Below are 72,089 nucleotides of genomic sequence, written 5' to 3' on the forward strand. Positions count from 1 at the left end.
GTGTTATTTATGTGCAGAAACAAAAGTTCTCGGAATGACCTGAAACTTCAGGGAGATTATTTTTGGAAATAATAAAAAATACTGGCGAAAGAATCAAGGCCAGGGGGCCCACACCCTTTCCACGAGGGTGGGGGAACGCCTGCCCCCCTGGGCGCGCCCCTGTCTCGTGGGCCCCCTGGAGCTCCACCGACCTCAACTCCAACTCCATATATTCGTGTTCGGGGAGAAAAAATCAGAGAGAAAGATGCATCGCGTTTTATGACACGGAGCCGCCGCCAAGCCCTAAACTCTCTCGGCAAGGCTGATTTGGAGTCCGTTCGGGGCTCCGGAGAGGGGAATCCGACGCCATCGTCGTCATCAACCATCCTCCATCACCAATTTCATGATGCTCACCGCCGTGCATGAGTAATTCCATCGTAGGCTTGCTGGACGGTGATGGGTTGGATGAGATTTATCATGTAATCGAGTTAGTTTTATTAGGGTTTGATCCCTAGTATCCACTATGTTCTGAGATTGATGTTGCTATGACTTTGCTATGCTTAATGCTTGTCACTAGGGCCCGAGTGCCATGATTTCAGATCTGCACCTATTATGTTTTCATGAATATATGTGAGTTCTTGATCCTATCTTGCAAGTCTATAGTCACCTACTATGTGTTATGATCCGGCAACCCCGAAGTGACAATAATCGGGACCACTCCCGGTGATGACCGTAGATTGAGGAGTTCATGTATTCACTATGTGTTAATGCTTTGGTCCGGTACTCTATTAAAAGGAGGCCTTAATATCCCTTAGTTTCCAATAGGACCCCACTACCACGGGAGGGCAGGACAAAAGATGTCATGCAAGTTCTTTTCCATAAGCACGTATGACTATATTCGGAATACATGCCTACATTACATTGATGAATTGGAGCTAGTTCTGTGTCACCGTATTGTAGGAGATATGCCCTAGAGGCAATAATAAATGCTATTACTTATCTCCATGTTCATAATTATGTTTATGTTCCATGCTATAACTGCTATGGTTCTCGAGTCTGCAATAACACGAGGCTCGGAGGAAGACTCATATGCACGTGTGGAATAATAAACGGTAAGAAGTATTCCTAGTCTGGACTCTAAGACTAGCTCAAGTGTTGCATGATGATTCTGTTTTCCTGGTCATGGGCATGTCTATGCCAGCAACTTTGAAGGCACAATGTTAAGAGAACATTTGTGTTGAATCGACCCGGATTGATGTTATGCTATGAGATTCATTCGTCACAAGTTTAATGGTACATAACACAGAGATGGTTAACGTTTGCATAATTCCTTAGACCATGAGAGTATCGAGTTTCTTCATACTTGCTTCATGAACTTTGGGGTTTGTTAAACGTCATCCGTAAATGGGTGGCTATTACGGCGGCTTACGGGTTCATGGAAAAGTGTGTCAAGTAACTTGATAGCTCAAGATTGGGATTTGCTCCTCCGACGATGGAGAGATATTCTCGGGCCCTCTCGGTGTTACGGTATCCATCATCGTCTGGCCAGACACAGTGTGATTTGATCACAGGGATGCCGCAGCACGGAAACGAGAAAAGAACAAAACCGGTAACGAGGTAACTAGCATAGTGGACAAGTCGTTGATCCACGGGGATGCAAGTAAATCTCACCTCGGGTATTTGTAACATATCACGAAGCAACAGGAATAGCACACGGCAACTGGAGGTTCACTCGAATATTCATTCGTGTGGGTATAGGGGTCAATATGGGTGTCCACGGCTCCGATGTTGATCATTGATCGGAAGGGGTTCCGGGTCATGTCTATACTTCACCGAACCTATAGGTTCACACGCTTAAGGGTCATCTATCTGCTGAATACTAGACAGGGAGTCTGAGAGAAAATCATCGAAAAAGTTTCGGACAGCGGAAAGTTCCGCAGAGAGAGGTCACCGGATGAGTTTCGGTGAAACCAAAATAGTTGTTTCGGGGTATGCCATTAAGTCAAAATGGTTTCGGCACATGCTTGATAATTCTTGGAGGGTGCCAGAATCATTCTGGAAACTTTTTGGAATTTTCAGAAATAAAAACCGGAAATGTTCCGGAGCTGCAGGAACCGGTTCAGATGCTTTTCGCAGATGAAAATCACTAAACTGGAATTGTTCCAGAACGCGTTGAAAATTATTATGGTGGGTACTGGAAATGTTCTAAGCCAACATAAATATTTTTAGTTCGAACGGACGCTCAAAAATGTCGTCGTGAATAGTGAAAGTGCTTTTTGGGATATTTTATGGAAAGCCACCTTTTGGGGCTTTGCCCAAAAGATCTAAGGATGACATGGATGGGGCCCCCCAAGGGGTGTGGCCGGCAACACTTGGGGCTCCACCTTGGAGCCCCTCTTGTTCCTTGGTTTCACTCTTATGCCCTTGAGGAAGGACTTCATTCATGTGCATTTTGGGTTTTTGTGTTAAACTACCCTACCCCTTGGGATTTCCTATAAATAGAGGTGGAGGGGCAGCCCTCCACACTCAATCTTTCTCACATACAAGTGCCATGCATGATCTGGCTTCTCTCTCCCTCCCAGCGAAATATTTTCGTAGAGCCGAAAGGCTGTCTGGGTTCCGGCAGGAACTAGTTCTGGACGGCGAAGCCCTGCCGGATAGATGACACCGTATGTGTGCAACTCTGTAGAGAGGTCGTAGTTTTGATCTTAGTGCCCGAGGGGCTGTTCGAGAATTCCTCCCGAAGGGCTGTCCAAGTGACGGTCCGAGTTCTGTGAGTCCTCCCGAAGGGCTGTCCGAGTGACAGTCCGAGTTTCGAAGGTCCTCCCGAAGGGCTGTCCGCAACACCGTCCAGGGACTGTTCGACCGCCTCTCGGAAAGGCTGTCTGAGGAGCAGATGAGGGTATACATCCTCGCGGTTGGGAGGTTGTAAATCCTAGCTGCGGGGATCTGCACCGCCGATCGTCATCCACTCTACTTCCCGCTGCGCTACGAGTCGGTAACGAAAAAGATCAAACCATGTATGCAGTCTCCATAGTGGTCCTGGGCTGGTGCGTAGGTCAGAATATTTTTGTTTTCTGTCGTGTTCCCCTACGGTGGCATCATGATTCGTGCTATGCGTAGATGCAGGTTGCGATCTAGAATACATAGAGATGTATGGGTATTGCATAATATAATTAGGTAGTAGATGAGATCTATTGCTGAAAATTATTTATGCGGGTGACAGATGAAATCTGTTACCCGATGTTCTTGTTGCTTCCCTGGAATTTGCATATTTCTGATCTTGATAATAGTATGGTGGAGTTTCAATGTTCTGGCAATCCGCGATCCTGATTGATCAACGAAGTGCTAACAGTTCATTGAATTCCACCGTAGTTAAAAAGAAAGATGAAATTTAGCAGAAGAAAGGGCAATGTAGATATGATCTGCACGGGGGTCATGCGTATGACGAAGTTTAGTATGGGGCTCGAGATTTTATTATCTCGTGTTTCATACACCCCGCAAAGTTAATCTAGCAACTTGAATTATCATACTTAATGATGGACATTGGTAGCTTCGGTTTGTTTCGAAACCTTAGAAGCCACGAAAAACAAGTTTTTGCATGAACCGATTAGAAACGTCTAACTTGGTTTTGCAGGAGGGTTTGCATGTGCATGTGATGTGGTATAGCAGTGCTCATAATAATTTGATTATGTATGAGATGACTATATAATGTAATTAACATGACCTGCGTGTCATGATTCGGCATGATGGCTGGAGCCATATGATTGCACTTTAATGACCTGCGTGTCAAACTTAAGTAATGCATTAATTTTATACGCTATGGAGATAGCAATATTATCTGGTGCATCGACAAGGTGGTGGCAATCTCCGTGAAGGTGAACATCAACGCGAATGCCGAAGACGAAGAAATGAAATACTTCTCCGTTAGACAGGGCTATACCATATCATGCTATTATGAATTGCCTGAGATGTTTATCCCTTTGGTGCACCCTTCTTGATTGCGCGGTAGTCGCTTTTTATTAGGGTGATCTCTCACTTAAAATATCAAAGTAGTTAGTGTTCACCCAAGTGTAGCACCGTCTGAAATTCATATCTTTTCGGGGTGCGCCATGTACACATGAGCACGAACGAATCAAGAGGAATGAGGCGGGTGAGGTCAGACCTTGCAGCAAGATCACTTGGTTGTCTTTGACGTTCAGGTAGGAGAGTCCTGAGCTCAGAACACGCCCATCGAAAGATGAACAAGAATCACATAGAGATGTGATCGGCAAGTTGGCCTACCGATTGAAATTCGTGTCATCAGTAATGAACCTGTCAATGGCATCGAATAGAAATATGGATCTTGAATCACTCTAAATCAATTATGAGAGATATTGATTTCAGTAGGAGCGCACTGTTGAATTAACATGTTTAATTCACAGTGCAATTAATTATGAACACTGTCTAAGTGTTTCTTGCAAAATAGTTGTAGAATAATGGCTCGCGTTTCCACCTTCCCTGTTAAAATTGAATAGTTGTTAAATATCTGGTTAAAACTTTACGATTGGTAACGTAATGTGAGGATTGTCCTCAAAAGTGCCGAGAAGGACTTTGTCCTATCGCATGCTTTTCGTATACTCGCGCTAAATGCAATGGATGATGAGACTCTCGTCCTTTGGTCCAAAAGCTAGAATTCCGTTGCGGTCAAGTGCAATATGTTTGCTTCCATGAAACTCGAACTTCGAAAGTTTGGGATAGTTATGTGATATTCATGGAACTGAAAATTAATTTTCAGATACAGACAAAGGCTGAAAGATATGAAATATCCAAAGCAATGTTTGTTTGCAAATTATTAGTAAAGTGTTTACTATGCATTAGACTGATAAGAGAGGGATCCAGAAGAACGCCTGTCATATGATGAAAGGTAAATAAAACAACAACTTAAAGAGAAAGGAAGTGTCCAAAGGGTGTTAGTATGACTTACACGCCTAGTAAGTCCGGGGCTAACGCCACTCTCAAGTTGGGTGCTTCTTTTGCGAGTAGGAGAAATACTAAAAGTTAAACCGTTAGAAGTATAAAGGCAGAAAGAAAGATGACTGGAATATCCAGCTCATGTATGAATGTCATACAAGTTTTTGATGTATAGTAGGCTGGTCAAAGATATAGTTCTTGGGAATTATGGTTAAACATGTTAATCACTAATTCTTGGGTATTGTGAGTTAATCACAAAGATACCCGCTCGATTGCATTCTGTTACGAATCAATGTAAGAGCTACTATGGCCTAAAAAGACTAGCCAGAAATGAGGTTTATACACAGGGAACATAGTAAATGTTACTATGCCTTCCATCAGTGTATTGCCGTCTGTATTTATTTTCATAATTCATTTAGAGTTTTACAAACTCTAGCCCATTGCATAAGGTATCTTGCAAGAAGGTTGTTCATAAGATAACTTTTTATGTTCGATGTTATGAATAACACAAGGGCCATACTTTCATTATGAATGAGATGTATGTTATGAATATTGATAATAATACAATACCTCTGGGTTTACTTTCATAATTCATTTTAGAGTTTCATACACTCTAGCCCATTGCACAATGTTTGTTGCAAAAGAGTTATTCATAAAAACAACAATTGTTGTTAAGTATTATGAATAACATGAAGGGCCATGCTTCCATCCAAGATGGGATGTATGTTATGAATATTGATGGTAATATGATACATCCATAACACTGACGCTAAATGTCGCAAGACTAAAAGAATACCACACAAGTGTGGCACTACATTTGGTCACATTGGAGAAACCCGCATGGAAAATTCCATTATGATGGATTTTGAAGTCTTTTTGATTTTGAATCATCTAACACTTGCAACTTTCCTCCGAAAAGTGAAGTGACTAAAATACCGTTCGCAGGCCATAAGGAACGAAAAACAAACTTATTAGTGATCATACATTTGATGTGTGTAGTCCGATAAGTGTTGTTAGTGGTGGATTTATTTATCTTCAGAAATGACTCAAGTAGATATATGGATATTTACTTGATGAGACGTAAGTCTAGATCTTTTGAAATCATTTGAAAGGTTTTCAAAAATGAAGTAGAAGTTATTGTAACAAGAAAATTATGTTTCTGCAATTTGATTGCACAAAGGAATATTTGAGTTACATGTTTAGCGAATGTCTGATGAGTTGTGAAAGGGTTTTCATAACTTGCACCTCTGGGAACACCACTGCAAGTGAAAAGTCCGTGGAGATGTAATCTAACCATTTATGACATGGTAAGGTCAAAGAAGACATAAATAAATTTGCCATTATCCCTTTTAAAGTGATGATTTAGAGACTGCGGCTTTTACACTGAAAAGAGCTACATCGGGTGTGTTGAAATGAAGCCATGGTATGGTACGCCCAACCATGTTATATCTTTTCTTAACATTTGGAATATGGGGCTTGTGTAAAAGGTTACAAACCTATTCCAAATCAAACAAGTGCTACTTTGTAAGTTATCCCAAGTAATTGGGTATTCCCCCACCACTATACCGAGGCAAAGGATTTTTTCCACAAAACGGTATGCTTTTAAAGAGAATAGTTCTTGCAAAAGGGTAAGTGGGAGGACAGTGCAACTCGACGAGATAACAAGTATCTTCGTCATCAGGTCAAAGGAAAGGAACCTTGGAAGTGATTCCAGAGTTTCCTACTGCGACTGATACGGAAGCCTCTACATGAGATGTATGGACTTCGGTCGAACTTGTAGCTGAACAACGTAGGCAAAGCTCGTGCAAACCTCTCAGGTGCGCAAACAAGATATTGTTGTTAGACAACATTATACCTACGATACACAAGGAAGCGTTGATGGGCCCTGACTCCGGAATTGGCTAAATGCCAATACAACCCGAGTTAGTTTCCATATAAGTGATTCAAGATTAAAACCTTGATACACCTTTCGGAAGACTTAGAGTCTAACGAATATTTATGGAACTTAAAACTGATACGGATAAAAATGTTTTATCCATAAAGCTCGACTTGTTGAAATAACAAGTTCAAGAGTTGACTACGATGAGGTTGTTTTCATCGTAGCGATGCTTAAAGTCGGTTCGGGATGATCTAGCAATTAATACGTATTTCAATCATGAGATATGAAACATGGATGACAATATGATTTCCATCTAATGGAAATGAAACCAAGGACTTGCGTGTGTTATAGTCCAAGGCATTTTGTCTATCTAGAGGATGCTAGTAAGGGTGCAAACTTTAGAGTTCCAGCGATGGACATAAGAGAGCAAAATGGAGTTGGAATCTTCATACTTTGATGAAATGGTCAAAGGGGTTTGACTTCATCAATGGGTAACGAAGATGCTTGTAATTCAAGAAAGTAAGTGGGAGCGTAATAATATTTCTAAAAACCTTGTGTGCTTGACACATTGTTAATTGGAAATAAATTTCTTGACACGAATTAGGACTTCATTTGAAAATAGTTTTTTGATGAAGTGCTTAGGCTAAATAGCCTCAATATTAGGCATAATGATCTATGGCGATAGATTTACCTAATAGGGCTAAGCAATGAATACATATTGACAAGGTGCTAAAACCTTTTAGCATTTAAAACCGCCAAGGAGTGATTCTTGCCGGAGTCACATGGAAGAGTTTTTTGCAAGACTCGGTGTCCCAAAACACTGATGAGCAAAATACATGATGCAGATTCCACACACTTTTGTGTTTGGATTAATCGTGTATTCCATGGTATATAAAACAACCAGATATGTCCGATACTCCCAAGGTGTTGCGAGTATGGATACTAAAGTGATCAAAGTACTGATCGTGGGACAACAGTGAAAGATGTCATTGAGTACTAGAGTAAGTACTAGTGATATGTTTTCTCGCAAGCGGAGATCATGAAGAGTTCATTGTAAAATGTTACATCGATACAGTCTTCATCTTTTCTCCATGCGATTTTCGATTTAAGTTAAGGGTTTTGTGTAATACACAATATGGTGGCACGGTAGTTGGAAATTGTTCCCAACAGGATACTGTGGCGAATTCTATAACAAATGACTAAGTATGTTGACGCTTTAGAAGCGACAAACAAGATGTTGAATCATATAGTTCATTCATGAACTTAGTATGGTTCCAAGATGGCTTTTGTCAATGGGACACTACTGCAGGTAGTTTCTCCATAACTCAGTCTGAGGAATCTAGGTTCGACCTGTGATTCACATACATAAAAGCCAAGTCCACACAAAATATGAATTTTGTGAAAGCGTGAAAACGCGAGGATATGCAGAGATAGACACGGAACTGAAGTTGTCAGATCCGATGGAAATCAGGCTATACCACATGCGAAGCAATTTTTACACCGGTATGCCATAGGTGTAAAGTGCATTAGCATTAACTAGATTATTGACTCTAGTGCAAGTGGGAGTCTATAGGAGATATGCCCTAGAGGCAATAATAAATGCTATTACTTATCTCCATGTTCATAATTATGTTTATGTTCCATGCTATAACTGCTATGGTTCTCGAGTCTGCAATAACACGAGGCTCGGAGGAAGACTCATATGCACGTATGGAATAATAAACGGTAAGAAGTATTCCTAGTCTGGACTCTAAGACTAGCTCAAGTGTTGCATGATGATTCTGTTTTCCTGGTCATGGGCATGTCTATGCCAACAACTTTGAGGGCACAATGTTAAGAGAACATTTGTGTTGAATCGACCCGGATTGATGTTATGCTATGAGATTCATTCGTCACAAGTTTAATGGTACATAACACAGAGATGGTTAACGTTTGCATAATTCCTTAGACCATGAGAGTATCGAGTTTCTTCATACTTGCTTCATGAACTTTGGGGTTTGTTAAACGTCATCCGTAAATGGGTGGCTATTACGGCGGCTTACGGGTTCATGGAAAAGTGTGTCAAGTAACTTGATAGCTCAAGATTGGGATTTGCTCCTCCGACGATGGAGAGATATTCTCGGGCCCTCTCGGTGTTACGGTATCCATCATCGTCTGGCCAGACACAGTGTGATTTGATCACAGGGATGCCGCAGCACGGAAACGAGAAAAGAACAAAACCGGTAACGAGGTAACTAGCATAGTGGACAAGTCGTTGATCCACGGGGATGCAAGTAAATCTCACCTCGGGTATTTGTAACATATCACGAAGCAACAGGAATAGCACACGGCAACTGGAGGTTCACTCGAATATTCATTCGTGTGGGTATAGGGGTCAATATGGGTGTCCACGGCTCCGATGTTGATCATTGATCGGAAGGGGTTCCGGGTCATGTCTATACTTCACCGAACCTATAGGTTCACACGCTTAAGGGTCATCTATCTGCTGAATACTAGACAGGGAGTCTGAGAGAAAATCATCGAAAAAGTTTCGGACAGCGGAAAAGTTCCGCAGAGAGAGGTCACCAGATGAGTTTCGGTGAAACCAAAATAGTTGTTTCGGGGTATGCCATTAAGTCAAAATGGTTTCGGAACATGCTTGATAATTCTTGGAGGGTACCAGAATCATTCTGGAAACTTTTTGGAATTTTCAGAAATAAAAACTGGAAATGTTCCGGAGCTACAGGAACCGGTTTAGATGCTTTTCGCAGATGAAAATCACTAAACTGGAATTGTTCCAGAACGCGTTGAAAATTATTATGGTGGGTACTGGAAATGTTCTAAGCCAACATAAATATTTTCAGTTCGAACGGACGCTCAAAAATGTCGTCGTGAATAGTGAAAGTGCTTTTTGGGATATTTTATGGAAAGCCACCTTTTGGGGCTTTGCCCAAAAGATCTAAGGATGACATGGATGGGGCCCCCCAAGGGGTGTGGCCGGCAACACTTGGGGCTCCACCTTGGAGCCCCTCTTGTTCCTTGGTTTCACTCTTATGCCCTTGAGGAAGGACTTCATTCATGTGCATTTTGGGTTTTTGTGTTAAACTACCCTACCCCTTGGGATTTCCTATAAATAGAGGTGGAGGGGCAGCCCTCCACACTCACTCTTTCTCACATACAAGTGCCATGCATGATCTGGCTTCTCTCTCCTTCCCAGCGAAATAGTTTCGTAGAGCCGAAAGGCTGTCTGGGTTCCGGCATGAACTAGTTCTGGACAGCGAAGCCCTGCCGGATAGATGACACCGTATGTGTGCAACTCTATAGAGAGGTCGTAGTTTCGATCTTAGTGCCCGAGGGCTGTTCGAGAATGCCTCCCGAAGGGCTGTCCAAGTGACGGTCCGAGTTCTGTGAGTCCTCCCGAAGGGCTGTCCGAGTGACAGTCCGAGTTTCGAAGGTCCTCCCGAAGGGCTGTCCGCAACACCGTCCGTGGACTGTTCGACCGCCTCCCGGAAAGGCTGTCTGAGGAGCAGATGAGGGTATACATCCTCACGGTTGGGAGGTTGTAAATCCTAGCTGCGGGGATCTGGACCGCCGATCGTCATCGACTCTACTTCCCGCTGCGCTACGAGTCGGTAACGAAAAAGATCAAACCATGTATGCAGGCTCCATAGTGGTCCTGGGCTGGTGCGTAGGTCAGAATATTTTTGTTTTCTGTCGCGTTCCCCTACACGTACGTTATGACTGTTACATGATGAACCGCATCCGACATAATTCTCCATCACTGATCCAATGCCTACGAGCTTTTCACATATTGTTCTTCGCTTATTTACTTTTCTGTTGCTACTATTACAATTACTACAAAACCCAAAAATATTGCTTTTGCTACCGTTACCGTTACTTCCATATTACTTTGCTACTAAATATTTTGCTACAGATACTAAGTTATCCAGGTGTGGTTGAATTGACAACTCAACTGCTAATACTTGAGAATATTCTTTGGCTCCCCTTGTGTTGAATCAATAAATTTGGGTTGAATACTCTACTCTCGAAAACGGTTGCGATCCCCTATACTTGTGGGTTATCAGTAATACATCAGTCAGCCTGGAGCCACCATCTAGGCAACACCTGTTGGTTGTTGCTACTCCTATCCCATTGATTAAGGTGTGCCGAATATCCGGACCTAATACCAAACGGACATCGCACCAAACCCTAACATCTAAAGTCGGATGCCCCAGCCCAGCCACACACCGGGACTGGGTCCCATACCGGACTGATGCACTCTCAGAGGTTGCCGCCGCCATCTTCCACCGGTCCATCTACAGAGCAAGAACTTACCCATCGACCTTGCCTGGCTTGTCGTCGACGCCACCACGACGCCAGACAACTCCACCATGCTGCACGTATCCGTCCGCACGCGCCCGTCGCTGAACCTCCGCATCGCCATGCCACCGGGATCCGCTGTCGGCCTTGCGGTGGATGAGACACCGCTCTTCCGCTTGTCCCATCCAACCAGCACTTCCTCCAAAATGATGCCCTCGGGAGGGACAACGGCATCAAAGGTACCATCATCCTCCGATCCGGTAGATCCAGATCTAGGGTTTCCCCCGGAGCATCACGAGTGGGGTGGCACGACCTGCAACAACGATGCCTCGAGAAGGGAACGACGTCATAGACGCCGCCATCGTCCGCCATGATCGGAGTCGGCGCGATTTTCACCGGAAGTCGCGTCCCCCCAACCTCGCAGCTGGCTGGAACCGAACGGAGCCTCACCGTGGAGACGATGTCCGCCGTCGGCACGCCGACAAGGAGCCTCCAGCCGCCACTCGCCGGTCCTCCTCGCGCCACCGGCCGGCCAAGGCCGTACCAAGACAGATCTGGACAGGACGCCAGATCTGCAGCCATCGGAGCCACTCATGCGCACGCAACCGCCACACCGCCGCCCATGAAGGCTCCCATCACCGCCGCACGGCAGGGGCGCCGCCCTGACTGCCGCCCCTGGCCTCCCCGCATGAGACGCCGCCTCCGCCTCACAGGATCCGCCACGGCGACCACCCGCCCTGGATTTGCGGTGCAGGGCCCGCCGCCACTGCGGCCCTTGCCGGCAGCAGCAGCGGCGGCGGCTAGGGATGGAGCAGCGGGGAGGGACTGGTGGCTAGGGATCGGGGGCCACTGGCGGCGCCCGAGGGGAGGCGACGCGAGGGGAGGGATACTGATTCGTATGATTGGATCATATAGAAACTTTTCCCAAGGAATCATTTGTACTAATTCCATAGGAGATCTAACATCCACTCCAACTTTTCGAAAAAAAAATCCTTTGTTTTTCCTACGGTGCAACCAAACAAACTCATATCATGTAGGATTCAAAACGGGCATGACATTCCACTCATGTGTTTTCCCTATTCCTGTGAATCAAAGAGGCCCTGAAATGCTTGCTGAACATCATGGCATTCTCCTTGCTACTAGTCGTCAACGAACCAGCCTTTGGTCAATGGTCACAAAAGTCTTTAGTCTTAGTTTGATTAATGTTAATTACGACATGCATCGGCCGACTAAAACTGAAGAAAAATCGTCAAGCCGATGAACATGCATCTTGTGACATTTCATAAATAATACTGGCCTGACAGGTAGTTCCAACGCCCACCCCAATACATTCCGACAAGCCAAATTAGTTGGTAGCACTGGGATCAAATTTCTAGACAAAAGTCACAATGGTAAGTACACCAATTGCAATGGAGTAGCTACCAGTGCCGGTTTATAAAACCTGGGTAGCTAACTATATTATGCAAACAAACATTTTGGTTTGATCAAGAGATGCTAGATCTGATCTCAAAAACAAAAACCAAAAAGAGAGAGATGCTAGATCTGCACATCAGCTTTGTTACCATCGGTTCGGTTAGCCTGTCGTTCTCAGAGGTAAGAAGAAACTAGTGTCAACGCTGACTGTGCTCCCTCCTCTTCTTTACCCTGTTTCCGTGGGAAGTTATGATGGTAGGCTGGCGACAAGCAAGTCCTGAAATCTGAAGGCAACTGCGGAGGAGCCGAACCCATCGAGAATGTGTACGCTTTGAAACGCACACACGATCGACTATTGTACTTGTACTCAGGGTTGCACACAGGGAGTGAACAGACCTGCCGAACGCCGAACCTGCTGCAACTCGGCAGCGACGTGACCTTGCCGTGGCAAACCTCGTCCTGACATGCCATCTCGTCGAGCACCATGAGCATTCTGTCGAGCAGGTCCCGGGTAGCTTTCAGGCCGTGATGCAAGATTCATGCAAACGAGATAGTTTAGATATAACATCATAATGGGATGGGTAGTGTCGCCATCTGTTTCAACTTGCCAGCTAGGTACAGCATCAAACTTTGTACGATAATATGCCATCAATCTGAACACCAAGGGGGTGGATGAGTTCGGCAACAAAGAAAGAACTGCAATTGTTTACTAATATATCTGAATCCCGATGTATGTGTATATATTTAAACAGAAGTCCAAACTTGCAAGTTCTACAACAGTGCTGTTCAGTACACATGTAATACGCAACATGGTCATGGCAAGAACAAACAAATAGCAACTGCCTTGCCAAGGTTACAGGTCAATTGTCCACGGACAGCGACGGTGCAATCGAGCGACACCTATATACATCCAACGGTGCACATTTCCCTGGCGCTTCGGAACTGGAGATACATGTCAGTGCGGGAAACCGAATCTAAGTAGTTTTTGGTTGCCGGGTTCGGACCCTGTGTCAGCATTCAGCTCTCCTCTTCGAGCTCGTCAAACTCCCACCCGCTGATTTCCTCGGCTGAGTAATCTTTGCCGTCCTTCCCAAAGTCTGCTCCCAGGTTTGCAAATTCAGAATCGGGATCCAGCTGATGCTGCTGCTCAGGCTTCATGGGAGATTTTGGGGAGTCGACGTGCGCGGCTTTGGGGGTAACAGGTGCTTGGATAGGCGAAGGGCTCAAGTCAGATCTTTCCTCAGGGAGTGGCTTTGATTTGTGGTCTTCAATGCTTAGTGTTGGCCTTTCTATAGATTCAAATGCTTCCCTCAGTTTCTCGATCTCGTCAGTTAGGCTCTTGACCTCTGGGTCATCTCTCCTGAACAAATACTTGAAGTTCAGTCTTCCCATTCCAAAGGGTGGATGCAAATTAGAAAAATATTCATCAAGGTGAGAATAGCCGGCAATACCTGGAGTTAGCCCCATGCTCTGAATAGAACAACTTCTTTATGTGGTCTGCGATGCTGAAAGCAATGATAATCTGAAAATATTTGTTCACTGTCATCAGCCAGTTACAGTAAAACAAAATAAAATATCGAATACTTGCTGGGCAAATGACAGCATCACTTAGGAGCCTGCTTCAAGTATTTTCAACAATACTGTGTAAGATTTATGCAAAAGAAAACATGCAAGAAATCAACTGGTAAAAGGAAAACAGGATTTGAATTTTGCAAATTATCAATGTGCTCCAACAGATATTGCCTTGTTCTATTGTAAATTTTCCTTGCACACATCTTGGTCTTCCTCTCTCTGTCAATAAGCTAACCAAGGCGGCCCTTCTACCCTGGGTAGATAAGGCCACCAATCGGCTTCCAGGATGGAAAGCTGCTCTCATTCATCCTGCTGGTAGAGCGGTGCTTGTTAAGGCCGTTCCCACATTCATCCCAATATATTTGTTGTTGGCTATGGATGTTCCTCGCTGGTTGATCAAGGCGGCCGACGAGAGAAGGCGGGCTTTTTGTGGAAGGGGCACGATAATTTAATGATGGACACTGTTGTCTTGCTTGAGTTAAGGTGTGCAGACCTAAGGAGTTGTGTGGCCTGGGCATACACAATTTAGAAATTCTCAGCTGGGCTCTAAGAATGAAATGTCTTTGGATCCAGAAGACTGAACCTGATCGGTCTTGGGCTGTTTTTGACACATCAGTACCTAGTTACGCAGCGGCAAATGTTCTCTAGCTCGGTCAAGACTGGCTCGGAATGGAAAAATACTAATTTTGGACTGACAGGTGGTTATTGGATCTGTCTTTGAAGAATCTTGCACCTAATATTTTTGTTTGATTTCCAAACGTATTACTAAGAAGAGAACTGTCAGAGAGGCTTTGTTGGATAATACTTGGATTGGAGATATCAGATGGACTGTTACAGTCCAAGCTCTGGAGGGTTTCATTCAGATTTTGAAGGAGTGGAATTACAAGACGATGTGGAAGACAAACACATATGGTCAGCCTTCGTGTCAGGCACCTTCTCCTCCAGGTTGGCTTACAGGGCATTCTTCGAAGGCAGCACCACGTTTGAACCTTGGCAAAGACTTAGGATATCTTGGGCATCCCACCCAGAGAGAAATATTTCATTTGGTTAGCTTGCCTTCACCGATGCTGGACTTCTGATCGTCTTGAACACCAAGGTCTGCCTCAACCCACAAGATGCCCTCTCTGATCAGGTGAATGGGACCATTACTCATTTGCTGGTCGCCTGTGTCTTCGCTGTACAAGTTTGGGTGGACACCCTACAGTCAATTGGCTTGGCCCAAGTGGCACATGTTGGCCAAAATCATTTTTCCTTCCAAAATTGGTGGTTTAAGGCGACGCTATTAGTTGATTCTCATTGGCAAAATGGATTCCACTCCTTGGTCATATGCTAGTTGCCTGGTTCCTTTCGAAAGACCGTAATGGTTGTATTTTCAAGGGTAGGAATCCTAGCGTCAGTCAGCTTGCCCAAGAGATATGAGAGGAATCCACTCTTTGGTGTTCTGCTGGTGCCTTTCGGTTGGAGTCTCTTTGGTTGTGATCTTTGTTTGGTCTGGTGGTCGTTTGTTTGATTTGTCCTGGCGCGCCTGTAATCCTGTCTGGTGTTTTTTTAATTTTGGGTGGTATGTGTGTTCAGTGGGTGTTATGTGTGAGTGTTGGGACCCTTTCTGGGTCTGTTCTGTTTTGTAATCTTCTCGTAATATAATGAAGGGCAGTTCTCTTGCCTGTTCGAGTTTTTTTTTTGTGTGTGTAAAACCAAGCTAAGTTGCTGAGTCGAACCTTCTTTTCAGTTTCCAAATATTCCTCCTCAAGGGATTTACGTGGGTTTGTCTTCTCTGATGCTTCATCATCTTCATGCTCTCTTGTCTCCTCCCTACAAGAGAAGTACAACCATAAATATGAAGCCAATTGGCACCTCAAGTACATGTACCAGAAATAGAGAATAAAATGATTGAAGTACCTTGAGTTCAAGGCCGCCAAATTATCCACATATGTTTGGATACTTTCAATAGATGGGCTTAGGACTTCCTGATGAATACAAAATTTGCAGATGACATAAACAACATGGAGACACATATCCAGGAGCATGGATGATATGGTAGACAAAAAGACTTACCTTGAAGGCTGAAAGATGATGCTTGGTCAACTTCAGAAAATCTCTCACACATCTCTCCAATTCATCACTGTAAAGGCCATAGCATATCACGACATGCATGCACAATAGATTACATAGAAGAACATTTTCTAACTAGAACTTCCACATGAGGAGAAGCATCATATAAAAGAAGCAATCAGGGATTCAGGGTACAGCAACAAGTGCTACATACCTTGTTTTCTTTTCCTTCTGTTCATTATATGAGGACTGTAGCTGCCAGGTATCCTCGAGGAAATTGATCCAGGTCTTTACTACATTTGCTTCCACATTACACGTGGCAATGGATTTCGAGAGGTCATCCTCCTGAGTTGGTGCGGAAAGGAAACAAGTTAAGCACCATCTTGAGTACAAAATATGCTAAAACGAAGCTAAAGAGAATATAAGCAGTATGACAAAAAGAATGCTGAATGCAGTTCAGTAAAGCTGAATCTGCTACAAAACAGGAAAGTATCAGCACCTTTGTTTTTAAACTAAATATGATCTGGTTGTTCGCTTCATCAAATTGGTCTCTCTCTTCCCTGGTTGTCTTGAGCCGCACAGCAGCAGCATTAATTGATATATTGACCTGCCAATGAAAAATATCTTCACAAACATAACTCAAAGAATATTCTGAAGATGGTGTGGGGGTGCTGAAGTCTCAAATTTCACAGCACATGTTAATATGTTATAGAAACAACACATAAACTTCTCAAGCAAGTGTAACAGAATGATATTAGTAGATTATTAATGCTTTAATTTAAACGAGGGGTAGGTGCATAATGGTGGACACTAATTGGATTTCCTACTTCAATTATCATCTTATGGATATATCTCTACATGTAGCATTTTTTTTATGTCTCTTTTTTCGGATCAGTTGGTCAGACAACAAGCAAATACATGACTCATTGTTTTAGGCCAAATTATCAACTATTTTGTGTCACCAGTCACTCAGTCAGATACCCATAGCCTTACTCTTTGCATACTGGAAGATAATCTTGTCTCAGGCCTCATTACTGCATTGACAGTTTAAGTTTACCAATGAACAATTATGATAAGATCAACAGAGAAGTTACTCCATCGAATTTCAAGAAACTTGTGGGGTTATACCACAAATATATGTAGATCTGAACTCGGATTAGGCCGATAGGGGTGCATGCAATTAAAATCTGCAAGGTCCCATCAAAATATATCTCCTAGGAGCGGAAAAGGTATACCTTTTTCAACTGAGCCTCAAGATCATCTCTTTGCTTCTCCAATTCAGTAATCTCAGCAAGCAATCCCTTTATCAGGACATAAAAACAAAATAACATTAAAGATGATACAGTAAGCAGGGTGGAAGACATAAAGGAGCACTTAACCATATGCATATTTTTTTGACCTCCCTCTGTTCACAAATGTAAGATGTTTTTGCAGTTTAGCATATTTGCATATCGATGCTGGCATTAGAATATGTGCAATGAAACATTAACATAAAAACAGTCAGAGATTTGTGTTCTGAGGGGCCCATACTAAACAAGCATGACCGACTCCATAATATGCAAGCTTTAGGAAATAGGAAGCTTCAAATATAGGTGTACAGACACATGTATCCTAAGCTTCCTAACTACAGATACTATTTAGCAGTTGACAACTGACAAAATAAGCTGACTGTATTTATTCTATTTGGGTCACAGGAATTCTGTAGGGATTACAGAGGAAAACAAACATCCAGATCACGAGATCCCTACTGAACCGAATGAGAGTGATTTCAAGTTTCAAAATGGGCACACATTTCTAATGATTCGTGAAATTGAAGTCTCCAAATTACACCGATGTATTGCATGAATACATACAATCTAGCAAACTTACCTTCTCAGCCGCATTCACCTCATTCTCTTTTTTCACACGAAAGTTCAGAGCATCTTCTTTCTGACGCCTGGTATAAGTACAAAATTAAAATATGATACTAGACCAAAAATTTCCAACAAAAACAGAACAGGAACATATCCATGAAGAAGCATAAATCTGTATTACTATACAAATGAGAATGACTAACATGGCAAATGTCTTCCATAAAATAAAATATATTTTTTCATGAAACTATAAAGCAAAAAATATTCTCAGAAATAAAACCTGTGGTCCATAATACGCTGCTCTGCTTTGGAGGATGAAGTAGAAAGGGAATCTGACAGGACCTTTAACTTATCAACCTGCAAGATTTTGTAAAGATAGTAAGAGTTTTATGACAGGACCTTTAACTTATCGATATGCAGGTTGCAGAATTCATGATGAAGCTACTGAAAAAACTACTTGAAGTTAAAGCTAAAAGCTTACATGGTTATCACTAGTCACCAAAAGGTAAGTAACACACAGCTTTGAGCTACACAAATCTTACTTGCCAAACTTTCTCGGGGTAGAACTATTTTATCATTCTTATGTAAGTCTATCGACTATCTCATTAAAAGTAGGGACTATCGCAATAACAATTTAAGGAATGTAAGGCATAATAACTCAATAAGTTAAAACTAACTTCCTTATGGTATTGAATTTACAGTTTTGTGTTGGGAAACTTAAATTACTTTACCAGAAAGTAGCTTAAGTGTAGGGAAGTGACGTACTGTTTCACATCAATATTTATTTGTATTTGAAGGAATTCTATTTAGATGTGGACTGACAATATCAAAAAAAGTTTTAAACATAAAACCTAATAATACCTTCTGAGAATGAATCTCCATGGAATCTCCAGGAGCAATCGATTTCTTCTTCAGTAGAAGTTCTTCCACTCTAGAGCAAAAGCGGACTTCAGTAAGTGCTTCTTTTAAGGCCTGGAGAAAAATCAAAAAACACAGTTACCATCTTTGCAAGCCTTGACAAGAGAATATCACCAGAACAAGATAAAATGGATTGACAAAAAATGGAAAATATATTGGTCAATAGTAAATAGATTCAGTATGCATGTACATTAAGGAGGGAAAAGACAAATTACCGGAATTATGCAGGACATTTGTCATATGCATAAGAATGTATATCTAATCAGACAAAAACATAGCCCCTCCTTTTTGAAATTGATCTTTAGAATGAGTGAAGTCAAACTTTACTAACTTTGACCGTAAATTGCTATTTGGACTGATAGTGTGAGATGATGGCATTTTTTGCAGGATGATACAACAAATTTGTTATGTACGGAAACAGCCTCTTGCAGAAATGTAGGAAAGGCTGCGTACAGAAGACCCAAAGTGGTCGGACCCTTCCCTGGACCCTGCGCAAGCGGGAGCTACGTGCAACGGGCTGCCCTTTTATACAATAAATTTGTTATGAAATGTACTTCATTAAGTACTACCTTTGTATAGTTTTTATGCAAACATGTAACTATAAAAGTTATTTAATATGATGGCCAAACTTACATATGGGAGACCATGCCCATGCCCAGAATGAAATATATTTTTGAACATGGAGATAAGCACAGGGCCATATATTTATCAAGGCAAAAAACATTTTGAAACTTTTATGAAATGAATTTGCAATTCGAATTAATCGATTATAAAGCCATCAGTGCAACTGATACAAAATAAATTCCCGAGCCAGATAGGAAATCATCAATGCAAAAGCCCTTTAGTACATCTAGCTATGAGTCTAGACACTAGCTAACAAATCATGACAAATAGAAAGGGAAGCAAGCACAAAGTAATAATATATATGATTATGTAACACCTCGATATTGGCAACAGCAATCTTCTCTGATGCTTTATCTTGACCTTCAGTTGATTGGGACCATGATTTCTCCTTCCCATCTAATTTTCTCCACAATTCAAGGGTTTCAGCATCTATCCTGAAATTAAATACAAGGTGCAAACTAAGAAGCTAATATAGCAAGAGATCATAAATAAAAGCACCACATATCTAAAAGTATGATACACAATATTTGACATCTTGAAGATTCGGTAGAGGCATCACATGAGTTTGGTTTCTACTGCAGGTGTTGTTACTTCAGAAAGCAAAGAAAAATGCAAACACCATTTGACTTTTTTTGTTGTTCTGCGTAAAAATATACTACAAACTAGAATGCCTGATAATTGAAAACAAATCTGGAGGTAACACATACTCAAAGTACAAGATAGCTAGTTAGAAGATTAAGTAAATGAGCAGTTCACCTCATAATATCAGCATTTCTCTTAAGTCCTGAAATGACATTCCGCGTGTATTCAAGTAGCTCTTCACGCTTCACCTGTTCACACAGATATAATGAATTACTCGAATTGGACATATTTCCCTATTTACAGAGCTTAATAATGTGTGCATCACAGTTAGTTTTTCACCTCGCAATTATATGAGAATACACACCTTGGAAAATATTTTCCAAAAATAAGAACTGCTAGCAAAAGGCTATCTGTTTTTGCTTATGAAATACTCCCTCCATCTCATAATATAAGATGTTATTACAACCAATAGTATATCAGTTGTAATAACATCTTATGTTATGGGACGGAGGGAGTAGTTTCTTAGGTTTCTGCAGTATTGCCTAGGTAAAGAGACACCGCATAAGCAATTCCCCAATTGCAAGGGGTAAACACAGTCAGAGTGTGAAACCCAACCAAAAGGATTTAGCATGGCCACTACAGTTTCGCCAAAATGTCTTCATGAAGAACACATTTAATTTCAAATATCCACCAGAATATATTAGAGAGATGCCTGTAGCCATGTATGGTGCGACAGAAAGGAACGTCTCCAACTCGGTTAGTTCTTGAAATAAAATTAGACAGCGGTTTTGAAGAAGAACACACTGCCAGTAAAAATTTCAGCCACTTCAGGAGTATAAAGGTAACAGATGGCGATAGATCCAAATGGCCCAGTTCAGAAGGGTCTACTTGGTGTAACAAATGATACTAAAGTTCTCCCTAGGACACACTCATGGTAATGTACAAAAACTACACAAGTAGCAGAATACTAAATACCGTTCCTAAACATCAATGTGATTTTTATAGAATATATGTAATTAAAGGCAATTGGGAAGTTACCAGGACTTCGTCTTTGTAATTTGAGAAAGCCTTGGCCAAGTCTTGTACATTGTTCATGATTGCCTTATTGACTTCTTTCCCACCAGTGAGACACAGGCTGTGAAACCCAACATTAGTTGCAAGAAAAGGGGCATTTAGTAAACTAGAAAACATTCACGGGTAAGAGATATGTGTGAACTGTCAAGTAGCTCAGATTGTACAGAATGCTCAGAAAAACTAAATTTTGAATACCTTTACTTAATAACAGTTAAGAGTGTTTAAGTGCAGGCGGAAAGCAAAGCACCTAACGTAAGGAACATGTAATGTTGTATTGGATGGTAAGAGCATCTATAGCCAGGCGCTTCAAACCTTTTTTTTTAATAGGAGACTTTCTTCCTCAAATGGTAGCCCTATCGTTTACAATATCGGAGAGAATAAAGTCAGGGATAGTATCCCAAGAGTAGGAAGATCTAGTACAATAAGAATGCTTAGCTAAACTATTTGCTGCCTCATTACTTCTCTAGGACAAAAGGCAAAGCCAACATTAGGATCTACAGCCGGGCGCCTCAAACCTCCCTCGTACGCCCGGGTGGACGGCCCGGTCACTGACCGGTCAAAAAAAAACCGACCCAGACGGGAAACTCAAACCGGCCTCAAACGCCTGCGCTGACCGACACCCCTCATATCCAGCCCAAATATGGGGCAGATACGGGGAGGCCCGAGCACGTCCGCCACGTCGGACCCGGCCCACGCTGGCCCACCCGACCCCACATATATTCGTCCCCTATCCGCTCCCTGGACCAAACCCTAGCCACTCCAGTCCACTCCCCTACGCCACCCAAGCTCCCGTCCAGCAATCTCCGGCCTTCTCCGGCATGGTGGGCAGCGGATCCGAGCCCTACACCTCCAGATCCGTCGACCCCGAGCTCATCCTACGCGGCCCTAAGGAGGAGATGACCGTGGCTTGCGCTCCACCGCTCCCGGGAGGCCAACCGACGGCAGCGCTCGGAGTCCTTCCGTCGGGAATCCATTGCATCCGCCCAAATGACGCATGGATTCGTTGCGAGGTGTGTCGCCGCTGCCTCACCGGAGGCGGTGCAGTTCGTCTGGCGTCGGAACGCGGTGGCGGGTGTGCAACCCCTCCGTTAGCACGCCAAGCAGGAGGTGAAAGCATGGGCATCGTCCGACGCAAACATGGCGAGGCGTTCCTGCCGTGCGAGGCAGCGGGCGCGGGAGACGGCGGCAGCCCCCGTGGCGTTGGACGTTGGCGAGGCGGAGTCGCATTCTCCGGCGCCCCGTATGGTGCACCAATCCGGGCGCCGCAACCGCGTCGTGGTGACGTGGTGGATGTCGCCGGCTCCTCCCAGGACGGATCCATCATCGATCTCACGTCTACCGGCACCGTCAGGGTTCCGGGCTCCGACGAGGAAGAGTACGACATGGGAGACGGCAGCGCCTTGAGTCCCGTGAGCTGGTCCATGTCCCATGTCCTACTCTACCTCGCCGGCGACCGGAACAACACTCTGAGGGGCGCAGCCAGCCGCCGGACATGGGCACGGCGGAGCCGGACGAGCTCCGCTTAAGATTAGGTTTACGTTGCATGTAATAGTATGGATTTGAAGTTTCTAATTTGAGGTATCCGGTTGTGGAATCGATTATTTGAGGCGTAACCGGGTGCGTCCGCGGGCGTTTGAGGGGTCGGATTTGCTGTATCCGGCTGTAGATGCTCTAAACCCAATTGCAGACTTGGAATAGAACACGAGATAAAAAAATCCAGTCATTAGTTCATTACGAGTTGACCCAGAAAAGAGGTCAGAACTATCACTCTACAACATAGGAATGGTACGAGGCAACAGAAATGCTGTTTATCAGAAGTAGGGAGTAGCTAACAGGATGCATATGTGAAGCTCCCATTTCATTCTTTGTCATAAAATTTCAAAGAATAGCAAAGTTCGAAGTGAGTGGAGGACAGTAATAGTGCTGAACATTTTATGAGGATTCACTTAAGAATGTTGATAAATTGACTCTGCAGGCTGAGAAAAGTTTAATTGCATTGAAGAAAAATATTAGCAAGTTACTCCCTCCGTCCCAAAATATAAGAACGTTTTTAACACTAGCATAGTGTCAAAAACATTCTTATATTCTGGGACAGAGGGAGTATTTCAGAAGCAACTCACCCATAAATTTCCAGAAGAAGTGAAACTTCTTCCTCAGATGGAGCTTCAAGAATCTGTTTACAGAAAAGGTTAGTATTGTCCAGCGTGAAACAATTATTAAGAGACCGAGACCAGGGCAGCAAGGTTGGGCCAACTCACCATGGATTGGGTAATATCTTCAAGTGCCTGGCTGTACAGGAACACATCACGGAAGTTCATAGGTGCTCCTTCAATATCAGGATCAACAAACAAGGTCTGCTCCGAACAAGTTATGTAAACTCAGGGGAGTCTAAAATATAACTAAGATACGTACAGAAGAAGAAAAAAAGACGACAAAAATCAACCTCAAAATAACTAGGTGAAACAAACAAATACACAAGACAAGATGAACATGAAACACGCAGACTCACCAATGGTGGTTTTAAAGGATCCAATTCACCAGCAGAATCATGAACATCAGGATCCTTCCTATCTGAACTAGCAAGTTGAGCCTCAACGTCTTGTAATGCTCCCAGCCAACGTCTTAATAATTCAATTCTTTCACCCCCACGGCATGAAACTGCTGCCTCTTCTAATCGCATTACTGTTTTCTTGAAACTTTTGAAGCTCTGTGTGCCCTGCGAACCACACAGTAACAAACATCTTCTAAAAAAAGGAGGCAGATAAACATACAGCAACGGTAGTTAACCTATACTACACTAGATCAAAAAGTCTTCGCTCAACTTTTTTGTCCTTCATGTGCAACTATTGCGTGTCTCAGAATAGATGAGCAAGCAGCATAAACATAAGATCATCTCATATATAAATATAACTTATAAACGTATCCAGGTTGGAGTTCAGCTTGCAACCTGACCTGTGACCACTATGCTTCACATACAAAACTAGAGTAAGAATCATACTCTTAATTTGCCCCTTTTATCTAACTTCCTAAGAAAGCAACTCTAAGTCAGACGATGTTTCACGGACAACACATTTGAATAGCAAACCCTTGGACTCGCTCTGTATGGAAAATGACACACAGGAATCATGAATACTGTAAGGAGTTTTTCTTTGTGTAATGTATTAAAAGGGATACTTCAGCAGCGAGCTAGTGACAACGAAAAAATGCCCACGAAACAACAGGTTTCGCATACTCGTCCCATAGCTCTGCTGAGCCCCCAATTTGAGGTGAACACAAGCTAGGGCACTAACCTCGGTGGTACAATGGCACAAATTAAAGCTTGGATTCCTAGTGTACTGAGTTCATCACATTGGCGCGGCAGAGGTAACGAATTAACAACCCCTCAAGCAATCCCCACCCTTGCTTCACGTCGTCAGAAGAAGCTGAATTTGGATTCGTTGGGTCGAACAGGATGCCGGCGAAGAGGGGAGGGAGGAAGGCGAAGGGGGAGGACGAGGAGGGTCCGTGAGCTCACCCCCCGGTCGAGGAGGATGTCGGAGACGGCCTGCCCCGCGTGGTGCGCGACGGCGTCCGCGTATCCCTTGACGGCGCGGGCGACGCCGCTGCGGCCGCCGGCCTCCACCGCCCGGCTCACCGCGCTGCGCAGCCACGACGACATCTCCGCTCCCCTTTCCTGTTTCCTCCCGCGTGTGCGCTAGGGCTAGAGTTAGTCCTGGCTTCGGATGGCACGGGCGCCGACCACGAGGACGGCGGAGACGACTTCAACTGGAGTGAAGACAACGGCGAGAGAGGAGGGCGACGTGCTCCTTTGGATTTGGGTTTTGGGGTCTTCCCTTTGCGTGGTTTACTCCATAGTGACGTCGCCGGCTTAACTTTTTTTTTCCTTTTCGGAACCAAGGAAGAAAATAGTGCGTTTTTTTTTGCAGGGTAAGAAAATAGTGTGTTACACCGCCCCTTTTCAAGGATACGCCAAAGTTGACGTATCGAGATCATAGATAGAAGGCGTCAAGATGGCGATACAATCGGTTATATAGAGTCCACGGCCGCATGGGCCAACACACATCTCATGCTAATTACTCGCTACTATCCAACCTATCTACTCTGACTGGGAGCGATCCTGGCTGCCGTAATAGCGACGCAGGCCTCCAGTTCTCTCCTTCCGCGTTGATCTGCTTGACCACCACGTCAACGGAAGGCAATGTGCCATTGAAGACGACGTCATTTCTGTGCTTCCAAATAGTCCATGCCACCAAAGTGATCACCGCCCAAGCTTCCTTCATCATCCTCATCTCTATGCCCAAAGATGTCCACCATTGAACTAGCTTCACTCCGTGAGTTGGAGTCCATTGGGGTTTGCCCCAATTGTCTGTAATGACCGACCAGACCTGTCTCACAAACACGCATCCAAGGAGTAAGTGGTCAATCGTCTCTGTTCCTGGTCACATAGTGGACATGCCGGCAGGTGCGGCATCAAGCGTCTCTGCAGCCTGTCAGCCGTCCAACAACTCCTCCTAGCGGTGAGCCACGAGAAGATCTTGCATGTGTTCGGAGCTCGCGACTTCCAAATTTGTACAGCTCCAGCAGCTTCTATCCGGCCAGCGAAGTGTGCACGATAAGCAGAACGTGCAGAGAACCTTCCATCAGTTCCCCACAACCAGGTGATACTGTCCTGCACCCCCACCTCCACCTGGACAAGTTGCATCTAGTCCACCAGAGTGAGAAACTCTTGGATTGCCTCGACACCCATATTTGGCGACACGTCATGCCACCAACCTCCCGAGACCGCCTGTCCCATGGTTCTCACCTTGATCGCATTCCTCTTTGCAGCGCTGAACAGGTGTGGCATGGTATCCTGTATGCATCCGTCTTGAAGCCACCAGTCCGTCTAGAACAACGTGGATTGACCATCCCCAACGGGGCATTTGGTGGCTGCCTTGTAAATAGCCATCAAATCTGAGGAGACTTGCATGTTGAATTCTGCCCATGGCCTATCTGTATCCGTCCTAGCCAATCATGGCCATCTTGCTCGAAGAGAGGTGAGGGAGTCTTGGATTAGGGGGTCCTCGGGTGTCCGGGTTGTGTGATATGGGCTGGACTGATGGGCCGTAAAGATACAAGGCAGAAGACCTTCCCCCGTGTCCGGATAGGACTCTTGTCGGAGTAATTGACCACGGGTAGCCTCATCGGCACCCCATGGCATTTCAAGACATCGGGGCCACTGCGCCCCTCACACCTCCCAGACGAAAGGCCGACCCTTTGGGCCGCTTGGTCCGACGGGCCGGCTGCCAGAAGGCGTCGGGCTCTCAGAAGGCGGCCACGAGGGGGCCGACTCCTAGCAGGCGGCCCCTCGTCCCCTCAAAGTTTGCACCCACTTAACCACGACGAGATGGGGCGTGGCTACAGTACGACCTGCCACCCCCGTATCCAGGGCGGAACGTGGCCACAGTGCGGGTGTACCAAGCGGACATCCCTCGCCCGGCGCGGCACCGTTGCCACGCAATCCATGACATCACCTACGACAGAGGGAGCCATGCTCCCACGATGGGCGGTCGGTACAGCCCGCGGGCAGCGGGCCCTACCTGTCCGTGAGCCGCTAGAAGGCGGCGAACCCCCAGCAAGCGGTGTCGAGGGCGGGCCGACTCTTAACAGGCGGCCCTCCCTCCCCTGAGAGTCTGCGCGCCATTAATCCGATGAGACGGGGTGTGGCTACAGTGAGCGCCCGCCAGGCGGCGGGACTGTAGCCATGCGCCCCCCGACAAAGCCTCCGTCATCAAGGGCAAGAATACAGTATAAAGCAATCAACATGACCCGCAGGCGGTGGGCCCTGCCTGTCGGCCGAGTTCACGGCAGCCGGCGGGACCCACCAAGCGGCGGGCCCTAGCAGCCGGCGGAGAAGCCGGCGCCCAGAGACACTGACGGCCGGGTCCTACACCCGGCCGGATTACCATGGTACCCCTGGGGGGTAGGCCTATATAAACCCCCCATGCTCACCCATGCAAAGGGTTCCGAACCCTAGGCAGCATGCACATACGTAGAGAGAAGTAGAGGAGCTAGCCTTGCCCTTCTTCTTCCTCTAGTCAAACAGCTCAAGGAGCACACTTGTAGCTACTCTATTGACGATAGTCACTATGCAGAGACCCTGCAGAGCAGGACTAGGGGTGTTATCTCCACGGAGATCCCCGAACCTGGGTAAACCTCGTAGGCGTTCGAGGTCACGCTCACTCCCGCTTCTAGAGCCCGGCGACGTACTCTTGTCCTCCTCCATGATAAGCCACCCCCTGGCATATGTCGCTAGATATCCCTGACAACTCTCCTATGCGTGGGTGGCAAGATTGGTGTCCGGATATGTACTTTCCTTCCTCTGCAAACCGACTCTGTACAACCCTAGGCCCCTCCGGTGTGTATATAAACCGGAGGGTTTAGTCCGTAGAGGCTATCAGAATTCATACAAGCTAGACATCTAGGGTTTAGCCATTACGATCTCAAGGTAGATTAACCCTTGTAACCCATATACTCATCAAAGACAATCAAGTAGGAAGTAGGGTTTTACCTCCATCAAGAGGGCCCGAACCTGGGTAAACATCATGTCCCCATTGTCTTCTGTTACCTTCGATCCTCAGACGCACAGTTCGGGACCCCTACCCGAGATCGGCCGGCTTTGACACTGACATTGGTGCTTTCATTGAGAGTTCCACTGTGTCGTCGACAGAAGGTTCGATGGTTCGTTTAATCATCAACAACGATGCTGTTTCCGGGGAAACTTTCCTTCCTGGTCAACTTTTTGTGTTTGGCGGCTTCGCTCTGCGTGCCAATTCTGTTGGAAATATGCCCTAGAGGCAATAATAAATGGTTATTATTATATTTCCTTGTTCATGATAATTGTCTATTGTTCATGCTATAATTGTGTTATCCGGAAATCGTAATACATGTGTGAATACATAGACCACAACGTGTCCCTAGTAAGCCTCTAGTTGACTAGCTCGTTGATCAACAGATAGTCATGGTTTCCTGACTATGGACATTGGATGTCATTGATAACGGGATCACATCATTAGGAGAATGATGTGATGGACAAGACCCAATCCTAAGCATAGCACAAAAGATCGTGTACTTCGTTTGCTAGAGCTTTTCCAATGTCAAGTATCATTTCCTTAGACCATGAGATCGTGCAACTCCCGGATACCGTAGGAGTGCTTTGGGTGTACCAAACGTCACAACGTAACTGGGTGACTATAAAGGTACACTACGGGTATCTCTGAAAGTGTCTGTTGAGTTGGCACGGATCGAGACTGGGATTTGTCACTCCGTATGACGGAGAGGTATCTCTGGGCCCACTCGGTAATGCATCATCATAATGAGCTCAATGTGACTAAGGAGTTAGCCACGGGATCATGCATTACGGTACGAGTGAAGTGACTTGCCGGTAACGAGATTGAACAAGGTATTGGGATACCGACGATCGAATCTCGGGCAAGTAACGTACTGATTGACAAAGGGAATTGTATACGGGATTGATTGAATCATCGACATCGTGGTTCATCCGATGATATCATCGTGGAACATGTGGGAGCCAACATGGGTATCCAGATCCCGCTGTTGGTTATTGACCGGAGAGGCGTCTCGGTCATGTCTGCATGTCTCCCGAACCCGTAGGGTCTACACACTTAAGGTTCGGTGACGCTAGGGTTGTAGAGATATTAGTATGCGGAAACCCGAAAGTTGTTCGGAGTCCCGGATGAGATCCCGGATGTCACGAGGAGTTCCGGAATGGTCCGGAGGTGAAGAATTATATATAGGAAGTCCAGTTTCGGCCACCGGGAAAGTTTCGGGGGTTATCGGTATTGTACCGGGACCACCCGAAGGGTCACGGGGGTCCACCGGGTGGGGCCACCTATCCCGGAGGGCCCCATGGGCTGAAGTGGGAGGGGAACCAGCCCCTAGCGGGCTGGTGCGCCCCCCATGGGCCTCCCCCTGCGCCTAGGGTTGGAAACCCTCGGGGTGGGGGGCGCCCCACCTGACTTGGGGGGAAGTTTCCCCCCCTTGGCCGCCGCCCCCCCATAGATGGGATCCCAGGGCCGGCCCCCCCAGGGGGCCTATATAAAGGGGGGAGGGAGGGCTGCTGTACCCTAGCCCCTGGCGCCTCCCTCTCCCTCCCGTGACACCTCTCTCTCCCGCTTGTGCTTGGCGAAGCCCTGCCGGGATCCCCGCTACTTCCACCACCACGCCGTCGTGCTGCTGGATCTCCATCAACCTCTCCTTCCCCCTTGCTGGATTAAGAAGGAGGAGACGTCGCTGCTCCGTACGTGTGTTGAACGCGGAGGTGCCGTCCGTTCGGCACTCGGTCATCGGTGATTTGGATCACGGCGAGTACGACTCCATCAACCTCGTTCACTTGAACGCTTCCGCTCGCGATCTACAAGGGTATGTAGATGCACTCCTTTCCCCTCGTTGCTAGTATACTCCATAGATGGATCTTGGTGATGCGTAGAAAATTTTAAAATTCGGCAACGATCCCCAACAAATTCGACTGGTCACCTTGAACAGATCGACAGCTACGCCCCTGGTCATCAGATCAGGTTCGGAAGCCTGAATTATGTCGCTGATATCCGAGGTGAGTTGATCTTCGAAGGGTTCACGACCTCGCCCGCTGTTCCTCATCTACAAGAAGTAAACCCGTCGGATCCGCCATCAGGCTCTGTTCAAGGATCAACTATCGTTCCCGCCTTGGCCCTAGATCCAAGGCGAACCACCTCGTCCGAATACGGGATCATGAACCCTACCGGGCCCTCTCCTACTATGGAGCTCCCTGCCGGAGACCCAGAGGTGGCTATATTATTGGCAATCCTGGAATCAAACAGGACTCTCCCTATCATCAGGAAGCCGGACTCACCTCTAGATGCTAACTCCAAACTCTCGAGGCCCGCGTCTGTTAAGCACAGTCAGCTGGCGTTTACCACGCCCAGCTCCGCTGGTCATCGGTTTCCCGTCCAGCCTTCGCTCCTAAACGAGGCTTTGGACTTAATGCGATCTCTCGCCATTACGGAAGTATCACCTCCGAACTACGCCCAGCCCGAACTAGGGGCTGAGAGCGGGGAATTTCGCGTCCCACCCACCACCCACTTGGTAGCCACTATCGAGGACTTAACCGACATGCTCAATTACGCCTCCAAAGACATCGACGGTATGGACGACGATGCCGAAGCCGACCTAGGCCAAAATACGCCTATCACCGAGCGTTGGACGGCCACCTCTACATACAACGTGTATATGGTAGATACACCTAAAAATGACAACGACGACGGCAGGCAAGACCCGATTGAGGACAAGTGTGATAGCCTGGCTTATTAGGGATGATAGACTACTCATATCAATAAAGAATTCCTTCTTGCCCGGAAGCCCATGTAACGCCCACGATGCGGCTATATCTCCCACGTGTCGAGGCACGACTTAGAGGCATAACCGCATTGTAGGTATTGTCGCAAGAAGGGTCATCTTCACACAATCCCATGTAATGAACAAGAATGGGATAACGAGAGTTGGCTTACAATCGCCACTTCACACAATACATAAATTAATTCATACATCATCCAAAATCCACACATAGACCGACTACGGTCAAATCCAAATGAAAATAAGATAACCCCAAATGCTAGATCCCCGATCGTCCCAACTGGGCTCCACTACTGATCATTAGGAAACGAAATATAATAACGACCACGTTCCTCGTCGAACTCCTACTTGAGCTCGGTTGCGTCATCTGCACTGGTATCGACGGCACCTGCAACTGTTTTGGTAGAATCTGTGAGTCACGAGGACTCAGCAATCTCACGCCCGTGAGATCAAGACTATTTAAGCTTATAGGAAAGGATGGGGTAATGAGGTGGAGCTGCAGCAAGCACTAAGCATATATGGTGGCTAACATACGCAAATGAGAGCGAGAAGAGGAGCAACGCATCGGTCGCGAAGCTAGAAATGATCAAGAAGTGATCCTGAAAACTACTTACGTTCATGCATAACTCAAACCGTGTTCACTTCCCGGACTCCGCCGAAAAGAGACCATCACGGCTACACACACGGTTGATGTATTTTAATTAAGTCAAGTGTCAAGTTCTCTACAACCGGACATTAACAAATTCCCATCTGCCTCATAACCGCGGGCACGGCTTTCGAAAGATAATACCCTGCAGGGGTGTCCCAACTTAGCCCATTATAAGCTCTCACGGTCAACGAAGGATAAACCTTCTCCCGGGAAGACCCGATCAGTCTCGGAATCCCGGTTTACAAGACATTTCGACAATGGTAAAACAAGACCAGCAAAGCCGCCCGATGTGCCGACAAATCCCGATAGGAGCTGCACATATCTCGTTCTCAGGGCACAACGGATGAGACATCCTACGAGTAAAAGCAGGCCTCAAGTTTCCCCGAGGTGGCCCTGCAGTCTACTTGGTTCGGACCAACACTCAAAGGAGCACTAGCCCGGGGGGGGTAAAATAAAGATGACCCTCGGGCTCGCGAAAACCCAAGGGAAAAAGGCTTAGGTAGGCAAATGTAAAACCAAGGTTGGGCCTTGCTGGAGGAGTTTTATTCAAGGCGAACTGTCAAGGGGGTCCCATAAATCACCCAACCGCGTAAGGAACGCAAACTCAAGGAATATAATACCGGTATGACGGAAACTAGGGCGGCAAGAGTGGAACAACACACCAGGCATAAGGCCGAGCCTTCCACCCTTTACCACAATATAGGTGCACTAATTAAATAAGACATATTGTGATATGCCAAAAAATCCATGTTTCAACATGGAACCAACTTCAACTTCACCTGCAACTAGCAACGCTATAAGAAGGGCTGAGCAAAAGCGGTAACTTAGCCAAACAACGGTTTGCTAGGAAAGGATGGTTAGAGGCTTGACATGGAAATATGGGAGGCATGATATAGCAAGTGGTAGGTAGCGCATCATAGCAATAGAGCGAACAACTAGCAAAGCAAAGATAGAAGTGATTTCGAGGGTATGGTCATCTTGCCTGCAAGGTTCTCAGAGTAGTCGAAAGCTTGATCCTCGTAAGCGTACTCAATAGGTTCCTCGTTCACGAACTCGTCTCTCGGCTCTACCCACAGCAAGAACACAAGCAATGGATCCACAATCAATCACGGGAAATGCACAAGCAACATGATGCAATACATGCATGATATGCGAGATGTGATATGCGATGCATATGCGTGTTCCGGAATAAAAAGGATGAACAAGGCATCAACTTGGCAAACCAACTATACCACTGGAAAGATGAGATGATTTCGGTCGAAATCGATATAAAGATCACCGGAAACGGATGCACGGTTTGCAAATGGCGAGCAAAACAAGAATGACACGATTCTGCGATTAACAGCATGATAGCACTTAGAATACATCAAGTAACTATGCTACAGCACCCCAAAATAGCAACCAACCATATGGGAGTGATCTACAAGAGATGCTTGACAAAAGATGAACACTGAGGTACGGCTAGATCACACCATAACAGGCTCAAACAATCATGGCAAAAGTGCAAAAGATAACAGCTTCACAGACTTGGTGAAAATACTGAACATGGCTGAAACAGCATCAGGTAGCAAAGTTCAGAGCAAGCAAAACACATGCTACAGGAACTTATCATAGCAAAACAAGGCATGGCATGAATCTACTAAATGCATAAAACAAAAGTCCCTTACTGACCATCAGCCAAAAAGGATCAGAAGATATGATGGCACCCATGTAAACATAGCAAGTTTCGTTAACAGGTTCCAGACTTAGCAGAAAACAGAGCATAGCATTAACAGAATTATGAAGGCATCTTTGTGAGCTCGATGCACTCATCACAAGGCAATGCATGACAAAACAAGCATACCAACAGCAGTATGGCATGTTCATGAAGCTAACCATGGCAATAGCAAGTTCATAGCATGTATGGATCAACTACAACAACCTAGGCAAAATTGAATATCATGTTAACGTTCTGCCAGGAACATTTTATAGCAAAAGTAGAGCAAGATTAAGACATGCTAGGGCACTCCATAATTGCAAACAGAGGCATGGATGGATAGAGCACAATTATATCTACAAAAAATCCTTACTTAACATACTCAAAAGAACCATGGATCTCACTGTAGCCACATGGATACATGGCATCAAAATAACAGCAGGTAAAAGAGCAAAATCCTAAATCCCTGAAAACAGAAACATCACGAAGCCTAGTTTGCATGCTTGTGCTAGTCACCACATAGATCACAAAAATACATGGCATACCCCTCTGTAAAGATGGCATGGCATAGATCAAAACACCTGTAGAGCTCATGCCCATAAGATGCACACATCAAATGCAACAAAAATAACAAAACATCAAGTTCTGATAAGTAACAGCAGTAAACAGCATATAGCACTCTTGCATCAGAGATTTGGGCATCAAGATGAACTCAAACGAGCATGGCACAATGGAACAAAATGAAGAGCATCTCGTGATGAACATTTCGATATATCATGCAGGCAAAACGGAGCAGTATGCAATGAGATATGCCATGATGAACAGAGCAACATATTATGACAGAAAAAGACGGGGGAAATTTCGGGGTCAACCTCTCCGATCTAGATCTGGCGCGAAGATCGAGGATCGCCGGAGTTGGAGGACGGGGCGGCCGGAGCTCGGACGGAGAGGGAGGAGGCCGACCGGAGAAGGCGCGGGCGGCGGCGGCGCGGACGGAGGCGATGGGCGGCGGGGTCGCCGGGACTTGGCGCGGGGGCGGCGCGCGCGGGGAAGCCGCGGCGGCGCCGGACTTCGGCGGCGGCGGGGCGCGGGTGGTCGTCGGCCGGCGGAGACCCGGGCGGCGGCGGAGGCGCGGGGTCCGCGGGAGGAGGCGGAGGCGCGCGTGGGCGGCGGGAGGCGACGTACGAGCCCGCGGGCCGGCGATGGGCTTCGCGGGTCGGCGGCGGTGGAGCGGCGGCGTGCCACGTGGCGCGGTGGGATTGGTGCGGGCGCGGGCGCGGTTTCGTCCGGCGGCGGAGAGGGGAAAGGGTTAGGGTTGGCACCGCGAATTTGGAAGGGGAAGGCATATATATAGGTAGAGGGAGCTTGGAGACTCCAAATGGAGTGCGGTTTTCGCCCACACGATCACGATCGAACGACCGAGAGCATGGAGGTGACTTTGGTGGGTTATTGGGCTGTTTGGAAGGGGGTTTGGCTGCAACACACAAAAGGCCTTTGCGGCTACCCGGTTAACTGTTGGAGCATCAAACGACCTCCAAATGGAACGAAACTTAACAGGTGGTCTACCGGTGGTATACCAAGGCCACTTGGCAAACCTCGGTCCATTCCGAGAACGTTTAACACCCGCTCACGAAAAGAAACAAGAGGGGTGCGCCGGTGCATGTGGGAGTGCCGGATTGCAAAACGGACAACGGGGAAAATGCTCGGATGCATGAGACGAACACGTATGCAAATGAGATGCACATGATGACATGATATGAGATGCATGACATGAACAAAATGCAAATTGAAAGACAAAACCCGACCACGAAGGGAATATCATAACACATAGCCGAAAATGGCAAGAGTTGGAGTTACAAATATGGAAAGTTACATCCGGGGTGTTACAGCCCATTCGGACAGAACTCCAAAGTTAAGCGTGCTCAGCTTGGAGTAATTTCAGGATGGGTGACCGACCGAGAAGTTTCTCCCGGGTGCGCACGAGTGAGGTCAAAGTGCACAGAAAAGACTAGTATTGATCTATGGGGCCAGTCTAGATCCCGCCAGGAGTAACGACCACCGGCGGGTGTGTCTGGAGCGTTACAAGTTGGTATCAGAGCTGACCCTCCCGGTTACATGGATGTTTGCGGACAGGTGTGCGGTCATGTTTCTCATGACGTTTGTGACCCTTCGTGGAACACGACATGGCACATGTACCGGACTGGATGCACAGACGTATGTGCCAAGAGGGAACGTTCCTGTAGCCCGACAAGGACGTTGGTTCCTCTGAGTGGGGGTGTATGTGATAGTCTGGCTTATTAGGGATGATAGACTACTCATATCAATAAGGAATTCCTTCTTTTCCGGAAGCCCATTCGGACAGAACTCCAAAGTTAAGCGTGCTCAGCTTGGAGTAATTTCAGAATGGGTGACCGACCGGGAAGTTGCTCCCGGGTGCGCACGAGTGAGCACAAAGTGTGCAGAAAAGACTAGTATTGATCTGTGGGGCCAGTCTAGATCCCGCCAGGAGTAACGACCACCGTCGGGTGTGTCCGGGGCGTTACAACAAGCCTGTCGAAGCACCATCAAAGCGTCGACGTTAGCGGCACCGCTCAAAATCGCGTCGCGAAAAGGAAAGCAATACCGGCACCGGAGATAACAACACTCCGGATGACATGGAAGATCCCGAACACCCCGTCGAGCCTGCATCCGAGCAGGATGAATGGGAGGAGGGACAAGTTAACCCCGACGAACCTATCGAGAATGAGGATTAGGAAGATAGTAACTATCTACCGGTCTCAGAAGATTTCATCATGCCAGAGGAACCCCTCGAGCAAGAGCGCTTCAGGCGACAGCTAATCGCCACTGCGGGGAGCCTTGAAAAGAAACGACAGCAGCTTCAAGCCGAACAGGATACACTCAATGACAGATGGACCAAAGTCCTGGCTGCCGAAGAATACGGCCTCGATCGCCCAACAAAGAGTTATCCGAAGCGTCGGCTACTACCACAATTTGACGACGAGGCCCTTGAGCCAATACCGTCAAGATATAATCACGCTGACAAATCAGACCGACCACCACGTGGACGGGACAAAGCGGCTGCTTATGCCGAACACCAGCCCGCGCCACCTCGCCGTCGTGGCAAAGAGGTAGCGGCTCCGGGCTACACCTACGACTTACGTCAGGACCTGGACAATAGAGCCGGTCAGACTAGATCAATCTACGGATCAAGGGGACGTGCTCCAACAAGAGACGACGGCCATCAAGCTTGGCGTGATAAGCATAATCAAACCCGGGCTGAAAATCGAACACGGGTGTCATCCGAACTCCGTCGTGACGTTGCCCGATACAGATGCGCCGCACACCCCTTGTGCTTTATCGATGAGGTAATGCAGCACCGGTTTTCGGAAGGGTTTAAACCCTTAAACATTGAAGCATATGATGGAATGACAGATCCCGCGGTATGGATTGAAGACTTTCTTCTCCATATTCACATGGCCCGCGGTGATGATCTCCACGCCATTAAATACATCCCCCTAAAGCTAAAGGGACCAGCACAACACTGGTTAAACAGCCTCCCAAAAAACTCTATTGGCAGCTGGAAAGATTTGGAGGATGCCTTTTGAGACAACTTCCAAGGTACTTATGTCCAGCCACCGGACGCCGATGACCTTAGTCACATAGTCTAGCAACCCGGAGAGTCGGCCCGCAAACTCTGGACTCGGTTCTTAATTAAAAAGAACTAGATCGTCGACTGTCCAGACGCCGAAGCCCTAGCGGCCTTTAAACATACACTACTGCAGGATGCTGCTAACGCGACACTACGATCAGAGACCCTTAGACGAAACTGTATGCGATGCAATAATCGCAAACGGTGGTGTAAAAAACCGTCAAAAAGGTGCAAAACGTTTGCGATGACGGATGCATCAAACACGGTTCAGATTTTAGTTGCGTGTGCGATTCAGGGCATACAATTCAATTCAATTAACCATTTTCGATGAGTAGGAACAAAAGAAACGGGTAGCTAGATAAAGGTGTGTGCGATGTACAACATACGGTTCACTCGGATGAACTGTTTGTGATTAGGCAACACAAAAGAAACGGTCAGTCAGATCAAGGTGTGTGCGATGTACATCATACAGTTCACGCGGATGAACTGTTTGTGATTAGGCAACATAAAAGAAACGGTCAGCCATATCAAGGTGTGTGTGATGTACGACATGCGGTTCACCCGGATGAACTGTTTGCGTTGAGACAAAAGAACAGAAACGGTTCAATATAACAAATACCATAAATATTGCAAGGTTCAAATTCAAAGATTACAACGCCCAAATTCAAACATTGCAAACCGCGTCATTTCTGAAAAGGGATCAGCCGCTGACAAGTTATGTATGAGTTTGACACAATGATTTCCAATTGCTTTGCCATATGCTCTTCCAATACGAAGTTTGGCATTTTTGGAGGCACTTCCATTCCACAGTACCAGCTGGCTCTGATAATCATACCATTTATCTTTTCTAATTAAGTGCATGTTCAACCTCAGTACCTTCAGCACCTTTGCTCTGGTAAGAAAGAACCTAGTGGCGAGTGTAATCTCCGGTGGGGTCCCTCGGTAGGAGTTCAAAGTAATATTTGAGAGATGCAGATCCAGGCATTCGATGTGATTGTCGTTACAAACATCTTCCACCGGACCTAATATGCACTACAAAAGAAGAGAACGTGTTAGTGCCTACATGCAGTTTTGAACACTACTACACGCCCATTTGGTTTGCAGGATTTGTAAAATGCACCAACGTGCCATCTTCGATCTGGCATGATTAACATGGGCATTAATTTGATTACAATCTAGAAACATGTAGCCTTCTTCACAAGAGGTTGATTGGATGAAAAATTCCCTAAGAAAACTAGTACAGATGAATCCAAAAGAGAAATGCTTATGGACGATTGCAACCATATGAATGAAGCAACCAATATGGGGTGGGGGTGTATGTCCTAAAATCCTCCAAAATTCCTTCCGAAATCGTAGTAAATTGTCATTATAAACTTGGGAAAAGGTGCAAAAAATTGAGCTCCCTTATGGTTAACATTTAACAAGAAAGGAGCATCACCTCGATATACAGCTTCTTCACGTACGGAAAGCATCTCAGGCAACTGAAAACTTGGTCCAGGTTGGGGACTGATACGTCTCCGTCGTATCTATAATTTTTTATTGTTCCATGCCAATATTATAAAACTTTCATATACTTTTGGCAACTTTCTATACTATTTTTGGGACTAACATATTATCCAGTGCCCAGTGCCAATTCCTGTTTGTTGCATGTTTTTTGTTACGCAGAAAATCCATATCAAACGAAGTCTAAACGGGATAAAAACCGACGGAGATTTTTTTGGAATATATGTGATTTTTGGAAGAAGAATCAACGCGAGACGATGTCCGAGGGGGCCATGAGGCAGGGGGCGCACCCCTGACCCTCGTGGACACCCCGTAAGGCGGTTGTTGTCATTCTTTCGCCGCAACAAAGCTAATATCCGGATAAAAACCGTGTTCAAATTTCAATCCAATTGGAGTTATGGATCTCCGGGAATTTAAAAAAATAGTGAGGCTGGGCAACTCGCTCCAAGGGCGCTCCCCCGATTTCTTCCTTTGATAGCCGTTCGATCCTGGTCAGCGCAGTCATTTTCTCGTTCCTGTCCGTTTGATCTTAGCTGGGAATTGACCTCCGCGTATTGACCTGCGGTAGATCCTGGGTGGGGGATGACTTGTGGGGCTCGCCCTCGGTTTGATTGGCTGGGTGCCGGTTTCTTCGGTGCGCGGGGCAGCCTCTCCTGCCGCGCCGCGTGCGCGCGAAGGCCACATCGTGTGCTCTGCGCGGGTTATGCGCTGCTCGGCCGACACATATATACTTGGTTTTTGCGCCCGCACCTGCGCTGGACCGATGACGGGTGGACATGTACTGCTGCTGGTCCCGCTCGTCGGTTGAACTGGCTGCCGTCCCACGGTGTTTCTCTCGGGGTCAAACGTGCCTGGGGCCGCCGCTCGCACGCACGCTGCTTGCCTCGTCCGCTGTGCCCGCGTCGTGCGTTACGGGAGCAGCTGCGCAGGGCTCGGCCGGTGCATGTGTACCTGGCTTATGCACCAGCGTCTCTTCTATTGCGGTGACAGGTGGGCCGGTCCTGCTGTTGGTCCCGCTCGTCAGCTGCACGGACTGCGTCATGTTGGTTGGTTGTGCGGACTGCGCCGGGTTGGTTGGGATCCGGCTTGCCTACTCCCTCCCCATGCTCCCATCCGTGCTCCCACTTCATCCTACGGCTGTTTTTTTTCATTTTTTTTAATCTAATCATCTCTCCCTGATTTTAAGGGGATGGGGTCGGGCCTTATTTTGTTTCAATTAAATCAAGCCACGTACGGGAGCACGGATGGACTGACGCGCGGGGAGCAGGGAAGTATCGTCCGTTGGCTGGGGCATGTTCGCGTGGACCCCTGGCTGACCGATGCATCGTGTGCGCGTCCTGCGTGCCTCACCTCCGTCTTCGGTTGGAGAGAGGAGATGGACTGGCAAAATATCTCGCGAGCCCACTTCCCGCATCTCCATCGACCTAGCCGCCTCCACCCTCGTGCATCCTCCCGCGTCAATCGCGCCCAAACCTCCTCATCTCGGATCCCGTGGGACCGAGGTGCGGGCATGGAGGCGAGCTTCCCTGGCGGCCGCGGCGACCTGCAGGCAAAGGGTGACGGCGGCGGCGGCGCTCGATTAGATCTGCGGGAGAGAGAGGATGAGAGGGAGTGATAAGGAAGAAGATGAGAGGGAGAGAGAGAGAGAGAGAGAGGAAAGGGGAGAGGGAGGGCTTCTACGTCGCCGCTCTCTGGATGCACGCCATCCACCCGCGCACGCTAGCCGCCAACCTCGCCGGCTTCGCCAGGTTCGGCTGCCTCAAGGACCTCCCCGAGATCCTCTATCGTTTCCTCCACGGCCCCCGCGATGAGCGCAAGGACTAGGACAACGTCGCCGCGGCGGCCCCGGGGGCAAGAGCGGCAAGCGGCGCTGCGTCGGCGGCCTTGCCGCCGCCGCGGCTGAGGCCTCCAAGGCCCGGCGCGAGAAGGAGGCGGAGCACGCGCAGGCCGTGCTCGCGCGCTACGACTCTGACGAGGCCTTCCGCAACCTCTACGACGGCGTCGCCGACCTCTTCGCCGGGCTGCTCAAGTCGGACCAGGAGCACCTGCACGCGGGCGACACGGCCAAGATCGTGTTCGCCGCCAAGTGGTGCCCGTCGCCGCGCTCGTCGTACGACCGCGCGACGCTGCTCTGCGAGGCCATCGCGCGCCGGGTCTTCCCGCGCGACTCGAGCCCCGAGTACCTCGCTATCCCCGACAAGCACTACGCCTACCGCGTCCGCAACCGGCTCCGCCGCGAGGTGCAGGTGCCGCTCCGCAAGGTGCTCGAGCTCCCCGAGGTCTACATGAGCGCCGGCAAGTGGGACGAGCTGCCCTGCGCGCGCGCTTGGCGTCCACGGCCATGCGCCAGTACAAGAGGCGTCCTGGCTGTGCTTCTTTCTTCTGGTAATGCACTGCTCCTTAGCTTCTTTCTTTGCATTTCTTATGAGTTTTGCGTATGCTGCTGCCTCTGCAAGTGATGGTATGTGCTTTCTTTTGTTTGGTATAATTTTGGTGTGTGTGTTTTCTAGCGCTAGGCCTACTTTTGTCTCTGGTTTAGGTGTCTGCATATACCATGGGCTGTGCGCTTGTGTGCTGATGTTGATGTTGGCATGTTTTATATTGTCTATTCTTTCTGCTTGATCAGCTAACAATCAGATTGGTGTAGTGGAGCTAAAAATACATTGGCTGGTTGTGTCTCTTAGTTTGGCAGAAAGCGCAGTATGTCAAATTGATCGGTGTCCATCTCCCTCAATTTCTGCATATTTATATTTGGGAAGTGAACCAGGCTACTCATCGATTAATAAAAGCTTTATAGTTCTGTTCTCCTTCCATTATTTCTTCAGTATTATTCATTTATTCTCTTAGATGAAAGGTATTATTGTAATGATGTCCTGTTGTTCTGTAATGTATTTTTGATTTTTTTCTGTGATTGTACTCAATGGTGCTTGCAGGTCCATGGACATTGTCATAATGGTCACCTTATCGCAGTGTATTATTTTTGGATCTCATATTCCTCAAGGTAATGGACAAGAATTTGTGTACTTGCTTGGCTAATGTTTTACTAGACCTAAAGATTTTCCCTGCTCTGCTCTGTTAGGCGCGCCATCCTCTGATTCGATGTCGGCCGATCTGAGAAATAAGAGGAGGAATAATCCAGCAGAAGAATTTGGTGAAGAAGAACAAGGTGATATTTCTCTCGTGTGAACACAATCATTGTTTTCTTGATGTTATCACCCATGTGTTAATGTTGTAGAAGATTTATCATTTGACTTCTTCTTTTAGGTTTAATTTGTGTTTAGTTAATTGCCACAGATTGTGATGTTCATATATGGGGATTTTTTTTGTCAATTTTGTTGCTTCAATATGTAGGGTGCTACTATCCATGTGGCATATCTAATAGGTCAGACTGGTTTGCTAGCTTAATTTTTTAGCTTGATGTTTTCATTTAGGGGTGTCCCCTTCAGCTGCATCTTTTGTGCAGCTCCAAAATTCTATGTTTCAAAGCACTTATTTCCATGTTCTGTTTATTATTTTTAAGTCATGAAAACTCTTTTCAGTGTGCTTGATCACTCCACTTCCATGTTTATCCTTGCAGAAAAGAATACCTTTATCCTGATAGGCATGGAAACACCGGTTCGCATTGAGTGCATCATCGCTAATCAGCTACTATGTATGGTCAGCGGACATGCTTGCTTATTCCTGTAACATATCATTACTCTATCTCCTTAGCCTTTCTAACTTTTAAGATTTGATCAATTCTTTAGAAGTTCGTACAGATCTAGAAGTATTTGGTTTTGTTGGTCAAATCCATTACCTGTATGTCCTTATTTATTTTATTGTTCGAACAAGATATCAGATCACCTACATTCATTATTCTTGATTACAGTCTCATACTAAAGTAGTCTAAAATGGTCTGAATAGTTGTAGTAATTCATAAATATTTTCAATGTAGTTCTTATTTGGTTTCTAGGCATAGAATTTACTTCAAAATTTTGATCTTTATTTGGTTAGTAAGGCTCTAGAATAAAACAGACCAATGATATATATACAAACAGACACAATAGGAGTTAACTGGTACCTAGCTTTTGAAACCTCTGATATATACAAAATATTATTTGAGTAGAACAGGAGAGATGCAATCTTATGGATATTTCCGCATTTGTAAGAAACTTTCCAGCTTGGCAAGAGGGCTTGACTAGCCATGTGTAGGACTCAGCCATGCTGCCTTCCAAATGATTAGTCATTGGTGTTTTCTTATGTTCGTGTTAGCCCAAGTGCATCAGATAAGTAGACTGTTATGTTGAAAAAAGGAAAGAGACTACTCTTTTGTTACTTACAGTACAGATATATGCTATAACATATTACCTTTATGCTCTCGATTTCAGTATACGCCTGCGAACAAGTAAGTCAGTAATATCAATGCCTAAGAATTACTTTGTTTGCCATGCTAATCATTACATCAGAGAGCAATGGATATAGAAGAAATATGTAAACAGTTGTCCCTAGAAGAAATATGCAACAACTTATTCAGGTTACTTAATTAATAACGCATCTATATCATTACATACACATACTGAATGTGCCTTTTGAGAGTGAGCTTCTGTCAGTACCTCACACTTATCTTATATGCCATTCCAACTATCTGTTGCAGTAGAGAGCAAGGGACATATAAGAAATCTCCAGGCAGCTTCACTTAGATGCATCATCTTCTGCTAGGAGTCAGCTTGAAGAACGACCTTCTCAGGTTAATTCTTGGGTCAGTGTTTCAGCTTTTCTCCATTGGTTTGTAAAAACCACATGGTAACTTGACTTTACAGAGAACCTGCTGCACTATAACTTTGGTTTAATCTGTCGATAATGCCCATGAGTATATTCTTAGTGTATGTTTGACCAGATTGTTTTAACTTGTGTTGTTCCTATGCTTCAGGAGACTGCAACTGACATGCTGGATGGGGAATAACCAAATTTGTGGACAAAGACAAAGAGTTCATCGCAAGGGGTGGTGTTTAGGATATATACACAAAAGAGGAAACTTTTTTTGTACAGAACCAAATTATATGATGTATTTGACCACTATTTCTAAGAAATGTTCATCATGTATTCAGTACATTTTATTGTGTCACTTTTTTGAGGGGTAGCTTTATTCATCAAACATCACAAAGTGTGCGATAGAGTTCATCAAACCAGGCTTTATTGTGTCACCTATGTTTACCTTCTTTTTTATTGTGTCACCTATGTTTACCTTCTCAAGTATATATTTTGAAGGACAAGTCTATTCTTTTTTATAAAAATAGTTACAATTCGTGTCCTATGTGATTGCTCAAGCCTATAGTAACCTATTCATGTCACACAAATATTTTCTTTTTCCAAACCCATTGCCAAAAAAATGCAACCATGCCAACTTTACTCTCTCATCATAGTGGGCATATTTTCAAACTGAACATATTCATATTATGCAATTTCCCTTTTTTTCATGCTATTATTTCACAACGTAATAAACATGTTTAAAAAAATAGCATGATTTAGCAGAAGGTCCTTGCAGTATGAAACTATTTTCATCGATAGCATGTCTTTAGCGGGTCTCTGCGCCATTTGGCGCAACGAGTCAACTAGTATAAGAAATGGTGAAAGGCCAGATCTGGGAGCGCAGAAACACAGAGAGACAGATCCAATTTCGGAGGGGCTCTCGCCCCTTCCATGCCATGGAGACCAAGGACCATAGGGAAAACCCTTCTCCCATCTAGGGAGAAGGTAAAGGAAGAAGAATAAGAAGGGGGGCTCTCTCCCCCTCTCTCACGGTGGCGCCGGAACGCCGCCGGGACCATCATTGTCACCGCAATCTACACCAACAACTTCACCGCCGTCATCACCAACTCTTCCCCCTCTTTGCAGCGGTGTAACCCCTCTTTTACCCTCTGTAATCTCTACTTAAACATGGTGCTCAATGCTATATATATATTATTTCCCAATGATGTATGACTATCCTATGATGTTTGAGTAGATCCGTTTTGTCCTAAGGGTTAAGTGATGATCGTGATTGGTTTGAGTTGCATGTTTTATTATTGGTGCTGTCCTATGGTGCTCTCCATGTTGCGCAAGCGTGAGGGATTCCCGCTGTAGGGTGTTGCAATACGTTCATGATTCGCTTATAGTGGGTTGCTTGAGTGATAGAAGCATAGACCCGAGTAAGGGGGTTGTTGCGTATGGGATAAAGAGGACTTGATGCTTTAATGCTATGGTTGGGTTTTACCTTAATGATCTTTAGTAGTTGCGGATGCTTGCTAGAGTTCCAATCATAAGTGCATATGATCCAAGAAGAGAAAGTATGTTAGCTTATGTCTCTCCCTCAAATAAAATTGCAGTAATGATTACCAGTCTAGTTATCGATTGCCTAGGGACAAATAACTTTCTCATGACAAAAAGCTCTCTACTAAAACTAACTTAGTTATTTCTTTATCTAAACAGCCCCTACTTTTTATTTACGCGCTCTTTATTATCTTGCAAACCTATCCAACAACACCTACAAAGTACTTCTAGTTTCATACTTGTTCTAGGTAAAGCGAACGTTAAGCGTGCGTAGAGTTGGATCAGTGGTCGATAGAACTTGAGGGAATATTTGTTCTACCTTTAGCTCCTCGTTGGGTTCGACACTCTTACTTATCGAAAGAGGCTACAATTGATCCCCTATACTTGTGGGTTATCAAGACCTTTTTCTGGCGCCGTTGCCGGGGAGTTATAGCGTGGGGTGAATATTCTCGTGTGTGCTTGTTTGCTTTATCACTAAGTAGTTTTTATTTTGTGCTCTTGTTTTTTATCTTTAGTTATGGGTAGGAAACGCAAAATACCAAAAAAATTAGTGGTACCTACTGAACCAATGGTTGAGGAACCACTCAAAATCTATCACACTACTGAAGCTTTTTACTTGGATCATCTTCGATCCCTATGTGCTCGGGCTGAAACCCCAACTAGCTTAGTTGAGGGCAAATCTTTAGATGAGCATGCTTGTTATGTGCGACACCGCATATCTGAAAAAGGGAAACTTTTACTAGATCAAATTCCGTTTGCAGTGCTATGCTTGGAATTTATGTGAAATATATGATTGGACTTGTTCTAAAGACCCTAAGAAACACCTTCCTTACCAATGTGAGTTTAGTGATAATGGAATAGTATCTTCGTAAACTAAGGGTGTCTATAATTACTATGATGTTCAACAAATTGAATAATTTGTTGCTTTTAGGGGTACTTGTGAAATTGCTTCTTTTATTGAAGAGTGTGATACTACTCTCTACAAATCTGAAAATTTGGCCATACTTAAATATTGCTATGATAATTATGCTTCTAATCCTTATATTAAACCATATATTGAGGACTCCTCCGCTGTCCAAGCTAATATTTTGCAGGAGTCTATGGAAGAAGAAATTAATGACGTTGTGAGCTCATTGGATGAAAAAGACGAGGAGGAGAGCGAAGAACAAAAGGAGGAAGAGTGGATTGATCACCCGTGCCCACCTTCTAATGAGAGTAACTCTTCAACTCATACATTGTTTAACTTCCCTTCGTGCTTACCGAAGGATGATTGCTATGATGATTGTTATGATCCCGTTGATTCTTTTGAAATATCCCTTTTTGATGATGCTTGCTATGCTTGTGGCCAAGATGCCAATATGAATTATGCTTATGGTGATGAACTTGCTATAGTTCCTTTTGTTAAACATGAAATTGTTGCTATTGCACCCACGCATGATAGTCCTATTATCTTTTTGAATTCTCCCGACTACACTATATCGGAGAAGTTTGCCCTTATTAAGGATTATATTGATGGGTTGCGTTTTACTATTACACATGATGATTTTGATAGATATAATATGCATGTGCTTGCTGCTCCTACTTGCAATTATTATGAGAGAGGAACTATATCTCCACCTCGCTATGTTTCCCACACGATAAAATTGCAAGAAACTGCTTATGCTATGTATTGGCCTTTACTTGATGTGCATGAATTGTTCTTGTATGACATGCCGATGCATAGGAAGAGAGTTATACTTCGTCATTACATGATATATGTTACTTTGTGCTCACTACTAAATTACAAATCATTGTTAATTAAAATTGGCTTTGATATACCTTGGGATCCGGGTGGATTCACTACTTGAGCACTATATGCCTAGCTTAATGGCTTTAAAGAAAGCGCTGCCAGGGAGACAACTCGGAAGTTTTAGAGAGTCATTTATTTCTGTTGAGTGCTTTTATATAGTTTAAAAACAAAAAAATAAAGAGGGGAACCCAGAACTTTTCAAAAAGGAAAGTGAAAGTGAGAGAGACAAGCATTGTTGAAGTGGGGGAGCTCCTTGAACTTTGTTCATGCTCACGGAAACTTTGTGAATCTTGATTACAGAAAATTTTCAACAAAAATAATTTCCCCTTGTAAAATTCCATTGTATTATAAAAATAATGTGCCAAGATTTGCCTTTAGGATGTTACATTGCTTGTTGGTTTGTGCGGTGCAAAACAGAAACTTTGGCTGTAGTGCGCGATTTTACATTTTTACTGGAACGTCAAACGGTTCTGAAACTTTTTGCACTGTCTTTCTATACAATTTTTTTTACTAATTATTTCAAATTTTTTGGAGTACAAGAGGTATGGTGAATGTTCAGATTATTACAGACTGTCCTTAAGACAGATTCTGTTTTTGATGCATAGTTTGCTTGTTTTGATGAAACTATCAATTTCTATCAGTGGATTAAGCAATGGAAAAGTTATATTACAGTAGCTACAATGCAAAAACAAAATATGAATTGGTTTGCAATAGTACTTAGGTAGTGATTTGCTTTATTATACTAATGGATCTTACCGAACTTTCTATTGAGTTTTGTGTGGATGAAGTGTTCGAAGATCGAGGATGTCTCGATGTGAGGAGAAGAAGGAGAGGCAAGAGCTCAAGCTTGGGGATGCCCAAGGCACCCCAAGTAAATATTCAAGGAGACTCAAGCGTCTAAGCTTGGGGATGCCCCGGAAGGCATCCCATCTTTCTTCAACAAGTATCAATATGTTTTCGGATTCGTTTCATTCATGCGATATGTGCAAATCTTGGTGCGTCTTTTGCATTTAGTTTTCACTTTTCTTTTATGCACCATGCTGGTATGAGATAGTCCTTGGTTGATTTATATAATGCTCATTGCACTTCACTTATATTCTTTGAGTATGGCTTTATAGAATGCTTCATGTGCTTCACTTATATCATTCGAAGTTTGGATTGACTGTTTCTCTTCACATAGAAAACTGCCATTTGTAGAATGCTCTTTTGCTTCACTTATATTTGTTAGAGCATGGGCATATCTGTTGTAGAAAGAATTAAACTCTCTTGCTTCACTTATATCTATTTAGAGAGTTGACAGGAACTGGTCATTCACATGGTTAGTCATAAAATCCTACATAAAACTTATAGATCACTGAATATGATATGTTTGATTCCTTGCAATAGTTTTGCGATATAAAGATGGTGATATTAGAGTCATGCTAGTGGGTAGTTGTGGATTGTAGAAATACTTGTGTTGAAGTTTGTGATTCCCTAGCATGCACGTATGGTGAACCGTCATGTGATGAAGTCGGAGCATGATTTATTTATTGATTGTCTTCCTTATGAGTGGCGGTCGGGGACGAGCGATGGTCTTTTCCTACCAACCTATCCCCCTAGGAGCATGCGCGTAGTACTTTGTTTCGATGACTAATAGATTTTTGCAATAAGTATGTGAGTTCTTTATGACTAATGTTGAGTCCATGGGTTACACGCACTCTCACCCTTCCATCATTGCTAGCCTCTTCGGTACCGTGCATTGCCCTTTCTCACCTCGAGAGTTGGTGCAAACTTCGCCGGTGCATCCAAACCCCGTGATATGATACGCTCTATCACACATAAGCCTCCTTATATCTTCCTCAAAACAGCCACCATACCTACCTATCATGGCATTTCCATAGCCATTCCGAGATATATTGCCATGCAACTTCCATCATCATTATATACATGACTTGAGTATTCATTGTCATATTGCTTTGCATGATCGTAAGATAGCTAGCATGATATTTTCATGGCTTGTCCGTTTTTTTATATCTTTGCTACGCTAGATCATTGCATATCCCGGTACACCGCTGGAGGCATTCATATAGAGTCATATCTTTGTTCTAGAGTTGTAATATTGATTTGTAAGTAAATAAAAGTGTGATGATCATCATTATTAGAACATTGTCCCAGGTGAGGTTATCAAAATAAAAGAGGCCAAAGAAGCCCAAATAAAAAAAGAGGCTAAAGAAGCCCACCAAAAAAGGAGAAAAAAATATAAAAAATGAGAGAAAAGAGAGAAGGGACAATGTTACTATCCTTTTACCACACTTGTGCTTCAGAATAGCACCATGTTCTGCAGAGAGTCTCTTGAGTTATCACTTTCATATACTAGTGGGAATTTTCATTATAGAACTTGGCTTGTATATTCCAACGATGGGCTTCCTCAAATGCCCTAGGTCTTCATGAGCTAGCAAGTTGGATGCACACCCACTTAGTTTTCAGTTTGAGCTTTCATACACTTATAGCTCTTAGTGCATCCATTGCATGGCAATCCCTACTCCTCACATTGACATCAATTGATGGGCATCTCCATAGCCCGTTGATTAGCCGCGTCGATGTGAGACTTTCTCCTTTTTGTCTTCTCCACACAACCTCCATCATCATATTCTATTCCACCTATAGCGCTCATGTATTGCGTGAAAGTTGAAAAGGTTTGAGAACGTCAAAAGTATGAAATAATTGCTTGGCTTGTCATCGGGGTTGTGCATGATTTTAATATTTTGTGTGGTGAAGATGGAGTATAGCCAGACCATATGATTTTGTAGGGATAACTTTCTTTGGCCATGTTATTTTGAAAAGACATGATTGCTTTATTAGTATGCTTGAAGTATTATTGTCTTAATGTCAAATGATAGACTATTGTTTTGAATCACTCGTGTCTTAATATTCATGCCATGATTAGATTACATGATCAAGATTATGCTAGGTAGCATTCCACATCAAAAATTATCTTTTTTATCATTTACCTACTCGAGGACGAGCAGGAATTAAGCTTGGGGATGCTGATACGTCTCCGTCGTATCTATAATTTTTGATTGTTCCATGCCAATATTATACAACTTTCATATACTTTTGGCAACTTTCTATACTATTTTTGGGACTAACATATTAATCCAGTGCCCAGTGCCAGTTCCTGTTTGTTGCATGTTTTTTGTTTCGCAGAAAATCCATATCAAACGGAGTCCAAACAGGATAAAAACTGACGGAGATTTTTTTTGGAATATATGTGATTTTTGGGAAGAATAATCAACGCGAGACGATGCCTGAGGGGGCCACGAGGCAGGGGGCGCCCCAGGGGGGCAGGCGTGCTCCTGACCCTCGTGGACACCCCGTAAGGCGGTTGCTGCCCTTCTTTCGCCGCAAGAAAGCTAATATCCGGATAAAAATCGTGTTCAAATTTCAATCCAATTGGAGTTACGGATCTCTGGGAATATAAGAAACGATGAAAGGCCAAATCTGGGAGCGCAGAAACATAGAGAGACAGAGAGACATATCCAATCTCGGAGGGGCTCTCGCCCCTCCCATGCCATGGAGACCAAGGACCAGAGGGGAAACCCTTCTCCCATCTAGGGAGAAGGTCAAGGAAGAAGAAGAAGAAGAAGGGGGGCTCTCTCCCCCTCTCTCCCGGTGGCGCCGGAACACCGTCGGGGCCATCATCGTCACCGCAATCTACACACAACTTCACCGCCGTCATCACCAACTCTTCCCCCTCTTTGCAGTGGTGTAACCCCTCTTTTACCCGCTGTAATCTCTACTTAAACATGGTGCTCAACGCTATATATTATTTCCCAATTATGTATGGCTATCCTATGATGTTTGAGTAGATCCGTTTTGTCCTATGGGTTAATTGATGATCGTAATTGGTTTGAGTTGCATGTTTTATTATTGGTGCTGTCCTATGGTGCTCTCCGTGTCGCGCAAGCATGAGGGATTCCCGCTGTAGGGTGTTGCAATACGTTCATGATTTGCTTATAGTGTGTTGCTTGAGTGACAGAAGCATAAACCCGAGTAAGGGGGTTGTTGCGTATGGGATAAAGAGGACTTGATGCTTTAATGCTATGGTTGGGTTTTACCTTAATGATCTTTAGTAGTTGCGGATGCTTGCTAGAGTTCCAATCATAAGTGCATATGATCCAAGAAGAGAAAGCATGTTAGCTTATGCCTCTCCCTCAAATAAAATTGCAATAATGATTACCGGTCTAGTTATCGATTGCCTAGGGACAAATAACTTTCTCGTGACAAAAAGCTCTCTACTAAAACTAACTTAGTTATTTCTTTATCTAAACAGCCCCTACTTTTTATTTACGCGCTCTTTATTATCTTGCAAACCTATCCAACAACACCTACAAAGTACTTCTAGTTTCATACTTGTTCTAGCTAAAGCGAACGTTAAGCGTGTGTAGAGTTGTATCGGTGGTCGATAGAACTTGAGGGAATATTTGTTCTACCTTTAGCTCCTCGTTGGGTTCGACACTCTTACTTATCGAAAGAGGCTACAATTGATCCCCTATACTTGTGGGTTATCAGGGACGACAGATTCTAGTGCCAAGACCTTCACTGTGCCCAGAGTCTGGGTGAAGCTTCGCTGGATGACAGACGAACATACATCCTCAAAACTAGAAATAACGTTGATATTAAGAAGGAGAGGTATATAAGGTGACTGTTGTACCTGAAAGTTGTAGTATTTGATAGATGAGTAGCCCACCACTTTCAATTTTGGGGTAGAAATGACATTGATTCTTGTTGGACCTTCTTGATCAACTACAAGTAATCTCTCAAGTGAAGGTGTGTCCTGGATGACCATATTGTGGTCCACCTTTTGTGATGTCTCGTTGCAGCACCAGCAACACACATAAATAGTCCGGAGAGTCCTGGAGGTGATGTGCAAGGTACTCGACCAATTCATCGCCTGAAGACGAAGGAACTCGAGTGTAGTACAGCCGCAGAGCAGTGATACGTCCATTTTGCATCATGCTTTTATATCGATATTTATTGCATTATGGGCCGTTATTACACATTATGTCACAATACTTATGCCTATTCTCTCTTATTTTACAAGGTTTACATGAAGAGGGAGAATGCCGGCAGCTGGAATTCTGGGCTGGAAAAGGAGCAAATATTAGAGACCTATTCTGCACAACTCCAAAAGTCCTGAAACTCCACGGAAGTTATTTTTGGAAATAATAAAAAATACTGAGCGAAGAAAATACCAGAGGGGGCCCACACCCTGGCCATGAGGGTGGGGGCGCGCCCCTGCCTCGTGGGCCCCCTGTTGGCCCTCCGGTGCCCATCTTCTGCTATATGAAGTCTTTCGTCCGAGAAAAAATCATAAGCAAGCTTTCGGGACGAGACTCCGCCGCCACGAGGCGGAACCTTGGCGGAACCAATCTAGGGCTCTGGCGGAGCTGTTCTGTCGGGGACACTTCCCTCCGGGAGGGGGAAATCATTGCCATCGTCATCACCAACGCTCCTCTCATCGGGAGGGGGCCAATCTCCATCAAGATCTTCATTAGCACCATCTCCTCTCAAACCCTAGTTCATCTCTTGTATCAAATTCTTGTCTCTAAGTCTAAGATTGGTACCTGTAGGTTGCTAGTAGTGTTGATTACTCCTTGTAGTTGATGCTAGTTGGTTTATTTGGTGGAAGATCATATGTTCAGATCCTATATGCATATTAATACTCCTGTGATTATGAACATGAATATGCTTTGTGAGTAGTTACGTTTGTTCCTGAGGACATGGGAGAAGTCTTGCTATTAGTAGTCATGTGAATTTGGTATTCGTTCGATATTTTGATGAGATGTATGTTGTCTCTCCTCTAGTGGTGTTATGTGAACGTCGACTACATGACACTTCACCATTATTTGGGCCTAGAGGAAGGCATTGGGAAGTAATAAGTAGACGTGCTAGAGTGACAGAAGCTTAAACCCTAGTTTATTGCTTCGTAAGGGGCTGATTTGGATCCACATGTTTCATGCTATGGTTAGGTTTACCTTAATACTTCTTTTGTAGTTGCGGATGCTTGCAATAGGAGTTAATCATAAGTGGGATGCTTGTCCAAGTAAGGACAGCACCCAAGCACCGGTCCACCCACATATCAAATTATCAAAGTACCGAACGCGAATCATATGAGCGTGATGAAAACTAGCTTGACGATAATTCCCATGTGTCCTCGGGAGCGCTTTTCTCTATATAAGAGTTTGTCCAGGCTTGTCCTTTGCTACAAAAAGGATTGGGCCATCTTGGTGCACTTTATTTACTTGTCACCCGTTACAAATTATCTTATCACAAAACTATCTGTTACCTATAATTTCAGTGCTTGCAGAGAATACCTTGCTAAAAACCGCTTATCATTTCCTTCTGCTCCTCGTTGGGTTCGACACTCTTACTTATCGAAAGGACTACGATAGATCCCCTATACTTGTGGGTCATCAAGTCTCTTTTCTGGCGCCGTTGCCGGGGAGTGAAGCGCCTTTGGTAAGGAAAAATTTATATAGTGTGCTGAAATCTACTGTCACTTGTTACTATGGAAAGTAATCCTCTGAGGGGCTTGTTCAGAGTATCTTCACCCCGACCAGTAGAGCAAAGAGTTGCTCCTCAACCTACTGAACCTACTAAAAATGAAAATTTTTATTTTTAAATTCCTTCGGGTATGATAGAGAAACTGCTAGCTAATCCTTTTGCAAGAGATGGAACATTGCATCCCGATTTACACCTAATCTATGTGGATGAAGTTTGTGGATTATTTAAGCTTGCAGGTATGCCCGATGATGTTATCAAGAAGAAGGTCTTCCCTTTATCTTTGAAGGGAGATGCATTGACATGGTATAGGCTATGTGATGATATGGGATCATGGGACTATAAGCGATTGAAATTGGAATTTCATCAGAAGTTTTATCCTATGCATCTTGTTCATCGTGATCGTAATTATATATATAATTTTTGGCCTCGCGAAGGAGAAAGCATCGCTCAAGATTGGGGGAGGCTTAAGTCAATGTTATATTCATGCCCCAATCATGAGCTCTCAAGAGAAATGATTATTCAAAATTTTTATGCTCGGTTTTTGACAACAATCGCTCCATGCTCGATACTTCTTGTACTGGTTCCTTTATGATGAAGACTATTGAATTCAAATGGGATTTATTGGAAATAATTAAACGCAACTCTGAAGATTGGGATCTCGACGAAGGTAAGGAGTCAGGTATAACACCTAAGTTTGATTGTGTTAAATCTTTTATGGATACTGATGTTTTCCGTAAATTTAGCACTAAATATGGACTTGACTTTGAGATAGTAGCTTCTTTTTGTGAATCTTTTGCTGCTCACGTTGATCTCCCTAAGGAGAAGTGGTTTAAATATAATCCTCCCGTTGAAGTAAAAGTAGTTGCACCTATTAAAGTTGAAGAAAAGACTATCACTTATAATGATCCTATTGTCCCTACTGCTTATGTTGAGAAACCACCTTTCCCTGTTAGAATAAAGAATCATGCTAAAGCTTCAACTATGGTTCGTAAAAGCAATATTAGAACTTATACACCTCCTGAGCAAGTTAAAGTTGAACCTAATATTGCTATTGTTAAAGATCTCTTGGCTGATAATATTGATGGGCATGTTATTTATTTCTGTGATGAGACCGCTAGAATTGCTAAAACTGATGCTAAAGATAAACATAGACCTGTGGTAGGCATGCCTGTTATTTCTGTTGAAATAGGATGTCATTGTTATCATGGCTTATGTGATATGGGTGCTAGTGCTAGTGCAATACCTATTTCTTTATATCAAGAAATTATGCATGATATTGCACCCGCTGAGTTAGAAGATATAGATGTTACAATTAAGCTTGCCAATAGAGATACTATTTAACCAATTGGGATTGTTAGAGATGTTGATGTCTTGTGTGGAAAAACTAAATATCCTGCTGATTTTCTTGTTCTTGGTTCCCCACAAGATAGCTTTTGCCCCATTATATTTGGTAGACCCTTCTTGAACACTATTAATGCTAAGATAGACTGCGAAAAGGATGTTGTTACTATTGGTTTGGGTGATATGTCTCACGAGTTTAATTTTCTAAATTTCGTAGACAACACCGTGAAGAGGAATTGCCTAGTAAAGATGAAATTATTGGTCTTGCTTCTATTGTTGTGCCTCCTAATGATCCTTTAGAACAATATTCACTAGACCATGAAAATGATATGTTTATGAATGAAAGAAGGGAAATAGATGAAGTATTCTTTAAACAGGGACCCATTCTGAAACACAACCCGCCTGTTGAAATCCTAGGGATCCTCCTCCACCCAAGGGTGATCCCGTGTTTGAGCTTAAACCTTTACCTGATACTCTTAAATATGCTTATCTTGATGAAAAGAAGATATACCCTGTTATTATTAGTGCTAAAAATTATTGAAAACTCTGAAGAAGCACCGTGCTGCTATTGGATATACTCTTGATGATCTTAAGGGCATTAGTCCCACTCTATGTCAACACAAAATAAATCTGGAGAAAGACGCCAAACCAGTTATTGATCACCAACGACGGTTAAATCCTAAGATGAAAGAAGTGGTAAGAAAGGAAATATTAAAGCTCCTTGAAGCAGGTATAATCTATCTCGTTGTTGATAGTCAGTGGGTAAGCCCTGCCCATTGTGTCCCTAAGAAAGGAGGTATTACTGTCGTTCCTAATGATAAAGATGAATTGATTCCTCAAAGAATTATTACAGGTTATAGGATGGTAATTGACTTCCGTAAATTAAATAAAGCTACTAAAAAGATCATTACCCCTTGCCATTCATTGATCAAATGCTAGAAAGATTATCCAAACACACACATTTTTGCTTTCTAGATGGTTATTCTGGTTTCTCTCAAATACCTGTGTCAGCTGATGATCAAGCAAAGACCACTTTTACTTGCCCTTTCGGTACTTTTGCTTATAGACGTATGCCTTTTGGTTTATGTAATGCACCTGCTACCTTTCAAAGATGCATGATGGCTATATTCTCTGACTTTTGTGAAAAGATTTGTGAGGTTTTCATGGACGATTTCTCCGTTTATGGATCCTCTTTTGATGATTGCTTGAGCAACCTTGATCGAGTTTTGCAGAGATGTGAAGAAACTAATCTTGTCTTGAATTAGGAGAAGTGCCACTTTATGGTTAATGAAGGTATTGTCTTGGGGCATAAAACTTCTGAAAGAGGCATTGAAGTTGATAAAGCTAAAGTTGATGCTATTGAAAAGATGCCATGTCCCAAGGACATCAAAGGTATAAGAAGTTTCCTTGGTCATGCCGGTTTTTATAGGAGGTTCATTAAGGACTTCTCAAAAATTTCTCGGCCTCTGACTAATCTATTACAAAAAGATATTCCTTTTGTCTTTGATGATGATTGTGTAGAAGCATTCGAAATACTTAAGAAAGCATTAATTTCTGCACCTATTGTTCAGCCACCTGATTGGAATTTACCCTTTGAAATTATTTGTGATGCTAGTGATTATGCTGTAGGTGCTGTTCTAGGGCAAAGAGTTGATAAGAAATTAAATGTTATTCAATATGCTAGTAAAACTCTAGACAGTGCTCAGAGAAATTATGCTACTACTGAAAAGGAATTCTTAGCAGTTGTATTTGCTTGTGATAAGTTCAGACCTTATATTGTTGATTCTAAAGTAACTATTCACACTGATCATGCTGCTATTAAATATCTTATGGAAAAGAAAGATGCTAAACCTAGACTTATTAGATGGGTTCTCTTGCTACAAGAATTTGATTTGCATATTATTGATAGAAAGGGAGCTGAGAACCCCGTTGCAGACAACTTGTCTAGGTTAGAAAATGTTCTTGATGACCCACTACCTATTGATGATAGCTTTCCTGATGAACAATTAAATGTCATAAATGCTTCTCGCACTGCTCCATGGTATGCTGATTATGCTAATTACATTGTTGCTAAATTTATACCATCTAGTTTCACATACCAGCAAAAGAAAAAGTTTGTCTATGATTTGAGACATTACTTTTGGGATGACCCACATCTTTATAAAGGAGTAGATGGTGTTATTAGACGTTGTGTACCTGAGCATGAACAGGAACAGATCCTACACAAGTGTCACTCCGAAGCTTATGGAGGACACCACGCTGGAGATAGAACTGCACATAAGGTATTGCAATCCGGTTTTTATTGGCCTACTCTCTTCAAGGATGCTTGTAAGTTTGTCTTATCTTGTGATGAATGTCAAAGAATTGGTAATATTAGTAGATGTCAAGAAATGCCTATGAATTATTCACTTGTTATTGAACCATTTGATGTTTGGGGCTTTGATTATATGGGACCGTTTCCTGCCTCTAATGGATATACACATATTTTAGTTGCTGTTGATTACGTTACTAAGTGGGTAGAAGCTATTCCAAGTAGTAGAGCTGATCATAACACTTCTATTAAGATGCTTAAAGAAGTTATTTTTCCGAGGTTTGGAGTCCCTAGATATTTAATGACTGATGGTGGTTCACATTTTATTCATGGTGCTTTCCGTAAAATGCTTGCCAAGTATGATGTTAATCATAGAATTGCATCTCCATATCACCCATAGTCTAGTGGTCAAGTAGAATTGAGTAACAGAGAGCTCAAATTAATTTGGCAAAAGACTGTTAATAGATCTAGAAAGAATTGGTCCAAGAAACTTGATGATGCATTATGGGCCTATAGAACTGCATATAAAAATCCTATGGGCATGTCTCCGTATAAAATGGTTTATGGAAAAGCATGTCACTTACCTCTCGGACTAGAACATAAGGCATATTGGGCCATTAAAGAGCTCGATTATGATTTCAAACTTGCCGGTGAGAAGAGGTTATTTGACATTAGCTCACTTGATGAATGGAGAACCCAAGCCTATGAGAATGCCAAACTGTTTAAAGAAAAAGTTAAAAGATGGCATGACAAAAGGATACAAAAGCGTGAGTTTAATGTAGGTGATTATGTGTTGCTATTCAACTCTCGTTTAAGATTTTTTGCAGGAAAACTTCTCTCTAAATGGGAAGGGCCTTCCGTTATCGAGGAGGTCTATCGTTCCGGTGCCATAAAAATCAACAACTTCGAAGGCACAAATCCGAAGGTGGTGAACGGTCAAAGAATCAAACATTATATCTCAGGTAATCCTATAAATGTTGAAACTACTGTTATTGAAACCGTAACCCCGGAGGAATACATAAGAGTCACCTTCCAGATCGTTTCAGACTTCGAAAAGGAATAGGTATGTGATACGGTAAGTAAACCGACTCCAAAACAGTTCGAATGGCAATTTTTCTCCGTTTTGGAATATTTAGAAAAATAGGAAAATAAGAAGCAGTCCGGGAAGGACACGAGGCTTCCACGAGGGTGGGAGGCGCGCCCTACCCCCCTGGGCGCGCCCCCTGCCTCGTGGGCACCTCGTGTGCTCTCCGGACTCCATTTTCTTGCACGATACGTATTTTGGTCGGTAAAAATTCATTATATAATCTCCCGAAGGTTTTGAACACCGTATCACGCAATTATCCTCTGTTTTTGTTTCGAGCTGTTTCTGCCGCAGATTAGAGCAAGATGTCTTCTCAAGAGTCAGTCGGGGAGAGTCGGGTGTCTCATCCGACACCAGGCCCAGAGGAAAACAGCAATGCCTATCACTTTGGACCCTCAACGGAGGAAGAGATGGAAGCTGACTTGAAAAGGATAGATGCCATGGAGGAGGATCAAGAAGTTACTTCTTGTTTCCGGGCAGGATTCGCGATGGGGGAACTCCAGAGCTCAGCTATCCCAAACTCGGTCATCCCCTCCAATGTTAAATTTCTCTCTTATGAAAATATGAAAAGGAGTGTTACTTGTTCTCCCGCAGCTATGCAGCATCCATGGGTGCAAGGAGCTTTAACCGTCACGAGTAAGCTCCGTAAGGAAATAATGGATCTTAAGCGGCAAGTCAACAAGCTCGAGGAGGAGAGTCGTATCCTGAGGGGTATCATAGCCAAGAATATCACATCTTCACCCCCAGCAAAGGAAATATAATCACATGGGTATGGGCACTCCCCTTGGCAACTACCAAGCTTGGGGGAGGTGCCCCGGTATCGTATCACCATCACACTCCTACCTTTACCGGTTTTCTTAGTTTGATCCTTTTAGTAATATCTTGATCTAGTAGAATAAAGTTTTAGTAAGATTTAGTTCTGAGTTTTGCTTTATGATCCCTCTATGTAATCGAGTCCGCGAGCTATATATAATAAAGATTAGTGTTGAGTCAAGGGCTTGATTATTTTGCCATGATCTTGAGGGAATAAAAGAAAAGAGAAAGAATAAAAAGAAATAAAGAGATCATATTGATCTTATGGAGAGTAATGACTTCACATAGAAAGAGTATGATGATTAAAAGTTGTTGAGAGTTGACAAACATAGCTTTGGTCATGGTTGCAATTAATATGAAGTAATAAAGAAAGAGAGGTTTCACATATAAATATACTATCTTGGACATCTTTTATGATTGTGAGCACTCATTAAAATATGACATGCTAAAGAGTTGATGTTGGACAAGGAAGACAACGTAATGGGTTATGTTTTCTTATATCTGAAATAAAGTATATTGTCATGGATCATCCAACATGTTGAGCTTGCCTTTCTCCCTCATGCTAGCCAAATTCTTTGCACCAAGTAGAGATACTACTTGTGCTTCCAAATACCCTTAAACCCAGTTTTGCCATAAGAGTCCACCATATCTACCTATGGATTGAGTAAGATCCTTCAAGTAAGTTGTCATCGGTGCAAGCAATAAAAAATTGCTCTCTAAATATGTAAGACTTATTAGTGTGGGAGAAAATAAGCTTTATACGATCTTGTGATATGGAAGAAATAAAAGCGACGGACTGCATAATAAAGGTCCATATCACAAGTGGCAATATAAAGTGACGTTCTTTTGCATTAAAATTTCGTGCATCCAACCATGAAAGCGCATGACAACCTCTGCTTCCCTCTGCGAAGGGCCTATCTTTTACTTTTATCTCTTATCCTTATGCAAGAGTCATGGTGATCTTCACCTTTCCTTTTTACATTTTATCCTTTGGCAAGCACATTGTGTTGGAAAGATCCTGATATATATATATGCAATTGGATGTAAGTTAGCATGAACTATTATTGTTGACATTACCCTTGAGGTAAAAGGTTGGGAGGCGAAACTATAAGCCCCTATCTTTCTCTGTGTCCGATTAAAACTCCATAACCATAAGTATTGCGTGAGTGTTAGCAATTGTGAAAGACTAAATGATAGTTCAGTATGTGGACTTGATGAAAAGCTCTTATATTGACTCTTTCCGATGTTATGATAAATTGCAATTGCTTCAATGACTGAGATTATAGTTTGTTGGTTCTCAATGAAGTTTCTGATTCATACTTGACATTGTGAATAGATTATTACTTGAGTATAAGAGATCATATGACAAAAAATATATATGTTGCTGTTATAAGATTGATCATGATGCCCTCATATCCGTATTTTATTTTATCGACACTTCTACCTCTAAACATGTGGGCATATTTATCGTAATCGGCTTCCGCTTGAGGACAAGCGAGGTCTAAGCTTGGGGGAGTTGATACGTCCATTTTGCATCATGCTTTTATATCGATATTTATTGCATTATGGGCTATTATTACACATTATGTCACAATACTTATCCATATTCTCTCTTATTTTACAAGGTTTACATGAAGAGGGAGAATGCCGACAGCTGGAATTCTGGGCTGGAAAAGGAGCAAATATTAGAGACCTATTCTGCACAACTCCAAAAGTCCTGAAACTCCACAGAAGTTATTTTTGGAAATAATAAAAAATACTGAGCGAAGAAAATACTAGAGGGGGTCCACACCCTGGCCACGAGGGTGGGGGGCGCGCCCTACCCCCTGGGCGCTCCCCCTGCCTCATGGGCCCCCTGTTGGCCCTCCGGTGCCCATCTTCTGCTATATGAACTCTTTCATCCGAGAAAAAAAATCATAAGCAAGCTTTCGGGATGAGACTCCGCCGCCACGAGGCGGAACCTTGGTGGAACCAATCTAGGGCTCTGGCGGAGCTGTTCTGCCGGGGACACTTCCCTCCGGGAGGGGGAAATCATCGCCATCATCATCACCAACGCTCCTCTCATCGGGAGGGGGCCAATCTCCATCAACATCTTCATCAGCACCATCTCCTCTCAAACCCTAGTTCATCTCTTGTATCCAATTCTTGTCTCTAAGTCTGAGATTGGCACCTATAGGCTGCTAGTAGTGTTGATTACTCCTTGTAGTTGATGCTAGTTGGTTTATTTGGTGGAAGATCATATGTTCAGATCCTATATGCATATTAATACTCCTCTGATTATGAACATGAATATGCTTTGTGAGTAGTTATGTTTGTTCCTGAGGACATGGGAGAAGTCTTGCTATTAGTAGTCATGTGAATTTGGTATTCGTTCGATATTTTGATGAGATGTATGTTGTCTCTCCTCTAGTGGTGTTATGTGAACGTCGACTACATGACACTTCACCATTATTTGGGCCTAGAGGAAGACATTGGGAAGTAATAAGTAGACGATGGGTTGCTTCGTAAGGGGCTGATTTGGATCCATATGTTTCATGCTATGGTTAGGTCTACCTTTGTAACATCCCAAAATTCTAAATTTTGGAATGTTATAATAAACAGATAGATTGGATTGATTGTTTGATTGATTGACTGAAAGTGAGTGGAATTAGAAATCTTTTGAAAGTTAAATGAGAGGGAATAAAAGGACTTTCCCAAACTTTCATTTTGCTTTTATGATCTCCATGAATTCAAATTCTTTTCACCACAAAACCCTGGAGAGAAGATGACATGACTTCTTCCATTTGTTTAAATGACAAGGGGTGTTGAAAATATTTGAATTTCATTTGAGAATATTTCCAATTCTGAAACTTTATGCAACTCAATGATTTTCACGAGAGAAGATAAAATGACTTCTTCAAAACATATGAAATATGAGTTGGGAGTTTCAAAGGATTAAATTCAAAGTCCCATTGAAATTATTTTTCAATATTGGAGTTATTTGAGTTTTATTCAAATTATTTTTTTCCAAAAATAAAATATACAGAAATTAGGGTAAAATGATTCCCTACATCAGAAAATTGGAGAGAAATAAATTTGAAATCATTTTGGTATTTTTAAAAAGATTTTTATCGGATTTTATTAAGGCAGTAGCACTCTTTGCTTTATGTAAATTTGTGAGGATTTTATTGGACTTCACAAAAATGTTCACGTTGTAGGAAATCTTTTTCTTATTTTTTTGATATATTATATGCCTATATAATATTTTCATTTTCTGTTGTTTTATTATTTCTTTCTCTATTTGTTAAAAAAAACAAAAAAAAAATTCTCTTCACCGACTGGGCCGGCCCAGCACCCAGCCAGGCCGCGGCCCAGCCAGCCCAGCCCCGCGCGTCCCCGACCTCCCGGGCGGGACTCCGCCCGCCGCACGCCGCCGCGCCGCCATGGCCGCCGTCCCCGCCTCCCCTTGCCCCTCCTCCACGCCTTCCGAGGCCGTCCTCCTCCATAAATAGCCCCCCCTCTCTCTCTCCTCCCCGCTCTCTCGCCGCCGCCTCGCCGGAACTGCCGCCGCCGCCGAGTCCCTCGCCGTCGCCCCGCAACTCCCCGACCCCGTAGCCGCCACCCACCTCACCGCCGTGCCGCGCCGCCCTCCCTAGCTACTCCGGCGCCACCGCCGTGCCCCGCCACCGCCCGGAGCCACTTCGCCCCACCGCTGCCGGAGCCACGACTCGCTGGAGCCGCCGCCGCAGTGGTAAAACCATAACCCGATCTGCCGCCGGTTTTTTTTAAAAAAAACCGTTGCCCGGTCCGATCTGGTTTTCTCGGTTTTGTTAAAAAAACGGTTTAGTTTTTTTAGTTAGAGCTATTCAATGAACGTTCTCTGTTTAGAACTAGTTAGCGAGCGTTCGCTATTTAGACTTTTTCGTTTATTTTAGTTTTCTGCCAGGGACCCGTTTGTGATGACTTTATTTACAGATTAGTCCCTGATTTTCAAACAGTCACAACTTTTTACTCGTTTGTCCAAATCCAACGAAACCAATGCCCACGTCTTCGTTATGATCCCCTCTATCCAGTAATCCAACTCAAAAATGTTTTTGAAAGTTTTAAAATTTGATTTAGAACAGATTTGAATTCAAACTTCTTTTGATCATAACTTGAGTTTTATAACTCCGTTTGAGTTGATTCTTTTTGCAAAGCGAAGCTCTTGACCTAAACTTTCTGATAAGGCCAAATTCATATAATTTTGGTACTGTTAGAAATTGTTTTATGTTGCAAGAGTTATTTGCTTTGTTTGGATGTTTTCCGAACTGTCTTCTTCGGTCTTCCCGATCTTTTGAGTGATTGCTTATGTGTGGTTACTATTGTTTGCTTACGATAGATTGACCGGAGTGAGACGAGTAGATCTATCCAGAGTTTTGAGTGCGAATCATCTTCATCAACATTGCAGGCAAGTAACACTTTGATCATACTTTCCATACCCAGTTTTATTGCATTAGATCTATTCCTCAAACACTTGCATGATTAGGATCTAATTAAATTGTGGGAATTGGGAAGTAGTTGAGGTAGTACCTATTACCTGTTCTCTTATCAAACCCTTGGGAGTTACTTCTACGTTGCTATTATATTGCCATGCTATGCTCGTAGACGTGGACTGGTTTTTGAGAGATATTCATGACAGATGTGAGATTGTTAATAATGGTTTACCTAAGGTGGCAACTAAAACTCACATCTGGGTGGATTGAGGCACCTGGAGAATCCAGTGTTGTCTGTTTGTATAAGGACCGCCACCCAGGCTCAAAGGGATCATAAGATTATTCATGCTAGAAACTTCCGTGTGCAGCCACAAGCTATTATGGGCTCTAGCATAGTTGAGTAGGTTACATGATCTCTTGAAGAGGTGGGCTAGCAGATGTAGGGGAAAGTAGGTGTACCGGTCCACCCGGAGTAAAGAGTGATTGTTCCTGAAAGACTGTGTCTCGGCCATCCGTTTCTGAAACATCATGCAGTGCGAGAATCAAGCGGAGGCCATCGAGTCTTGTGGGGAAAAGTGCGCAAACCTCTGCAGAGTGTACAAACTAATCATGATTAGCCGTGTCCCCGGTTATGGACATCTTGAGTATCTAGTTCTTGGATTATCCCGTTGATCTCATCATGTTACTTTAATTAATATTGTTGGGTTAATGATGATACTTAATTGGGATTGAGATGCTGTCAACCATCTCAATGTTTCACAACCACCATGATAGTTAAATAAAATTTATTCCTTTGAAGTAGGGAAAAATTGGCTTTTCGCAAAAACATTATAACCATAGAGCTTTTCCACCAGCCATATATGCATGTAGTGATAGCCTTTGTTCATCATTTCTCTATGGTGTGAATTTGCCAGCATATTCCATGTGCTGACACGTTTTCGGGCTGCAACGTTTCATGTTGCAGGATTCTTACGACGAGTAAGTGATACGTTAGGGTTACGATTTCTACACTCAACTTTGCCGTTGGTGTTGATGGGAATCCACAACCTGGTTACTTCCGCTATTTGGATTGAGGTAATGGTATTTACGTTATTTTATACATGTGATTTACCTCTGTTATAAATCCTCGAGTACTGTGTGTGTCAGCATACCGATCCAGGGATGACACTTAAGCACAGAGACTTGATCCATTCGGGTCGGGTCGCTACAAGATGGTATCAGAGCACATGTTGACTGTAGGACGTGACCCTAGAAACTGGCAAGCCCATAGGAAGGATTTTCCTTAAAACTTTCCTTTTCAAAAAAAAAGATCTTTTACCTCTCTTCTTTTTCCGAGTCTTATTCAAATATTCCCTTTTATTGAGACCATACCCCTTTCCCCTTTTGACCACACGAAGATTCGACTGATGAGACCACTCCAAGAAGTACAAGATATCGGATAACTAAGACCATTTTGGAATGAAGAGGATTTTACCCTACATTATGATAATGGGAACTACAACGGTTGAAGATTCCGAAGACTGGGAGAATTTGAAGGCTCTGAAGAATTGCCAGATGTGTATGACCTAGGAAGGTTACCCTTATGGAACTTGGCAGACTATGGAAGCCGTCAATGCCCGAGATCAAGGTGTATCGGAGAAATACCAAAACATGGAGAGTTAGAAACTCAAAGTTTTTGTTAAGAAAACCCAAAGACAGGAGATATCAGTTATGGAATGAAAGCTCATGGCAGTAACATGGGCATAGACACGGCTGACCATGGTGTTATTGCCCGTTTATGCTATTGTCACCGTGCGGAGTTAAGCATGCAGATGCATGGAAGGATTGGATGGTAGAAGGCTGATGGAGCACCTATCAGCAAGATGAAGTTTTAACTTTAGACCGGTGTATCACCAGGATCTGGAGTATTACATCAAGAAGTTTTTGACAAAGAAGTGTTTCGTGAAGAACTCAAAACCCAGAAACTGAAAGTAGCCAAGCTGGGAAAGCAAAACCTCGAGATAACGGAGACTCGTCAGGAACTGAAGGACAGTAGGATCATGGTTCATGTCAAGGATGTTGAAACCCAGAAGTTTGGAACGCAACTCCAGAAATATAAAGGACGTCACGAGAGACTTTGCGTCAACAGAGATGATTTGGCAAAAGAACTTGAGAAGGACAAGCATGATTGGAAGAAGCCATCGGAGACATGAACAAGATTTCAAGAGTTTGGCGACTTTGAAGATTTTTTTGACCTTTAGAAGACCAAACCCCTGTTATACCTACGTTAGATGCGACGTTTGTGAGCTGTCATTTGTTTGTTGTTTTCCCGACAGCCATAATAAAAATCTGTCTTTTCAAAACTATTGTTTGCATTGTGTGTATCCCTCTCTAACTCTCTTATCTCACCCCAAACCCTTGGACCCAATAGAGGATGAATGGAGATGAGCTTGTATTTTCTGGACCGATGAGTCAATTGGAGACGGACCGATGGATTCAGAACATGGAGGATCACATGAAGAATAACCCTATAGTCGGAAAGGATATGACCCGACATGCTTTTCAATGTTTTGAAAGAGGTGCTGCTACTTGGTGGAGGATGTACCAAACCATCAATGGATGGCAAGGAGTAACCACTTGGAAAGAATTTAAGTGGACTCTACAAAGATCTCGTCTTGTGTCCCAGAAATTGAGGCCTTATGGAAAGGATATGAAGAAACCTTGTGCATACAAGCCTTGTGGAGAAATAGGACACAACCATAAAGGATGAATGCCCAAATTGTGAAGGAAGTCACTCAGCTGAAGGATGCCCAACTAGGCATATCACTTGTTCCTTGTGTGAAGGGACTACCCACTACCCTGCTCAGTGTCACATCTACCCCATGGTACAAAGGACCATCCAGCAGAAGAAAGAAGCAATGAAAAGAGCCCTCATGGAAATTTTAGAGGAATCTGTGATGAAGGAAGAGGTGGAGGACCCACCCAAAGAAGAACCAAATAAACCCTGCACCAAGTCATGCTATTCATGTGGAGAAGGACACATCTCCCAAAATTGTCTGAATGGGGATTTAGTAGAATTCCCGACAGAGGAAGTAGAGTATGACCCACAGGAAATAGAAGCCCTGATTGGAACGGAAAAGTCCAGGAAGAGAAGTAGATTGGATCCCATGAACAACCCAATTTCTACAAAGAGAGACCTGAGTCATATCACATGTTTCAGGTGCAAAAATTCAGGACACTACTTCAATGAGTGCCCAAAAGGGAAGATGAGGACCCCAGGAGGTTATATAATCACAAGGAAACCTCGAGATATGTCAAAAGTAATATGTTTCCGTTGTGATGAAGCAGGGCACTTTGCTAGAGAATGCCCCAAGGAGACGGAGACTTGTGATAAATAGTTGAGTGCAACGAGAAAAATAGTAGTAGTAGTGTGGACATTTCTTTTATTAGTGAGGTGTCAGATTGAGGCATGTAATGGAATGCAGGAGATTGAAATAATTTGAGAATCAATAAAGTTAGCATCATTGGTATTGATTTGGATTCTATGAGTTGTTACTCTATGAAGAAAGATTTTGACCATTTTCGAGGATATGAGAAATATGGTCTATGGAAGATTGTGCATTTTAAAGGTGGTAGTACCCTGTGAGGAAACTTGACCCTTGGAAAAAGGTAATGATATTCCAGGAAGTGGATTTCGAACAAAATAAGTATGAGTTTTTATCTTGATATGTTGGATACCCCAAGAATATGAGGGTATGGAGTATTATTGGATGTAAAGGAGGTAGTCTATGAAATTGGAGGCAGAGCATGTCTTCATGTGTTCCCTCTGCAAGGAGTTAAACTATTGGAGTTAAGGGAAAGTTAGCCCCGAGATTTGTAGGACCATACCGAGTTTTGGAACGTATGGGAGAAGTGGCCAACAAGTTGGAGTCACCCGAAGGACTGTCATGAGTTCATGATGTGTTTCACGTTTTCCAGTTGAAGAAGTGCCATGCAGAGATGGCCAATATTCCCCTGTAAGGACGCTTGACCCTGGAAAGGATAATGATGTTCCACGAAGTGGAGTATGGACTTCATAAGTATAAGTGTTTTTTAATCTCGGTATGTGGGATATCCCACGAGGATGAAGAGATGAATTACTATTGGATATAAAGGAGGTATGATGTTGGAAATATGTATCAATGGAAATTCCATGATGAGTCTGAGTAATCATGTCCTAGTTTGGTGCCAATAGAAGGAAGGAAGACAGTACAATTGGATGGATTTAAGAATACCAGGAAGTTGGATGTTGGATTAAGGATCAGTTGCCCGATGACGAGTTCAAGGTTTACAAGTGATGAGATGGGCCATAACCCATAGGCCCCAGGACCTGACAAGTGGGTCATCAAGCAGGCGCTCCATGTCATCCTTTAGGATGCGGACGGCGACGAGCTCGAGGTGCTTCAGTCATGGTAGAAAATGAGCGGGCGCGTCATTAAGGGGGGGGGGGAATGGCAGTTCACGAACTTGGCGAGGCGCAGCGTGGGCGCGAAGCGGAGCGTGGACGTTGGCAGCAAGCTCATATGCCCATCATTATAACTTAGCTTCTCGAGCTGATCTATGGCGCGGGATCGGAACCACTCGTCAAGTTTGGCTCGCTCCTTGCTATTGGAACGGAACTTGCCCGCGATAAGGCCTTTGATTGGGCCATCATGACTGCCGATGATCTGGGAGAACACATCCAAGCTTTGGCGATAGCCATGGCAGAGCTTGTGGTGGGCGTCGAGGAGGTCGACAAGGGTGCGGAGCCATAGGGTGCGCCACCGCCGGGAAAGGGCGGCTGTCCTCACCCGATATTTGATTGGGAGGAGGGATATGATGACTATCAACATATCATCGGGGAGGTTGTTGATGAAGTCTAGGCCTGCTGGAGTCGCTTGCGGTTCTTTCTCGACCCGCCTCCGCTTGTTGGCAGCCTCGTTCTCCACTTCGTCGGTGGGGATGGAAACCTCCGTCTCCATATTCACGCCATGCTCCAGTGCTTCAGCAGCCCCGGCGTCGCCACTCCCTCTGATGGGGCGCTTCGGCGGCATCTTCGTACACTGACGGCTTTGAGGACTCAGAGCGGCGTTGAGGATGCGGGCGGAGAGAGAGGAATTGTGTGTGTGGCGAGGATGGGGGGGGTGCGGACGCTCGGCGGCGCCATTAATATAGACCAGTGGGAGTGAGGCGGGCGGCGGTCCAAGGCTGTCTCGCTTCCCGGTGAGAACGACTGCTTAATCTCTAGTATGAATGAAATCTATGCTTAATTACTGAATTTTAGTTGCAAAAAATAGATAGTGATATTGATTTTTAGCTGCATATTTTGACAAATCGCAGTGTCACTTGGCTTAGCGCCGAAGTCTGGCTTTAACTTGCATACCGTAATCTGAACCGTTTGCGTTGAAGAGATGCACAGATCCTGCGTTGAACAGCTTGTACGCTTCCCGGTGAGCCTGCGCACCGGACTGCGCTCGCACGCCTCCCGTTCAGTCAAGAAGCTGTCCACACGGCACATCCTATAGCCATTAAAACCAAGACACGTGGCATCACGTGAATGGTTAACCGAACACACACGGTTTGAATTATACAAACGTTTGAGATATTAAAGTGGCAGCTATTTTTTTTCAAAATGCCTTTGTTGGATGTCATTATTCCAGTGCGCCTTCTCTCAAAATGGACACGAAAAATACCACAGCATGTCGGGTGCCCTTCCATGATAGCATGCCAAGTTTCATGAATATCAGACGAGTTTTAGATTTACTAGAATTTAAAAACAAAGTATCTCAATGTTTTGCCGGCAATCAACGGCGCCCTGGTGTTTGAAATTCATTCCCATTTCTTGCATGCACCCAAAGACACAGATTTGATTTTTCAACCAATTTATATGCACTAGAGCATGTGCGTGTAGTTCAAATTTGAATTGTGCACATCAATGCATTGAAAACTCAGATAATGCATAAAAATGTCCAAATGAACCCCGAAAAATCACAAAAATTCACACAACACTCCTGTTGTTCTATGTTGACACGAGAAAAAAATTTGAAAGCAATAAGAGGCAGTGCATATCGTTTCGTCCCCAAAGGTGGGGCGTTTCCTACCGAAAACCATCATGCTTGTTGTGAGAAGCTCCGGTTTGTGAGAAGCATATACCCAAACCTGCCCCAAACGGGACAATTTTTTTACCATGGCATGTTGATGCCGCTCCATGATAGCATGCCAAGTTTCATGAATTTCAGACGAGTTTTGGATTTACTAGAATTTAAAAACCAGGCATCTCAATATTTTGCCGGCAATCAACGGTGCCCTGGTGTTTGAAATTCATTCCCATTTCTTGCATGGGACCTAAGCATGCACCCAAGGACACAGATTTGATTTTTCAACCAATTTATATGCACTGGAGCATGTGCATGTAGTTCAAATTTGAATTATGCACATAAATGCATTGAAAACTCACTTAATGCATAAAAATGTCCAAACGAACCCCGAAAAATCACAAAAATTCACACAACACTCCTGTTGTTCTATGTTGACACGAGAAATTTTTTTGAAAGCAATAAGAGGCAATGGATATCGTTTCGTCCCCAAAGGTGGGACGTTCCCTACCGAAAACCATCATGCTTGTTGTGAGAAGCTCCGGTTTGTGAGAAGCTTAGACCCAAACCTGCCCCAAATGGGATAAAAAATTTACCACGGCATGTTCATGCCGCTCCATGATAGCATGCCAAGTTTCATGAATTTCAGGCGAGTTTTGGATTTACTAGAATTTAAAAACCAGGCATCTCAATGTTTTGCCGGCAATCAACGGTGCCCTGGTGTTTGAAATTCATTCCCATTTCTTGCATGGGACCTAAGCATGCACCCAAGGACACATATTTGATTTTTCAACCAATTTATATGCACTGGAGCATGTGCATGTAGTTCAAATTTGAATTATGCACATAAGTGCATTGAAAACTCACTTAATGCATAAAAATGTCCAAACGAACCCCGAAAAATCACAAAAATTCACACAACACTCCTGTTGTTCTATGTTGACACGAGAAAAAAATGAAAGCAATAAGAGGCAATGTATATCGTTTCGTCCCCAAAGGCGGGGCATTCCCTACCGAAAATGTGGGGACCTCGACCCATGAGTCGTGATCACCGAATGCACGTGTACAGTGATCCCAGAGATCAACGCTCACTGAACACACAGAAGCTGAATAACAAGAGTCTTACATCCATACATACCGTCTTACACAAATTATGGCCCTTATGGTCAAGTCTTACATAGATAAAGCCACAAGGGCTGAATACCAAATAAACTTAAGCAGCGGAAATCTTCGTCGATAAGGAGAACTCATGCCATCTGCCTTAACCCTACATGCATTCTGACCGGGAAACGTCCTAGTTCGCATGCTCGTCTCCAAAGAACTCTTCTTCGAACTCCTATTCTTCCATGCCTGGCCAATTAAATAACCAGTGGCAAGCCAATGAGTACTTTGAATGTACTTGCAAGCAACCCATGTTTTGGCTCAAGATACAACAATGCATGACATAGGTAAGTTTTTTCAGAAAGCTAATTTTGTTGTGCTATGATATGTTCAGCAACTGGTAAATCATGCATCGTATGAATTCAAGTAACCATAGGGTCTGGTTACAGATATCAACATAAATGGAGTGGGCTTCAACCCAACTTCAATCATGTCAAGTCCTTTGACTTGACCCAAGTGGTTCTTCCCACTTATCCAAACACACACTCTGGTTTGTAGCAAGTGGACGTAGCCCAAGAGCGGTTACCCAACTGTCCTTGACCGTGGACACGGCTATTCGAATAGTTTTACACTCTACAGAGGTTGCACACTTTACCCACAAGATCCGGGGAACTTCCATGTCATCCACGACCCGCGGTACCTCAAGTACCCGGGGTAAGCACCTGATCACTATCTTTCCCTAGACGACACTAACATAGAGTCCACTCGATTGGTAGTAACCCCCGTGCCCAACATTTCACATCTTAAAATTGTGGAGCCTCGCTCCCATATTCATCACATACCACAAGCACGGGGTACCAACGGTGTGTCCGGTGCCATGTAAAAACAGTCATGGCCGCCCTACCTGGCACGACCCCATCCCGAGAGAGAGCACCAACTCTCCCCCATCACTAGTAATGCAGGCTCCAAGCTAGTATCGGCCTAGGTAATCAATAATGCCCTTTCCCATACAAGGGTAGAGTGGTTGCGCATGTAAGGTTGGAATAACGGTCGCAACTTAAACCAATCCATTTTTGAAAGTAACACACACACTTGCCTCGGTACACCACTTCGTCATCAAGTGGTTACCCATCTCATTATCTCCCTCGGGCATAAGTGGCACCCGACAGGGTTTTCGAAAAGTCTTTTGAAAATACTTTGTCTCCCTCACCATGCATATTCCCGTCCCTTTTTGCGTAGCAACTACTTTAGCATCCTATCTACTCCCACCGGCATAACCCTCATAAGAAGGTAGGGTCATGCACAATGCAAGTATCAACAAGGAAGTAACGGAGGCAAACCACCTCAAGTGGTCACCACATTATCATGACTTCGATGCAAGCAATAGAAGTGCCATATGACATGCACAAAAAGGGTTTCTTAGACATGGTCAAAGGGCTGCTTGTCTGGCTCAGCAAAGTCTTCTGGGTCTTCAAAGTCTTCTGGTCCAACTCCTTCGTCAGCAACGCAATCTATCGTCGCAAAATAATAACGAGAAAAAAATAAGGCAATAATAAAACAGAAAAACCAAAGTGCTCAGAAAAATGTCAACTCATTTTTGTCAAATACTAGGGTGAAAACTAAGAAGGGGAAAATTCTTATTTTTGGATTTGGAGCTACAGGGACAGAGCAATGGATTTTCAAACAAGGATTTAATTGCTCAAATTTGAATTTAAATTTGAACAGCACAGAAAAGTTGGTTGGGCATGTATGAAAGTTACACCATTAAATAGGTGAGATTTTTACAAGAATTTAGGAGCTAGAATTTTTGCACTTGGATATTTATTTAATCCTGTGGAATTTTTTCAAGTTTGCACAGAAAAGGAAAAAGCAAGAGGGCACTGTGCCACTGGGCCAGAAAGGCCACGGTGCAGCAGGCCCGGAGGGGATCTAGCCCAGGAGAGCCGGCGCGCGCGTGCCAAGTTTTCAAACCTGACGGGCGGGGCCCGGGCGTCAGCGAGAGAGAGAGGGGCGAGGGAGAGGTGAGGATGACAGGCGGGGCCCGCCTGTCATCTCCAACCTCGTGACCAGAGGGGTCAGCGAGCTCACCGGCGACGCTACAGGGCACGGCAGGTCGAGCGGGTGGCACCGTTGGACTCAGGGGGATGTCACCGTTCGGGTGGTGGTGGAGGTGGTCGCCAGAGCAGCC

The 72,089-nt window shown here is 44.2% G+C and overlaps 2 protein-coding genes and 1 long non-coding RNA gene across 4 annotated transcripts; 2 read left to right on the forward strand and 1 right to left on the reverse strand.

Moving 5' to 3' along the window:
• Positions 1-13,200: 13,200 nt before the first annotated feature.
• Positions 13,201-25,037, reverse strand: LOC123180612 (uncharacterized). Its single transcript, XM_044592687.1, has 18 exons — positions 24,713-25,037; positions 23,708-23,914; positions 23,457-23,552; positions 23,319-23,371; positions 21,163-21,259; positions 20,299-20,372; positions 19,859-19,976; positions 18,862-18,972; positions 18,281-18,357; positions 18,017-18,083; positions 17,383-17,448; positions 16,647-16,754; positions 16,362-16,492; positions 16,151-16,217; positions 15,995-16,062; positions 15,814-15,907; positions 13,975-14,045; positions 13,201-13,883 (listed from the first exon to the last, which is right to left on the reverse strand). Exons 1-18 carry the CDS (start codon positions 24,854-24,856, stop codon positions 13,541-13,543), a joined length of 1,992 nt encoding a protein of 663 aa, XP_044448622.1. The 5' UTR covers positions 24,857-25,037; the 3' UTR covers positions 13,201-13,540.
• A 14,558-nt stretch (positions 25,038-39,595) lies between these two features.
• On the forward strand, positions 39,596-41,251 carry LOC123158109 (uncharacterized). Its single transcript, XM_044576232.1, has 4 exons — positions 39,596-39,641; positions 39,904-40,470; positions 41,019-41,086; positions 41,165-41,251. Exons 1-3 carry the CDS (start codon positions 39,596-39,598, stop codon positions 41,036-41,038), a joined length of 633 nt encoding a protein of 210 aa, XP_044432167.1. The 3' UTR covers positions 41,039-41,086; positions 41,165-41,251.
• A 523-nt stretch (positions 41,252-41,774) lies between these two features.
• On the forward strand, positions 41,775-43,253 carry LOC123180613 (uncharacterized). 2 transcript variants are annotated; one of them, XR_006491143.1, is made up of 2 exons: positions 41,775-42,823; positions 42,995-43,253. It is a non-coding gene; the product is annotated as an uncharacterized lncRNA (long non-coding RNA). The 2 variants fall into 2 exon arrangements; XR_006491144.1 differs by having other exon boundaries at positions 41,775-42,811.
• The last annotated feature ends 28,836 nt before the right edge of the window (positions 43,254-72,089 follow it).

The sequence above is a fragment of the Triticum aestivum genome, chromosome 1D (genome assembly GCF_018294505.1).
Source record: "Triticum aestivum cultivar Chinese Spring chromosome 1D, IWGSC CS RefSeq v2.1, whole genome shotgun sequence".
Taxonomy (NCBI): domain Eukaryota; kingdom Viridiplantae; phylum Streptophyta; class Magnoliopsida; order Poales; family Poaceae; genus Triticum; species Triticum aestivum.

Bases quoted from the DNA above. Each gene is read 5' to 3' on its own strand.
- LOC123180612 (XM_044592687.1), bottom strand. From the start codon at position 24,856: ATGTCGTCGTGGCTGCGCAGCGCGGTGAGCCGGGCGGTGGAGGCCGGC. The intron at 23,915-24,712 runs GTGAGCTCACGG...TGTGGTTCGCAG, and splicing joins ACATCCTCCTCGACCGGGGG to GGCACACAGAGCTTCAAAAG. The intron at 16,755-17,382 runs GTATACCTTTTC...TTTCATTGGCAG, and splicing joins TTGAGGCTCAGTTGAAAAAG to GTCAATATATCAATTAATGC.
- LOC123158109 (XM_044576232.1), top strand. From the start codon at position 39,596: ATGGAGGCGAGCTTCCCTGGCGGCCGCGGCGACCTGCAGGCAAAGG. The intron at 39,642-39,903 runs GTGACGGCGGCG...GATGAGCGCAAG, and splicing joins CGGCGACCTGCAGGCAAAGG to GACTAGGACAACGTCGCCGC. The intron at 40,471-41,018 runs GTAATGCACTGC...TGGTGCTTGCAG, and splicing joins GGCTGTGCTTCTTTCTTCTG to GTCCATGGACATTGTCATAA.